This window comes from Musa acuminata, chromosome BXJ3-2, assembly GCF_036884655.1.
Source record: "Musa acuminata AAA Group cultivar baxijiao chromosome BXJ3-2, Cavendish_Baxijiao_AAA, whole genome shotgun sequence".
NCBI lineage: Eukaryota > Viridiplantae > Streptophyta > Magnoliopsida > Zingiberales > Musaceae > Musa > Musa acuminata.
The window spans coordinates 20,340,160-20,412,248 of record NC_088350.1 but is presented as its reverse complement, the minus strand read 5'-3'; the positions used below and the strand labels follow the sequence as shown (position 1 = coordinate 20,412,248).

At 34.9% G+C, this 72,089-nt stretch overlaps 4 protein-coding genes and 1 pseudogene across 11 annotated transcripts; 2 read left to right on the top strand and 3 right to left on the bottom strand.

The window, feature by feature from the left end:
- Window positions 1-5,966: 5,966 nt before the first annotated feature.
- Window positions 5,967-10,522, top strand: LOC135631885 (2-alkenal reductase (NADP(+)-dependent)-like). Its single transcript, XM_065139951.1, has 5 exons — window positions 5,967-6,362; window positions 8,502-8,679; window positions 8,906-9,072; window positions 9,147-9,229; window positions 9,956-10,522. The coding sequence occupies exons 1-5, from the start codon at window positions 6,126-6,128 to the stop codon at window positions 10,332-10,334; spliced, it is 1,044 nt and encodes a 347-aa protein (XP_064996023.1). The 5' UTR covers window positions 5,967-6,125; the 3' UTR covers window positions 10,335-10,522.
- Window positions 10,523-34,586: 24,064 nt separating this feature from the next.
- Window positions 34,587-43,234, top strand: LOC135582789 (integrin-linked protein kinase 1-like). Of its 2 annotated transcripts, XM_065137838.1 has the most exons (12): window positions 34,587-35,259; window positions 35,450-35,524; window positions 35,610-35,714; window positions 36,289-36,374; window positions 36,666-36,786; window positions 36,992-37,071; window positions 38,055-38,117; window positions 38,234-38,355; window positions 40,396-40,481; window positions 41,175-41,299; window positions 42,001-42,135; window positions 42,970-43,234. In XM_065137838.1, exons 1-12 carry the CDS (start codon window positions 34,831-34,833, stop codon window positions 42,974-42,976), a joined length of 1,434 nt encoding a protein of 477 aa, XP_064993910.1. In that variant the 5' UTR covers window positions 34,587-34,830; the 3' UTR covers window positions 42,977-43,234. The 2 variants fall into 2 exon arrangements, with proteins under 2 accessions (XP_064993910.1, XP_064993909.1); XM_065137837.1 differs by lacking the exon at window positions 42,970-43,234 and having other exon boundaries at window positions 42,001-42,574.
- Window positions 43,235-44,622: 1,388 nt separating this feature from the next.
- Window positions 44,623-62,428, bottom strand: LOC135630703 (beta-glucosidase 4-like). Its single transcript, XM_065137839.1, has 13 exons — window positions 62,269-62,428; window positions 59,361-59,427; window positions 59,224-59,282; window positions 58,304-58,379; window positions 55,295-55,369; window positions 55,139-55,226; window positions 51,998-52,223; window positions 51,663-51,778; window positions 47,061-47,272; window positions 46,671-46,705; window positions 46,406-46,508; window positions 45,666-45,774; window positions 44,623-45,045 (listed from the first exon to the last, which is right to left on the bottom strand). Exons 1-13 carry the CDS (start codon window positions 62,377-62,379, stop codon window positions 44,841-44,843), a joined length of 1,482 nt encoding a protein of 493 aa, XP_064993911.1. The 5' UTR covers window positions 62,380-62,428; the 3' UTR covers window positions 44,623-44,840.
- Window positions 62,429-64,226: 1,798 nt separating this feature from the next.
- On the bottom strand, window positions 64,227-69,008 carry LOC135631814 (protein FAR1-RELATED SEQUENCE 6-like). 6 transcript variants are annotated; one of them, XM_065139770.1, is made up of 9 exons: window positions 68,789-69,008; window positions 67,955-68,110; window positions 65,686-67,836; window positions 65,501-65,611; window positions 65,271-65,375; window positions 64,997-65,096; window positions 64,849-64,916; window positions 64,689-64,765; window positions 64,227-64,597 (listed from the first exon to the last, which is right to left on the bottom strand). In XM_065139770.1, coding segments are annotated over exons 2-7 (2,589 nt in total). In that variant the 5' UTR covers window positions 68,075-68,110; window positions 68,789-69,008; the 3' UTR covers window positions 64,227-64,597; window positions 64,689-64,765; window positions 64,849-64,914. The 6 variants fall into 6 exon arrangements, with proteins under 6 accessions (XP_064995842.1, XP_064995843.1, XP_064995839.1 ...); XM_065139771.1 differs by having other exon boundaries at window positions 64,689-64,731; XM_065139767.1 differs by having other exon boundaries at window positions 65,028-65,096.
- An 822-nt stretch (window positions 69,009-69,830) lies between these two features.
- LOC103972857 (ribosomal protein L7 pseudogene) lies at window positions 69,831-71,825 on the bottom strand (annotated as a pseudogene). The gene is given in 4 exon segments (NR_166110.1): window positions 69,831-70,240; window positions 71,312-71,414; window positions 71,488-71,625; window positions 71,728-71,825. The product of NR_166110.1 is annotated as a ribosomal protein L7 pseudogene (transcript).
- Between the last annotated feature and the right edge of the window lie 264 nt (window positions 71,826-72,089).

Below are 72,089 nucleotides of genomic sequence, written 5' to 3'. Positions count from 1 at the left end.
TCCATGTAATATATTTGGAGGAAAAATTCATAATGGAAAGGGTTTTCAAATAGGTTCCCAAGAAAGCATATCAAAAGTCTTTTCTAAATCAATTTTAATTAAAAAAATAAATTTTTACGCTTAGAAGTATATATTCTGAGGGTAATTAGTATAGTATCTATCATACATACTATGCTCAGAAATAAAAGCAGGTTGTTTCTATTAATAAGAATGTCGAGAAAAGGCTTTAAGCGATTTGCAAGTACTTTAACCAAGATTCTATAATTAACATTAGATGAGGCTATTAGTCAAAAAATGATTTATTTGAGTATGATTTTTATTTTTAGGAATAGAAGTTAAATGAGTTAAGAGGGACATGGTCATAAAAGGATTGAAAAACCTTAAGTAAATAAGGGGAGAGAATGATTGTTATTAAGTAAATCTTTGTAAAAAGGATGGAATTAGAATGATTGTTATTGTCCAGTTTAGATTCAAAATCTATAGTTTTGTTTTGAATATTTTCTAACTTGGTTTTTATAATTCCAAGATTGTTTCTATTCCCTTGAGAGAAAACTCAGATATGACATTTAAGTTGGAGTTCGAGAGGAGAATGATTTGAGCAGACTCTCTGAGAGATTGATAAATAGAGAAATCACTATAAGAGTTGATCTATAAATTATTGCCAAAGATCATATCAAATCTAACAAAAATTCTAGCAGTACCAGCTCTATTATTATTATACCATGTATAATTGGAAACCAAAAAAACTTTTAAGTAAGATTATAGCTTTTCATAAAATCTATAAAAGCACACATTGAAGCATTACTATAAAAATGTTTACCACCCAATTTATCAATAGAATTAAGAATGCAATTAAATTTTTTTCATAATACACCAAGATATATCAGAGAAGTTTAAAGCAGTTAATTGATCCCAAAGCTTACTGTGATCGAAATCAAAGAACTATAATATTTGAACAAGTGGTATTGGGTGGGATTAGATTGAAATTTATACTTAAAAAATTACATGATATTATAGGAGAATTTTTAATATTGTGATGATTGGAGATAAACATATCTTAAGATTGTTATGAAGCTAACAACCTTGAGACAAAGGCTTCAGTCTGATCATATATATTGTGGTCCAAGTTAGGGCCATTATGAAAGCAAGCAAAATATCCCCTGAAACAATTGTTCTTGAAGCATCAACTACACCACCTCCCTGATTTCAAAGAAGGTCTTCTCTTGGACCACTTGAGCTTGTTTTGTAGAATTCTGAATCAATGCTCAGGGTGCTGATGCTCAAACTTAATATACTTCTCACTGAATCCTTCATTCTGAAACTTGATCAGTAAACCTTTTTTGTGTGGCCAATGACAAGGTAGAAATTCATCATCTGTCTATTTGGTAGATGACTTGAAGACAATGTTGTATGTTGACAAGCAGACAGCAAGATTATCAATTTGTTGTTTGAACAAATTACTGCAATATGCCAAAACAAAGAAGAAAGAAACATTATATGCATAGTCTATTATTTCCTGTCAGATACTACTAAGATGCTTTAGTTTCAAACATGCCATACAAGAACTGCAATAATAATCCTTCTTCCTCTTGCATAGTCTATTAAATACCTCTATTTTCATTCTTCTTGCATGATCACTAAATGCTACTATATTATTAGAGGGATGAACCCTTGAGAAACATATTAAGCTTCAGTGATTTGCTGCAGCAGTAGTTTCATCTCAGGTTTGTGAGGATTAGTTTTAACAGCAAATCGTCACTCGACACATAGCACCTAATCAAATAATTGGTGACCAAACCGGGTTTGAAACGAGTCACCTAATTTGATCACGAGTGCCCAACCAGCATGACAATGATGTGGCACCACTTAGGCAATCTCATTCATTATGATGGTGATGTGGCATCACTTAAGAATACATAGTCAATAGGATATTCAAAAGAAAATATTTTTCATTAATACCAGTTTTATTTTTCTGCCCCTTTCGACTTTATTAAGTCTACACTCAAGGAGATGAATATGATCGATCACTTCAAATATTCTCGAGATATATTTGATTTCCAAATGTAATAACATTCGAAAATTAGGCATGATCAAGGTCAATGTAATCATTAATATAGAGCTTACTACTATTTCTAAGGTGAAAATTGGTTCAAGAAAAATTCAACCTCAATCCCAAGCTGAAATTGAAGAACTCTTGAAGTTTCTCAGCAACAACACATATTCTACATGAATGGACATGAAAATGAGATGGTCCACCAGAGAAATGTTCCAAAGCAACCTGCAATCTTTCAACATCTCGCCTTCTTTCTTCAGTCAAGGAGCTGAAGCAACAAATAAGACTCGTCGCAATCTGTAAACAACCAAATGGGAAGAAAGGTATGTCCTACCAACAAGACCCTTTCAATGTCACAATGTGATCAAACCACAAGAAATTTCTCAACCATCCATGTCAACAATTGCATCAACCTCATATTATATATATATATATATATATATATATATATATATATATATATATATATATATATATATATATATATATTAAGACTTAGAAGCTCAAAAAGTTTATGGATTATATGATGCATACTATTTTTTATGCCAAGAGGGAAACAATGCACAAAGCAAAAGCATACAGATAGATGTGTTGGGAAAAAAAGGTACTAAATGAGATAAAATATTAGAGATAGGTAAGAGATTAATAAAGGATTAAAAAACAAGTTATAAATACTGGAATGATGCACAAAATGAACCATTGAAATATTGACTATGATTTTTCCATACCTGATAATAAAAATAAATGGCATAGTTACAATGCCAGGTGAATAAAACTAAGTTGACAAGTTTGACAAGGTGTTGTTGACTAATTAGAATAGAAAGTAAGGTTGACTGAAATGAATGAATAACTTAACAAGAAAACAACCTTCATATATAATAATGAGGTAATAATTAGCATTTTGCAGATTAGCACAAATAATTTTTTGGTGCATTTTAAATTTATATTTAAGAAAAATACAGGGACAAGGAATATCTCACTAGAATTTACCTTTTCTATTACAATTAATGATAGAGATATTGAAGTTCATTCTAACTACAAATGTATTCATTTCAAGCTTGATCATTTAGTATTCTGATATGGTTTAAGTAGGCTTGATGGATGTAAATATCAAAAGAATTAAATTCTTATCATGTATATTGCATTAATTAATATCTTAAAGTTGAGTAAATTGAATTGTTGGATTATTAGTGGGTTCTTTTTTTTGCTGTATCTTTTTGAAAAGTTGTAATCAAAAGATCAAACCTTATGCTTCGATGACATTTCAAGCAGTGGCGTATAATGACCGTCTACCCAGAAGTCCATCCCTCGCATGCATAATGACTCAGCCTTGTCGAGAGAGAGAGAGAGAGAGAGAGAGAGAGATGAGCGAAAAGAAAGAGAAAAAGGAGGCTTTTGTTTTTCATTATCAAAAGCAGAATTCAAGCAACGCATCAGACATTCTATAGAGAAAAATAGTCTAATTTATACAAATCATAATATAGATTTGATGTGTGAAATTAAACTCAGGTATATAATGTAAATTAATTACCAAAAAACTATTTATATAAATAATAATTGAAATCATGAAGGATTCGGAACCACCCAATTCATACCTTTCTATATGAAGCGAGGAAGAGCGAGAGGTGTGATTCGGGTACGAGAGTCGGTCCCGTTGGGGGAGAATTCAATACTTTCGCCTACCCGCCCCCGGATACCCTACCATCAGTTGCTGTCACCACAACGATGAAGGGTCCCACGTGGGTCCCGCCGAGGAAGGGAAAATTCGGATTGGGTACTGGCAATGCAGAGAGAGTGCATGTGCCGAGAGTCAATATTGTCGGGAGAGAAAATACTTTTGCCTACCGCCCCATCCTTCCCCGCTCCTCTACCATCAGTTGCTGTCACGAGAGTCAATATTGGCGAGAGAGAATTCAATACTTCGGCTTACCCGCCCCCACCTACTGCTTCTTCCGCTCCTCCACCATCAGATGCCGTCACGACAGTGCCGATGGGTCCGACGTGGGCTCCGCTGGTCAAGCAAGGAAGGGCAGTGTGGTCGGCGAGCATCGCAACCCTGTCGCCGGCTTTTGACTTGCCGTGCTGTGCCGTCGCAGTGGTTGAACCGCACGCTTCCACGAAAGCACAAGAGGATGTCGGCACGTGGGGAGATCACACGTAGGTTTGGTGGCGCTAAGAGTATTACAACCGTGTGATGTGATATAGCTGCTTATATACAGTGATAACCTCAGGCCAAAAACAATATGGAGTTCGATGGCAAGTGCTAACTACTAAACATGACATATTGACTATGTTTTGATGTAGATGGATAGCACTAATTAAATCATTATATTTGCTTTAAGGACGACTTGGGGATACACGTAGAGCCCGCCCACTGTGGTAAAAAGAAACGATTCATCCAACCAAGATTGACCGGCATCGGAGTGTAACATATAATAAATAGCTTACTGAAATTATATTAATGCTGGTGGTTATACACATTCAAGACAAGTGTATTATAATTAGACATCAACACTTGGTTTTTGTGTTTTGTGATCAGAACAAACCCATCATTAGACCACTAATTCGGTAAAATCTCAATGTAATAGAGTGACACATCACATAGCTTTAATCAGTGAGTATGTTTATCTTCCATGTTCCTTCCTAAACTCTCTTGGCCTATGTGGCTTTCGCACACATGAATCATGTGACACAACAATGATGACAACGTGACCTCATTTATGGACCCATTTGTCACGGGGTAAGGAAGCTTCCTCCAAAAGTTTTCTCATCCTTTGTAACACTCTCCCACACCTAATCATGATACCATATAAGGCTTCCAAATTTGGTGTAGGAAAGAAATTAATGACGTCATTATTATTGTCAAAAACATGTTGATACCAAATGTCCATTAAACTATAAAACACATACAAACAAATACAATTAAATTAATTTTTTTTTTATCATGTGACAACATTAACACAAAGGCTATTTTTATATATTTATATATATATATATATATATATATTAAATATCCTCTCACACATATTTCAAGAAATCTCTCAATTTTGTGCATGTTCTCCCCAGGAAATTATTGAGGTAAGAAAAAAAAAACCTATTAATTTGTCATGAAAAAATATAGTAAATATGAATTTTTTTATCGACCAAACAACCTTGTCACAACATAATTACATGACATTTATAATATTAAATATGAAAATTTCCTGATAATTAGGAATTATGTAATAATAAATATCATTAGATTCCAACTTTATAATAAATTATTAAGATTTTTATCTACTAATTTTTTAATCAATTTTATTTAAAAGAATAGACAAAAAGAACACACAGCCATCTTTACCCCTAATTGGTAGGCGAAATATGTGTCAATCCAAAACATCATTATCCTTCACAACATAATTACATGACAGTTATAATATTAAGTTATTTATCATCATTAATTTTACTTAAAGCTTTAATTGGACAGCTGAAACACGGCATACCCATCTTTACACCTAGTTGGTATGTCGGTGGGTAAGGAACAACCGTGCAGTAAAATTGCTCTTAATTAATAGTATTAAAAGCAAACATAATTATCGTTTGCACCATAATTATATTTTTAATATTAAATTAATTATCATCATTAATTTTATCAAATGCTTAAGCTGATAGGTGAAACAGGACCCACCCATCTTTACCCCTCCCCTCTGTAATTGGTGGGTAGGTGGTAGGTTTGTGAGTAACAAGAAGTAAGCCTCCACCACCACTGTCCTCCAGCGGTACGATCCAACGTGCAAGCCTTCACATCTCTGACGCCTGTCCTCCATTTCGATAGCCAAAGTCAACAGAGCAGCATCACAGCCAGTTTGTGCTCCAAATCCCATCTTACCAACTCTCCTCCACTGGCTCCGAATCTGCCACGCTTTTCCTGTTTTCCTGCACGGTAGTTGGTCATCGACGCAGCAGCCATGGGTAGGTGGCAACAACCCTCCCTCCCTCTCCTCCTCCTCTTAAAGGCCATACAACCGGCTTTCTCCTCATCTCTCATCTCTCATCTCTCATCATCACTCAACACTGCTTCTGAGGTGTGGCCATGGCGGGTGTGGAGGAGATGGTGAGGAACAAGCAGGTGGTGCTGAAGCACTTCGTGGTGGGAGAACCCAAGGAGACGGACATGGAGTTCAGAGTGGGGAAGGCCAGCTTGAGGATTCCCGAGGGTGTGGAGGGGGCTATCCTGGTGAAGAACCTTTACCTCTCCTGCGATCCCTACATGAGGGGAAGGATGAGGGAGTACTACGAGTCTTATATCCCTCCCTTCCAGCCCGGCTCGGTATCATCTCTTCTGCTTGCTTGTTTCCTTTCGCATGGAACTCAAAGATTCAATTTTGATGCATGGTAGTGTAGTTCTGTGTGAATTCTTGGTCTTCTTTTTTGTTCTTAGATGAGGGCTGAAACTTGCTATTTTGGGGGAAAATATTAGAACAAAGCTTGAAATAGAGAAGATCTAAGACATAAAAGAAGAATTTTGTTGCTCTAGTAGCAAGGAAAACATAAGCGCAGGGGTGGGGATAGGTCTAATTGATTCACACTTTGATATCTTGTAGTTGAATCTTCTACTCCCTTTCCGTTTCTTCCAACTGTTCGATCAAATTCCAAAGACAGAGAAGTTGCTCTGCTGCAAATTATGGAAAACATTTCTACATGGCTTACCCAAGTTTGACCTATTTGTGCTATATCACTCTGCACCCACAATTCATACACAGAACTCTGTTAGTTTTGGTGAAAACAATTCTGGATTTTCTTTGTGTTAATTGGCTTTAGGTGATGGGCATGAAAATTTTTCATAACGCGGTCCTTTGCTGTCTTGGTTGGGGAAAATAGAGAGTAAACACAACAAGAAAGAGAGACAAGACTAGTTAAGACTGAATCATGGCTAGAAAACTTGGTGAAGTAGATCATGCTTCAGCACTTCAGCTAAATCCTGAAAAAGAATATAAAGGTGAATTTGTCTTGGACCTTGCTCGAAATCCCACTTGATTACATCAACCCACTATAATCAAGTCCAGGGACCAATCAATTGATTTAGTATGAATATAGAGGGACACTCTTCTCGGGAAAACACAGCATATATGATAATTGAAGTTCCACGAGTGCAGGTGCCAAGCAAGAACCTCTGCTTTAGAATGACCAGAAAGAAACTACCACCTTTGTTCTTAGTTAAACAATATTATACATCAATTTTTGGAAGCATGATTATTTGTATATAAGTTAGTGATGATATGAGATGATGCTTGGACTATATGTTACTAATAAATAATAAATTTCAAAACACATGGTATCTGATGCATGGAGTATATCATCTGATGTTGCATCACATCCACCCAAATCTTGATCCGTCACGTTCCTAAGGATTTTTTTTTTCCTTTCGACTTGACATTTCGTTCTCTAGGATGTTTGTATCTCACTAAACACTTTATTTAACAGAGAGCTTGAATTTTTGTCTTCCACTCTTTGTTTGAGATCAACAATGGACCCATGCTAAATAAACCTACTAGTGCAATCTTCCTTGTCTTGTTGCCTTTGCAATCACCTTGCTTTGTGAGGTGGTTGAGATACAAAGGAACAAAAACAATAATTTTTGGACAAAGGATGTGACCTGTGGAGCCCCCCCATGTGAGCGTGACACAAGATAAAGAACAGCTAAAGTGTTCCAAATTTGAGCGGAAGGTATATAATATCCTTAATGCATAAGATACTTTTCTCACTTAAGAAGACATCTTAATCATATAATTTGTTTAGTTTTCTTTCTACTTTTTGACAATGTCTTAAAGCGACCCACTCAAAAACCCTATTTGTTAGATCACTGTATGCAAAACAGTGGCACTTACAAACATCTAGTGGGACTTTGTTTAGGTGGAGATTAGCCTCTGGGGTTGAACATAAGGAATCATCATAGCAATCTTTTTTCAGAATGGCCCATTTTTCAATTACAAAATTACCCTTAATTATGAGGATGATTATCATTTAAAAAAGTTGAAGTCTCTATGGTAAAAGAAAAAAAAAGCGATCTTTGGTAAAGAAGTAAAACTTGTGGATTTTCCTTCAATTCCTTTCTTTTATGTTTAAAAAGGGAAAGCATGAAGAGTCAATACATATAACTCAAAATCTAAACCCAGGAGTCATGAAGAATCTAGAACTCAGCAAAATATATGTGCATCAGATCATGCTTCAGAAGCCTCTTAAGACATGTAAATAATTTTTGAACTCTACTGGTGGAATCAATTCCCTTAGGACATGGGGTAGCATGGTTTGAATCAGATAGTTGTGGTCTTAGGACCAGTCATTCAAGAATATTCTCAAACTATATCACAATGATATCGTATACTATTTTAGCTTATAGCTGAGACTTGAATGATTATATACCACTTTTAAGCTCCTAATCATTTACTTGGTTGTTATTTTCATGCAGGTAATAGAGGGATTTGGGGTAGCTAAAGTTGTTGATTCCACAAACCCAAAGTTTAGCGTCGGTGACTATATTGTGGGACTAACTGGCTGGGAAGAGTACAGTGTTATCGTCAGAACTGAGCAGCTGAGGAAAATAGAAACTCTTGATGTCCCTCTTTCCTATCATGTGGGACTTCTTGGTATGTAATTTCTCTTTAAGTAATCTTGGTCTGACTGTATACCTTTTCCTTTTCTTCTTCTTTTTCATTTGGCTTCTTCTTTTTCATTTGGTCTCTATTCAATATTTGGAATTTATATTGTAAAAATGGTAGAATGTTGCTCTTTTGGCTGCTAAACTGTCATTCCATGTTTGTATCCAATGAATGCAGATATAATTTGCTTGATATGTTTCATTTGTTGGAACAGGTATGCCTGGTTTCACAGCTTATGTTGGCTTCTACGAGATCTGTGCTCCAAAGAAAGGTGATTATTTCTTTGTATCTGCTGCATCTGGAGCAGTCGGCCAACTTGTAGGTCAACTTGCCAAGCTACATGGATGTTATGTTGTTGGGAGTGCTGGATCGGCAAAAAAGGTCGGGTCTGTTCTTGAGTTCATGTTATATGTTGCTGTTACTTTATCTGAGTTACTAATTGAACGTCATATCAGGTTGATCTTCTGAAGAACAAGCTAGGGTTTGATGAAGCATTCAATTATAAAGAGGAACCTGACTTGACTGATGCCTTGAAAAGGTCAGTATATGACTCAACATGGCATGAAAATCAGAGAGTAACAATCTCATACCACATAGATTCTTACACCAATTTAAGTGAATATTATGACCTACAAATCAATGACATTCTATCCTGATTTTTTTCAAAGATCATTTAAATATTCTGATTCTATGTTCTGCTCAAGTACCTAAGATTCTTTCATGTATAAATAAATGTTCAGATTTGTCCATCTCTTCTTCAGTTCTTTCTCGAATTATTCCATACTTCAAATCCTTCAAAGTCACACCCTCACTCAGAGGATTCTTTAAAGCAGCCTTCATCTTCATGACAATTCAGCTCAGTATGTTTTCTTTCGACCATGTGTCTACTTTGATGTAAGTTAAACTACTAGTAAAGGCCTAGGCAAGGAGTGCAAACTGTATGTCATTACCTTCCTTTTTTGTGCATTAATTGCAATTTTGTTCATCAAACACAATATAATTATGCTTCTTTTTTTCATATTCCTTTCAAGTAGATGAGCCTGTAAGTCACTTTACTGTATCACGATAAGCCCACATCTATTTTGCTCATAAAAAATATTTAACAATGTTTGGAATATTTGCATATGTACTTATGATCAAATCATCTATTAGTATATATCTCCCAAGTAATTATTGTGCCTCATAAGCTACAAGAAGTTAGATACACATTGCAATTTCTCTTATGTGCTTTTTTTTTCTTGTTCTTGTATCATTTCAACATCAGGTACTTCCCCAAGGGCATTGATATCTACTTTGACAACGTCGGCGGTGCCATGCTTGATGCAGCACTTGCGAATATGAGAGTACATGGTCGAGTTGCCATTTGCGGAATGGTCTCTCAGCATTCCATTTCTGACCCCAAGGGGATCTCAAACCTGTACACTCTCGTGATGAAGCGCGTAAGGATGCAGGGTTTCATCCAGAGCGACTACCTGCACCTGCATCCTGAATTCTTGAAAACCATTGTGAGTTTCTACAAGCAAGGGAAGATTGTTTACATAGAGGACATGAACGAAGGACTCGAGAATGGCCCTGCTGCATTTGTTGGATTGTTCAGTGGCAAAAATGTGGGCAAGCAGATCGTACGTGTTGCACAGGAGTAACTCATACTCGTCATTTACATCTCATCATTTTTTTTGTTGTGTTCTACTATGTGTGAGGCTGTTATGATCGAGACACTTCTCTTACAGAATGTTGTGTCCAAATTCCTCAGTAGAATGTAATTTTTGACTAAATGCTGAAAGATGTTTTCGGAGATGCATAAATTGAAGTTATGGAACTGAAGGAACAATCTGTAAGGATATAAGTATTAATATAGTAACTACAAAATCTTTTTTATTAAAAGCTTTAGCATTGTATGCAGATGATGATCGTGCATCATCCTATAAAGGATTCATGGAGAAGAGTATTTGTTTCTTCTATTGTCAGATGTATCATGCTCAACTAAATAAAAGTTATGGGATGCATTATGCTAAAATAAAATATTATTCATTAGAGATTGTCAACATTCTTCCTTGTCGCATTCCCTTTATGTAGATTAAGGTTTTTACATGATTCTAACTGGATTATTGCACACACCCACAGATCACTGTTTGCCAATTAGATATGCAACAAAATAGTCACAAGAAGCAAGAGTTCCAATCTTGGTACACATGATATATTCTTCAACATTTACAAATGTTTTTGGGTCTTTCAAAAAATAAAAAAAGAAATATTTAGGGTCCCAAGAGTGATGTTGGTGACTGAGCTTGATAAATACCTCCTTGAGGGATCTAATTCTTCAACAAAACATTCTCTTAGAGAAAAAGAAAGAAAAAATAAAACATTCTATGAGCAAAAGCCACTATAGAAGAAGAGAGATGCTTACATTACTTTTTCTCTCTTTCTCTCTCTCCTTTTTTTTTAATGTCAAGAACATAAAGAAAGAGAAGAAGAGATGGTTCATTGTCATTTTCCTTGTTGATTTTTAACTTGATCAGGCACATCATTTAAAAATAAAGGTCTGTTTATGTGTATCATTTTAAAGTTTCAGAAATAATTTGTCTTTTCAGATTTTAATGTGGATCCCTCAAAGATTAACAGCCTTCATGTACTCCTCCCATAACCATCGCTAATTAGGATCAATATTAACTCATTAAGTTATATATTGTTATGGCAAAAATGACATAGTTAGCGTGTCAACTCCCTTTTTGACACCGTGGCTCTATCTGGTCGACATGACAAAACCTTTTAACCGTCTCATCAGCTTCCTATAGAAGACACAGTATCTCCACATAATTACCAACAAACTGCACGTGGCTGTCACAGCGGAACCGCTGCACTCGTCACCACCATAGCTTCATAGAGACACCCTATAAGATAGTTGGCCATAGCTTCGTAGAGAATCCCTTTGAGTAAAGATAGTTGGCCGCTCGATGAATGTAGGGGAGTTATGCAATCTCGAATTATGTGAGTTAACAATAATTATGACCAAATCCCACGTCCCCGCATCGCCATTAAACAGACGAAGCGATTTTGAACCTCCTGTAAAAGGGACAGGACCTCTTAGGGATAAAACAATCAATCATTGAGAAATTATAGATCTTTTCTTATATCTTCTTTATCCATAATCCAAGTTCTATGAAGGATAGGAAGAGAGGAGAAGGTGAGTTTAGTTCTTCTTGTATATCGATATTGTTATAACTTTCGGATCCGATAACGATGCGCTTATAGATCAGATAAAGACTTTATGAGTAGCATCAAAAAGCTAAGTATCATATATTTAATTTATTATTATTTAATTTTAATTTTTGATATTAAAGATTTTCACAAAACAATAGTATATCATAGTTTTTATGCTCACAATTAGCATTAGAGACATTATAAAATCAAATACTTTAGATGATAAAGTATTTCAAATATATTTTAAATTTAGATCTATTTATTAACACCCTCGCTTATGAAAAAGTGTTATTTAGTCTTGATTTACGATGCTTAAATGATCTATTTGTGTTGGCGATCTATTTATCTATTTAGTCCGTCTTACCACATGCTTGCAGATGATGCGAGGTTCTTCATGTTTGATCTATGGACCACAATCTATAGCTTGCTTTTAGGTATCAATTTAACTTTACGTCCCTCATGAATAGTTCTATCTATCTTGACTATTGGCATTGGATTATTTATGGTTCCTTTATGAACACAAACTAATTTGTATGTGCTATATTTTTTAAATAAATATTTATAAGTAAAATATTCACATATACTATAAAAATTATATTTATTTTCATGAAAAATATGTAATGTGGGTCCTTTAACAAATAAAATCAATTTTTGTTGAGTATTACTACTCACAAAATTGATTCCTAGTTTTCTATGTACATGACCTTTTTTAATGTTTAAAGATTTATTTCTAATTTTAAAATTTTCTAAAATTTATTGTAATACTACATTTACCTTCTTAAGTGAATCTAACGCTTTATACTTACTACAAGGAGTTAACAAGCATTTATCATATTTATTTTTAAAATTTTTAAATTTATTAGAAAGAGAAGTATAATCGTTTTTAATAATTTATATTTTTTACTAACTAATTTATATTTATCAAACAAATCATGAAAAGCATTAAGTAATTCATCATAAGACAGATGAGTTTCGGTTAAGTCACATACTTCATCATTGAGAGCCATCAGTGTGTAATTCGCCATCTCACCTTCATTGGTTTGTTCCTTATTTTCGGATGAGCTCGATTCGTCTCAAGTCGCCTTGAGTACTTTCTTCTTTTTCTTCTTCTTCTTCTTCTTCTTCTTCTTCTTCAGTTGAGGACATTCACTTTTGAAGTGTCTCGACTTCTTGCATTCATAGTAAACAATTGTGTCTATTTTAAGTTTATTTTTATTTTTAGTGTCTTATTTTGTTTTGTTCATTTTTTAAAATTTTTTAAATTTTCTTGTAAGAAGTGTCAAGTCATCATCATCACTTGAGTTTTCTTCTTAATAGTTTCTTTTGGTTCTAAGTGTCATATCCTTTCTGTTCTTTAGAAGATTGTTTTTATATTCATCATGTGTCATACATATTATTTCATAGGTCATTAAACACCCGATAAGTTTTTCAAGTGAAAAATTGTTTAAGTTCTTTACTTCTTATATTGCCATTAATTTTGGATCCCAACTTTTTGAAAAAGATCTTAGTATTTTATTTACAAATTCAAAGTTAAAAAAACTTTTACTATGTGCTTTTAAACCATTAATGACATCTGTAAAATGGATGTATATGACTCCAATGGTCTCGCTTGATTTCATTCGAAACAATTCATAACTATACACCAAAAGATTAATTTTTGACTCTTTAACTCTACTTGTGCCTTCATTTGTGACTTAAGTATATACCAAATATCACGTGTAGTTTCACATATAGAAATTCGATTAAATTTATTTCTATCTAGAGCACAAAACAAAGTGTTCATCGCTTCAACATTTAAAGAGAAAGTCTTCTTCTCCAAATCATTCCATTCGTTCATTAGTTTAAAAGACATTTGAAAATAACTTTCAATGATATTCTATAAATCGAAATCCATAAAAATTAAAAAAATTCTCATGCGAGTTTTTCAATACGTGTAGTCCGTCCTATTGAATATAGGAGGACGAGTGATAGAGTGACCCTCTACTAACAAAAGTCATCTCTATTGGGTGTTAAACCAAATGGGGAGAAACGTGACTATGATACAAACTGTTAGGATTATGAATAACATTAAAAGGGGGGGGGTGAATTAGTGTTATTAGAAACTTTTGACGATTTTAAAAAATTACATTCGATAAAAATCGATATCTAAAATAAGCTTGACTTAGAGTAAATGTAAAATGGAGTGAGAAACAAAATTAGTAAGCAATAAAGGTAAACAATAAAGGAAAAGAGTACACTAGATATATAGTGGTTCGGTTGTCATGACCTACGCCACTCTTGATTCCTCTTCTAATGAGGCTACCGGCAATCACTAATGGTCTTCTTTTAATAGGCGAAGACCAATTGCCCTCTTACAATTCTATCTTCTTTTTACAAGTTTAGGAGGCAACATTTACAAGTCTCACACCTCTCTTAGAATAATCACAAATCTTAAGGAAGAGGAGGAGGACACTTAGCACTTTTTCAAGACTTTTACAACTCAGAATCTTAAGACTTTTGTTTACTTTTCATGCTTTGTCAAACAGGAATGTGTGGGATATTTATAGGTTCTAATTGACTTAAAAAATGGAGCCAAAAAGTATTTCATCCCGGGTTTCCAGAATATTGGTAGTACCACTGCTTGCTCCTCCAACAACTAGCGGTACTACCACCAATCTGAGCGATACGATCGCTTGATAGAGCCTTGGAGATTGGGCTCTAGCGATACCCTCGCCCGACAACATTAATTATTGGTGGTATTATTGAATCTCATATTTTGATGATGAAACCAATTGATAAAGTTATGATCTAATCTGCATTTTAAGTAATATAGGACTAACTTCAAAAGGCAAATCAATTAAAGCAAGAGAAATCCGATGTTGGGTCGGAGTTGAACATGTTAGGAGATTGGACGTCAAGCTGAAGGATCGGTCGACATGCTGGCAGAAGGCTTCATGCCATGAGTTCAGACATTGGACCGAATGATCAAACATTGTGCTAAGTAGATCGGAAGTTACAAGTGTCAACATGCCGATTGGGCAATACGCCGAAGGAGAGGACGAAGTGTCGAAGGATCGGACGAAGCACTGAAAGAACCAATGGCATGCTAGATAATAGATGATTCATGCTTTGTAATAATTTGTCTAGATCGAGTTAGTTTAGGTCGTAATTGAGTTAGTTTCGGGTGTAACCATTCCAACTCAATTAGCGACCAACTAAGCCCAAAGTGGGGCTGTTTTAGGCCAAGAGAAAGGCCCATTCAATGGCCCAAATATTGGGTCAAGAGGTGGCACCGTCAACCCAAGCGGTGGCACCGCTAGAGGCTTAGTCTCCAAGACACAGTCTCTGAGATAGTGTCAGACGGTGGTACAATCGGACTAGGCAATGGTATCGCCCAATGTCAGGTGGTGATACTATTAGTCTAGGCGGTGGTACCGCCCAATGTCAGTGTTGTAAGCGATAATATAGCCCAACACAGGCGATGGTACTACTAGGACCCGGGAAACCCGGGATGAAACCTTTTTTTGCTCCAATTTTAAAGTCATTTGGGGTCTATAAATACCTAACTATTCCTGCATGGAAGAGCATGAATTTGAGTAAAAGAGGAGGAAAGAATACTTAAGTAAAAATTATAATCTCTCTAGATTAGTAAGTCACTTCCTCCTATAATTAGAAGGTTTCTATGGGAGGAGTGAGGTCTAAAAGAGAGGTGTAAAGGTTCTCTCATGAGTCTGTGAAAAGAAAAAAAAGAGTGTAAAAGGGTAGTTGATCTTCGCCATTAAAGGAAGATTGGTAGTGGAAGCCAATGGCCTCAAGTGAAGAGGAATTGGGAGTGGATATAGGTCACGATTACCGAACCACTATAAAACCCAACTTGCATTTACTTTAAACTCTTTACTTTCATTGCAAACTACTTTACTTACTTATTCACTACGCTTACGAATGCTTTCAAGTTAAACTCTTTTTAGATATTAGTTTTAATCATACGAAGATTTTTAAATCGATGTAAGTTTTACTATATCACTAATTTACCCCCCCTTTCTCTCTCTCTCTCTCTCTCTCTCTCTTAGTATCGACTCCGACTCGATCCTAACAGTTGGTATCAGAGTCACGATTTTTTCTCTCTATTTGGTTTAACACCTAAGAAAGATGACTTTTTTCGGCTTTCAAGAGGGTTACTCTATCATTCGTCCTCCTATGTTCAATGGGACGAACTATACATATTGAAAAACTCGAATGATAGTTTTTTTTCTTTCTTTAGATTTTAATTTATGAAATATTATTGAAAATAATTTTCAAAAGTCTTATAATCCAATGAACGAATGAAATAATTTGGAGAAGAAAACTTTTTCTTTGAATGCTAAAGCGATTAATGCTTTTTTTGTGCCTTAGACAAAAACGAATTTAATCTAGTTTCTATTTGTGAAACTACGCATGACATTTGACACACTCTTGAAATCACACACGAAGGCACTAGTAGAGTTATAGATTCAAAAATTAATCTTTTGATGCAGGATTTTGAATTGTTTTGAAAGAAGCCAAGAGAAACTATCATTGACATTTACACCCGTTTTACGGATGTCATTAATAGTTTAAAAGCTCTTGGCAAATATTTTTTGAAGCTTAAACTTGTTAATAAAGTTTTATGATCTCTTTCTAAAAATTAGGATTCAAAAGTAACTGTAATATAAGAGGCAAAAGACTTAAATAAGTTTATATTTGAAGAACTTATCGGGTCTTTAATGACTTACGAAATGACTTATGTGGCACATGACGAACTTGAGAACAACCTTCCAAAGAACATGAAGGATTTTGCATTTTAAACAATATAATACTACTTGAGTGATAATTCAAGTGATGATAATAATGACTTTGAACTTCTCACTATAAAATTTAAAAAGTTCATGAAACAACAATTAAAGAATAAAAATAAACTTAAAAAGGACAAAACAACTTGTTATGAATGCAATCAGCTGGGGCACTTTAAAAGTAAATGTCCACAACTAAAGAAGAAGGGGCTCACACAAAAGAAGAAGAAAATACTCAAGGTAATAGTGGAGGATGAAACGAGTGCATCTGAAGACAAGGTTGCGAACCATACTTTGGTGGCTTTCGACAACGAGGTAAGTGACTCAACCAAAACTCCTTTACCTTATTTTGAAATTACTTGATTCATTTCATGAGTTATTTTTAAATTAATTTTTTTTAATTATATATAAATTATTAAAAAATTGATCATGAAAATTACATGTCTTATGATAAGGGAACAAAATGTTAGATTTAAATCTAATGCTTGTATACCTAATAAGATTAATTCTATATATATTTTAAGAAGTAATAATATGTATCTTGATGATTTTCATATTACTTTTTGATTATAAATGATGATGCATGGCCAAAGACTAGAGCATGAAATCAATCACAAAATTTGAAACTAAAAGAACTAGCTATTTTTAATCTTATATGAATATATTTATGTTGCTTTCATTGAATTATTCGAAAAGTGATTTTGATAATGATTTTGAATTTCTTTTCATATGATTCATTTTAATAATGAGATAATACATCTAAACGAATTATGATTATTCTTTTTATTACAACTTAAAAGTTTTCTATGAATCAAGATTTTTTCCTTTCACTAAGGAAGAGATTTATCTAAACAAATCTTGATTTTTTCACTTGATGAATTGAGATTTATTATGAATCAAGATTTTTCATAAATTATCCTCCTATGATTCTTCGTCTTGGTATTCACTAAAAAAAAAGGGGATGTATTCAAATTAACCATGATATATCACTAGACTTCATGATGTTTATAATTTAAATTTTATTATGTATAATTTTTTTATATTTATGATTTGTATATCTCATGATATGATTGAATCATTATTGTAAAAGAAGAAGGAAATTGTTAGCTTGCACGTTGCAAAAGAAAACAAAAAAGTTCTAGCTTGAATGATAAACTTAAATCTCCCAAATGCATAAATTCTTCTTTTATATTTTTTGATCATTATTTTGATTACTCAATTTTTTATGACTTAAATTTTTTTTTTCTTTTTGAATTTCTATCATTCTTTCTATTTACAAAAGAAGAGATTTGTCAAAAATGACATATGGTCTTCTGGTATTCATGAATTGATCTTTCATTTTTCGGTGATTGAAATATTGATGCAAATTTATCTTTATTTTTTACCTTTGTAATGATGTGAAAATTTATGTAAAGGGAAAAGAATTACAATATTGTATTCTTCCGTCTTTTTTTTTTTGACAATGACAAAGGGGGAGAAAGAATTGCTAGCTCAAGATGCAAAATTTGAAAACTTTCACATTGCAAAAGGAAGAAAAACTTGCTAGCTTGCTCATCTCAAAAGATGTAAAAATTTTGCCAATTTTCATATGTGAACAACTTGATAACTTGGATGTTCTAAAACTTGCTATTTACTATCTTGCATTATTTTTCAAAAAAATTCTAGCTTGAACATCACAAAGAAAAGAAAACACTGTTAGGAACGAGTTGGCACTAAGGGGTAGTGGATATAAGTGTCGGTTTAAAAAACTTCAGATGATAAAAATCGATTTCGACGAAAACCGTTTCAGAGAGATGTTAACTTGAAAGTGTTTTCGTAAGATAGTGAAAGCGGTAGGCAAGTTAAGTAGTTTGTAGTAAAGATAAATTGCTCAAATATAAATGTAAACCGTTTTATAGTAGTTCGGTCGTTTTGACCTACATCCACTCTACCGATTCCTCTTCCGTCGAGGCCACCAACATCCACTAATGATCTTCTTTCAATGGACGAAGATCAACTATTCTCTTCTCCTTTTTACTAGTTTAGGAGACAACCTTTACACCCCCTTCACTCATCTCTAAAACTATACTAACACTTAGAGCTTTTAGAGGAGTTCTCACAAGATTACAATAGAGTTTTTCTACTTTTTTTTTACTCAATTCTTGTGTATGTTAACCAGGGATGAGAGGGGTATTTATAGACCTTAAGTGGATTCAAACTTAGAGCCAAAAAATATCTCATCCTGAGTTTTCCGGGTCCTGGTGGTACCGCCTAATAGCCTCGGAGACTTGAGTCTGGGTGGTACCACCGCCTGACATATTCTCGGAGACTGTGCCACGACGGTGCCACCTATTGGGTCACTGTTTGAGCCTTTCACTTGGCCCAACACAGTTCACACATGAGCCCAACTAGCCTCTAATTAGGTTGGCCTAATTCCAATCTCAATTATGTGATAACTATAAAATTTAAGGTATACACTAAGCAAATCCGGTCTGGTTAGTCTAGATTTCTTTCGGCGAGCTTCTAGTGAGCTTCCGGTGAACTTCTAATGATCTCTCGACAATATTTCAACGAACTCCCAGCAAACTCCTGGACTTCACGATGATCTTCTTGGCGAGTTCTGACGAGCTTCTTCGGTAAGCTCCTGGACTTCTCGGTCAATTCTGGTAGAACTTCTGATAAACGTCCGGACTTCCGACGAACTCTCGAACTCCCAACGAAGTCTCGTTCTCGACTCTAGGACTTTATTTTACTTTATGCCTTGATCACTATCGTAGTTAATCCTGCACAAATAAAACTTACTTCGATATAGATAATTATTATAAAGCTTAAATCATGTTGTCTGGCATGTCATTGGTTCATCGACACTTCGTCCAATTCTTCGGTGCATCGTCCTCTCTTGCGACATATTGCTCAATCGGCTAGTTGACCTCCGCAACTCTGATTTCCTTGCCCCAATTTTCGTTCTTCTTGGCCCGATGCCCGAACTCATGGCCCAAAGTCTTATACCGATACGTCGATCGATCCTCGGGCTTGACGTCCAATCTTTTGACATGTTCCACTCTGGCCCAACATGATTCTTCTTGCTTTTAATTATCTCTCCCTAATCAAAGCTTCCTGCATCACTCAAAATGCAGATAAGATAAATTCTATCAATTGGTTTCATTATCAAAATTCAAGATTCAACAAATACGCTATCTTGCACATCTCAAAAGATGCAAAAATTTTGCTAACTTTCATATCTAAAAAACTTGCTAGCTTACATGATGATATATACAATGATGTTTCAAAAACATGATATTATGCGATGATATATAATGTTTCAAAACTTGAAATTATGCAATGATATATGTAATGATTTGAAATATACGTCAAAAATATGTTAGTTGTACTTTTCTTCTTTTTGTTAATGACAAAGAGTGAGTTAAAGATATTATTAGGTGTTAAAGACATTTCCTAAGCTATTACAAAGTCTGTAAGTCAAGACTTCTTCCGGCGAACTTCCGATTAACACCTAATCCTAACCCTAATTAACGTACTAACTACGAATTTAAAGACATTTCCTAAGCTATTACAAAGCCGTGCATCATTTTTAAAAGCAACTTTCATCACAGTAAAAATTGATAATCTATAAATCGCAAAAGATCATCATGAAAATCATCAAAATCAATAAATTAAAAATTATCCAAAACTCATCATCATCATGCATAGTTTCAAAAAATAAATTTATTAGGCATGATATCATATAAGGTATTTTTAATCAAAATTATTTTGTTTATCATAAACATACAATTTTCATGATTATTTTCAAAATTACTAGAATGATAAGCATGATTCCTAATTTTTTTCATTTTCATTACATTAAGCAATTAAATTTTTTTTTCTAAACTAATAAAAAGAAAATACATCATGGAAAGCATCAAGTAATTTCAAAATAAATTGGCGGGATTTTGATTACCTCATCGTTGAAAGTGGTTAAGGCGTAGTTTGCCACCTCGCCTTTCTTAATTTTCTCCTTATCTTCAGAGGAGCTCGATTCATCCTAATTCTTGTTCTTTTTCTTACATTCAAATTTCGTTCTTAAATTTTTGTTTCATTAACTTTTTAAATTTCTTAGTGAGTTCGAGTTCACCATCACTTGAGCTTATGCTCAAGTGGTCTTCAAATGTTCTATGTCCCAAATCCTTCCTGTCCTTTAGAAGGTTGTTCTCGAGTTCCCTTTTTGTCACATTGTTCATTTCGTAGGTCATTAGAGACCTAATAAGTTCTTCAAGAGGGAATGTTTTAAGGTCCTTGGCCCCTTGAATGGCCATAACTTTTGGATCCCAACTTTTTGGAAGGGATCTTAAGATTTTACTGACTAGTTCAAAATTAGAAAAACTTTTACCAAGAGCTTTGAGTCCATTGATGACATCCGTGAAACGGGTGTACATGTCTCCAATGGACTCACTTAGTTTCATCCGGAAAAGTTTATAAGAATGCACAAGAATATTGATTTTGGACTCTTTCACTCGGCTAGTGCCTTCATAAGTGACCTCTAGAGTTCTCCAAATATCAAAAGCCGAGTCACACATCGAAATGCGATTAAATTCATTTTTGTCAAGTGCACAATATAAGACATTTATAGCCTTTGCATTTAGAGAAAACATCTTCTTCTCTAAATCATTCCAATAGTTCATTGGAAGAGAAGACATTTTAAATCAATTTTCAACTATGTGCCATAAATTCAAATCCAAAGAAAGTAAGAAAACTCTCATTCGAGTTTTCTAATAAGTGTAGTCTGTCCCATTGAAAAAGGGAGGATGAATGAGAGAGTGACCCTCTTGAAAGTCATAAAGAGCCATTTCTATTTGGGTGTTAAACCAAAGTAGAAAACCATGGCTCTGATACCAATTGTTAGGATCGGAGCGGCACTAAGAGGGGGGGGTGAATTAGTGCAACGGATTAAAACTTGTAAGTTCGAAAATGATTCCGTAAAATGCAAGTAGATTTCGCCTTGATTGTAACTTGAGTAAAGTAAAAACCGGAAACATGCTGCTGTGTAGATAATGATTGTAGAAAAGTAAGTACTTATACATTCAATGAACACGCCAATTTAAAGTGGTTCGGTCTAATGACCTACATCCACTTGCGAAGCCTTCTTCAATGAGGCTCCCAACTTCCACTGGCAAATCTCTTTGAAGGGGAAGGACAAATACCCCTCTTACATCCTTTTACATGTGGTTCACACTCTTACAATTTTTGAAGAGAAAGACGGAGGTGAACACTCAAGCTATTGAAAACAAGACTTTTGCTAAAGCTTTTCTCAATTTCTAACTTCCCAAAGGTTGTACTCTCAGTTGAGAATTGAGGGGTATTTATAGGCCCCAAGAGGATTCAAATTTGGGCTCCAAATTTTGAATTCTCTTGGGTTTTCGAGGCTGGCGGTGCCATCGCCTGTCGGTGTCTGACACTGATAGTGTACTGGCAGTGCCACCGCCCAGTCCGACGGTGCCACCGTCGGACCTCTTGGGTGCTGGGCGGTGCCATCGCTCAGTCTAGCGGTGCCACCGCTCGGTTCTCGGGTTCTGGGCAGTGCCACCACCTAATCTGGCGGTGCCATCGCCTATACTATTTCAGCTCACTGATTGGGCTCCAAACTTGGCCCAAACCAGTCCGAACTCGGGTCCAATTGGCCCCTACTTGGGTTATAAGATTAACACCTAATCCTAACCCTAATTAAACATGCTAACTACGAATTTAAAGACATTTTCTAAGCTATTACAAAATCCGTAAGTCAAGACTTCTTCCGACGAACTTCCGGCGGTCTTCCGATAAATTCTTGGAAACCATTCTGCGGACTCCCGGCAAGCTCCTAGACTTCACGATTTGATCTTGGCGAGTTCCGATGAGCTTCTTTGGCAAGCTACAATCTTTCTCACTGAGCTCCGTGACTTCCGACGTACCTTCCAGCGAGCTTCCGAAAACCCTTCGGCAAGCTCCCTACTCATTCTCGGCTAGTTCCGGCAGCATTCCCGACAAATCTTTGGACTTCCGTCGGACTCTCGAACTCCCAACGAATCCTTCGCGCTTGACTCCGACACTTTATTTCGCTTTATGTCTTCGTCGTTATCGTAGTTAATCCTGCATACATAAGCCAAAACTCTACTCCGATCTAGACAATTATTACAACGCGAATTGACATTCTGTTGCCCAGCACATCATTGGTTGGCGCTTCGTCTGATTCTTCAGCGCATCGTCCTCTCTTGCAGCTTGTTGCCCAATCGGCGGTTGACCTCCGCAACCCCGATATCCTTGGCGCTATTCTGCTCTTCTTGGCCCGATGCCCAATGTCCGAAGCCTTTTGCCGTCCAATATCCTGACGTGATCTCCTCCGGCGCAACGTCAATTCCTCCTACGTCAACTGTCTAATCCTGATCGAGTAGACCTGCATCACTCAAAATGCAATTAAACATCTAAACACAATCAATTAGTTTCATCATTAAAATCTGAGATTCAACAATCTCCCCCTTTTTTATGATGACAACTAATTGATGACTAACGGAGTTAACCTTAACTCGCCAGAGTTTAACTAAACTCCCTCTATCAATATGCCATTGATAGAACACTTGGATTATCCCAAATCTAAGTAACATTCATCACATGTTATGAAAAATATTTAAACCATCATGCAAATATATATAAAATATTCAATTCAATGCATGAAGTCATCAATATACTTCTCCCCCTATGTCATCAACAAAAAGGAGAAGTAGCTCTAGCTATTTTAAAAGATATGCAAGTTTTTACAATATGAAGCTAGATTTTCATCACAACATGTAAGCACAAAAGCATAACAAGATTCTTAAGTTCAATCATGGCAATTCAACACTTGAATTTTTATGCAAGATTGCACTTTGCTTTTCTTTGCAAGTAACAATATTTATGATGTTTGATATAGCAAATTTCTTCATTACAATGATCGAGCTAGCAAATTCTTCATTCAAGTGTGCAAGCTAGCAATAACTTTCTCCCCCTTTGTAAATGTCAAAAAGGAGAGAAACAAATGATTTAGACATTTACATCAACTTTGCATCAATTAATATTTCAATCATCACATGATGCATACAAGACAATAATGCAAAGAAATCATTTCATGAAGGATATCAATGTGAAAATTCAACAAGGATCACATGATACAATCGCAAATCATGATATCATTATGCGATACATCATGAGATGAAAATTTATCATATCAATGAAAGATATCAATTGTTAAACATGATATGATAATAGTCTAAAAAATTTTAATTTGCGATACATGTGATACATTGCGATACACTAAAAAATTTAATGCAATGCTTTTAAGGATATCAACCTATTTTTTATACAAAGCATGGCAAGAGCAATTTTGTTACAAGTTTTCTAAGTTTTGCACTTTTTGCTTCTTTCGATAGGCAAGATCTTTCTTCTCTTTTTGAGAAGTGCAAGCTTACAAGTTTTACTTAGCATGCTAGGAAGTTTACTTTCATTTTTAACGCACAAGCTAGCAAAACTTTCTCCCCCTTTATCAAAGTCAAAAAGAAAGGGAGGACTCAATGGCTAAAAATTTCAACCATTCAACAAGCTAAATATGCAAAGAATTCATGAAATATATCAATAAGGATCAATTCATGAATACCAAAGATATGATTCATAGTTCATTAAAATTCTTCTTTCATGATCAAGATTCATATAATTCATAATAAAGCAAATTGATGTACAATCATCATATAAGGCATATAAGGCAAAGAAATCTCGTTATTTCTATATTATGAAATATATGATACCAAGGCTCATGATTCATTTGAAAAGATATAGCACAAAGAGCAACTTGAAACATTCTTATCAAGATCACATTTTAAAATATTCCAAGTATCAAGTGTTTAGAGATAAAAATTCAATACATTATATGAAAAAAAATATAATATCAAGTTTTATCATCATGCAATGTAGCAATTAAAGATGTGCAAGTTTAGCATTTTTGCTTTTCTTGAGATAGCAACTGTTTGTTTCTCTACAAGCTAGCAATTTTTACGATATGCAAGTTTTACTACATACTATAATATCCCATTAGTCCCACATCGGAAGTGGGTAATGTGCATGATTAGCTTATAAGGGCCTGATGAGTGTACTACGTTAACTCCCGCTTAAGCATTTTGGTCCATGGTTGAAGGACCAAAATGGAGTTATTGGCTAGTTAACTTATCAGACTTTATAAGCTGATTAGCTTATAAAGGCTTGATGAGTGTACTACGTCAACTCCCGCTTAAGCATTTTGGTCCGTGGTTGAAGGACCAAAATGGAGTTAGACCTAACATTTGGGTAGGGTGAGAGGGCTCGAGTAGGAAAGGGCTACCTGTGGATGGAGTCAGAGAACTCATTACGGCGTGGAGCCACCATTGAGTTAAGCATTTTGGTCCGTGGTTGAAGGACCAAAATGGAGTTATTAGCTAAGTTGACTCGGTCATGACATTTGGTATTAGAGCTGACCTAGCATTTGGGCAGGGTGAGAGGGCTCGAGTAGGAAAGGGTTACCTGTGGATGGAGTCAGATAACTCATCATGGCATGGAGCCACCACTGAGTTAATCCTCACATGCTAGGGTTTGATCTGGGATATATTGGGCCTTGACGAGGACGTTAAGCTAATCGAGTTGGGGATAATGTAATATCCCATTAGTCCAACATCGGAAGTGGGCAATGTGTATGATTAGCTTATAAGGGCTGATTAGCTTATAAAGGCTTGATGAGTGTACTACGTCAACTCCCGCTTAAGCATTTTGGTCCATGGTTGAAGGACCAAAATGGAGTTATTGGCTAGTTAACTTATTAGACTCGGGTCGTGACACATACAAGCTAGCAAATTTAAAGATTTATAAGTTTTTATATTTTCTTGACTTGTGCAAGCTAGCTAATTTCTTTTTGAGATGACCCTTTACATCAATTCAAGATAGCACATTAGCAACTCTTTCTCCCCCTTTGTCATTGGCAAAAGGAAAGAAAGATTCAAGTCATGAATATCAAAAGAATAATTTTATCATGAATATTTCATTATTGCATGCATCATTATCATACATTAAAGTATTGCATACATAATACTAAATCATCATATATATTTTTAAAACATATAAACTCATCATTATATGCATGATTCCAAATCATCATTCATATTATTTCAATCATTGTTTCAATCATCACTATAACTCAGCACAAAATGTAAAATCATCTAACATGATACAAACATTTATTTTTAAAATATTTATCACTATTTTCATGTATGATAATAAAGTATTCATGATACACATTATATGCATATATCATCACAATAAAAAGCAAATGCATGCATAATTTCAAATCATAAATATTTCAAATCATGATGGTATTAACTTGTCAAATTTCATCCTACCATTTATGATCATAACTTTTCATTTGTATGCTTCAAAATAATATCAAGAGTATTTCATGCATAATTTTATATCATCACATAAGGAATATCAAGAAGAAAGTAATTGGGTGATGCAATAAACATTTCATGAATACAAGGAATTGCATAAAAATCATATAATGAAATATTAGAACATGTGAATACCAAACGGCATGATTTCTTTTTGAAAAACCTACTCATAAATAATCTTAAGAGATCAATTAATGAAAAAATCTTGATTCATAATAAATCTTAATTTGTAAATATCACGGAATTAAGATCATGATTTTGGATAAAACTCATTCAAATTTAAATCGTCCAAATCATCAAAATCTCAACATTTCTTTCGAGAGATTCAAAATGACATAAATAATTTTATTGGTCTCTTAGGTAGAAATCAATAAGATAGAAAAAAAGAAAATTTTAATAAAAAATTCTTTCCTCCTTTTGTTTCAACTTATTGATTGATTCCATACATGCATGTCCCCCCCCTTTTTTTTTTCAAATCCATGCGTCATCGTTTAAAATGGAAAGATAAAAAATCATCAAGATAAAAAAAGCGCAACACATATTTCAAAAAAAATTATTTCAACTCATTACTTCAAGTCAAACATGATTTCATTTAATCAAAATTGAATAACTTCAAGACCAATAAATCATCATGTATAACAATCATCAAGTATGATACAAACTTTTCAAAACGTTTATCATGATAAGGCATATAAGCCAAAGAAATCATTAAATATAAAGCATATTCATCAATGATAGTTTCATTGGGTATAAGGCATTTTCAAACAAAATCATTTTGTTATTTGTTGTAGTCATGCATTTTTCTTTTTAAGTGAATCTATCTTTTCATGCTTAGTTTGCATACAAAAGCCATGCATCATTTTTAAAAGCAACTTTCATCATGGTAAAAATTGATAATCTATAAATCGCAAAAGATCATCATGAAAATCATCAAAATCAATAAATTATAAATTACCCAAAACTCATCATCATCATGTATAGTTTCAAAAAATAAATTTATTAGGCACGATATCATATACGACATTTTTAATCAAAATCATTTTGTTTATCATAAACATATAATTTTCATGATTATTTTCAAAATTACTAGAATGATAAGCATGATTCCTAATTTTTTCATTTTCATTACATTAAGCAATTAAAAATAATTTTTCTAAACTAATAAAAAGAAAATACATCATGGAAAGCATCAAGTAATTTTAAAATAAATTGGGGGGATTTCGATTACCTCATCGTTGAAAGTGGTTAAGGCGTAGTTTGCCACCTCATCTTTCTTGATTTTTTCCTTATCTTCGGAGGAGCTCGATTCATCCCAATTCTTATTCTTTTTCTTGCATTCAAAGCAAGCAGTTCTGTTCTTTTCGTTCTTAAATTTTTGTTTCATTAACTTTTTAAATTTCTTAGTGAGTTCGAGTTCACCATCACTTGAGCTTATGCTCGAGTGGTCTTCAAATGTTCTATGTCTCAAATCCTTCCTGTCCTTTGAAAGGTTGTTCTTGAGTTTCCTTTTTGTCACATTGTTCATTTCGTAGGTTATTAGAGACCTAATAAGTTCTTCGAGAGGGAATATTTTAAGGTCCTTGGCATCTTGAATGGTCGTAACTTTTGGATCCCAACTTTTTAGAAGGGATCTTAAGATTTTATTGACTAGTTCAAAATTAGAAAAACTTTTACCAAGAGCTTTGAGTCTATTGATGACATCCGTGAAATAGGTATACATGTCTCCAATGGACTCACTTGGTTTCATCCGGAAAAGTTCGTAAGAATGCACAAGAATATTGATTTTGGACTCTTTCACTCGGTTAGTGCCTTCATAAGTGACCTATAGAGTTCTCCAAATATCAAAAGCCGAGTCACACATCGAAACGCGATTAAATTCATTTTTGTCAAGTGCACAATATAAGGCATTCATAGCCTTTGCATTTAGAGAAAACATCTTCTTCTCCAAATCATTCCAATAGTTCATTAGAAGAGAAGACATTTCAAATCTATTTTCGATTATGTGCCATAAATTCAAATCTAAAGAAAGTAAGAAAACTCTCATTCGAGTTTTCCAATAAGTATAGTCCGTCCCACTGAAAAAGGGAGGATGAATGAGAGAGTGACCCTCTTGAAAGTCGTAAAGAGCCATTTCTATTTGGGTGTTAAACCAAAGTAGAAAACCTTGGCTCTGATACCAATTGTTAGGATCGAATCGGCACTAAGAGGGGGGGTGAATTAATGCAGCGGATTAAAACTTGTAAGTTCAAAAATGATTCCGTAAAATGCAAGGAGATTTCGCTTTGATTGTAACTTGAGTAAAGTAAAAACCGAAAACTTGCTGTTGTATAGATAACGATTGCAGAAAAGCAAGTACTCATACATTCAATGAACACGCCAATTTAAAGTGGTTCAGTCAAATGACCTACATCCACTTGCGAAGCCTTCTTCAATGAGGCTCCCAACTTCCACTAGCAAATCTCTTTGAAGGGGAAGGACAAATACCCCTCTTACAACCTTTTACATGTGGTTCACACTCTTACAATTTTTGAAGAGAAAGACGGAGGTGAACACTCAAACTATTGAAAACAAGACTTTTGCTAAAGCTTTTCTCAATTTCTAACTTCCCAAAGGTTGTATTCTCAATTGAGAATTGAGGGGCATTTATAGGCCCTAAGAGGATTCAAATTTGGGTTCCAAATTTTGAATTCTCTTGGGTTTCCGAGGCTGGCAGTGCCACCGCCAGTCAGTGTCTGACATTGACATTGTACTGGCGGTGCCACCGCCCAGTCCGACGGTGCCACCGTCGGACCTCTTGGGTGCTGGGCGGTGCCACCGCTCAGTCCAGCGGTGCCACCACTTAGTCCAGCGGTGCCACCGCCTACACTATTTCAGCTCACTGGTTGGGCTCCAAACTTGGCCCAAACCAGTCCGAACTCGGGCCCAATTGGCCCCTACTTGGGTTATAAGAGTAACACCTAATCCTAACCCTAATTAACGTGCTAACTATGAATTTAAAGATATTTCCTAAGCTATTATAAAGTCCGTAAGTCAAGACTTCTTCCGGCGAACTTCCGGCGAACTTCCAGCGGTCTTCCGATAAACTCTCAGAAACCATTCTGCGGACTCCCGGCAAGCTCCTAGACTTCATGATTTGATCTTGGCGAGTTCCGATGAGCTTCTTTGGCAAGCTACAATATTTCTCAGTGAGCTCCGCAAACTTCCGACGTACCTTCCGGCGAACTTCCGAAAACCCTTAGGCAAGCTCCCTACTCATTCTCGGCTAGTTCTAGCAGCATTCCTGACAAACCTTCGGACTTTCGTCGGACTCTCGAACTCCCAACGAATCCTTCGCGCTTTACTCCAACACTTTGTTTCGCTTTATATCTTCGTCGTTATCGTAGTTAATCCTGCACACACAAGCCAAAACTCTACTCCGATCTAGACAATTATTACAACACGAATTGACATTCTGTTGCCCAGCACGTCATTGGTTGGCGCTTCGTCCGATTCTTCAGCGCATCGTCCTCTCTTGCGGCTTGTTACCCAATCAGCGGTTGACCTCTGCAACCCCGATATCCTTGGCGCAATTTTGCTCTCCTTGGCCCAATGCCCGACGTCCGAAGCCTTTTGCCGTCCAATATTCTAACGTGATCTCCTCCGGCGCAATGTCAATTCCTCCTATGTCAACTATCTAATCCTGATCGAGTAGACCTGCATCACTTATCTAATCCTCCTATGTTATCAAAATCCGAGATTCAACAGTGAGAAGTTATGATGATATGAAATGATACATGAAATACTAATGGTATTATAATGATGCATACAATTAGAAGTTATGATGATTATACATGGTATGATGTAATATACTTTGATATTTTGATACCATGATGATTTAAAATATTTATGATGATGCATGCAATACTTATGATAATAATGAATGCAATGCAAGGATATGCATATAATGTGTTACATATGATTATGATTATAATTGCTTCGACACTTTGAATTCAAGGTTCTATCAATATGACATATTGATAGGGAGAGTTTTGTTTAAATTTCATCATCAATTGGTTGTCATCATCAAAAAGGGAAAGATTATTGAATCTCGAATTTTGATGATGAAATCAATTGATAAAATTATGATCTAATTTGCATTTTGAGTGACACATGACTAACTTCGATCAGAAAAGACAAGTCAATTAAAGCAGGAGGAATCGAATGTTAGACCAGAGTTAAACATGTCAGAAGATTAGACGTCGGGCCGAAGGATCGATCGACGTGCCGATAGAAGGCTTTGTGCCATGAGTTTGGGTATCGGGTCGAAGGATCAGACATTGCGCTAAGGAGATCGGAAGTTGCAAGTGTCAACATGTCAATTGGGTAATACGCCGAAGGAGAGAACGATGCGTCGAAGGATCGGACGAAGCACCGGAAGAACCAGTGACATGTCGGACAATAGATGATTCATGCTTTGTAATAATTTATCTAGATCGAGTTAGTTTAGGTCATAATTGAGTTGGTTTAGGGTGTAACCATTCCAACTCAATTATGGGCCAATTAAGCCCAAAGTGGGACTATTTTGGGCCAAGAGAAAGGCCCATTCAGTAACCCAAATGTTGGGTCAAGTAGTGGCACCGTCGATCCAAGCGTTTGCACCGCTAGAGACTCAATCTCTAAGACACAATCTCTGAGACTATATTAGGCGATAGCACCATCAGATTGGGTGATGGTACAACCCAGTGTCAATCGATGGTACCACCAGTCTAGGTGGTAGTACCGCCCAAACATAATCTCCCAAACAATGTTAGGTAGTGGTAACACTAGTCTAGGTGATGGTATCGCCCAGTGTCAGTATTGTAGGCGGTAGTATCGCCCAAGATAGGTGGTGGTACCGTTAGGACCTAGAAAACGTAGGATGAAACCTTTTTTGGCTCTAATTTTGAAGTCATTTGAGGTTTATAAATATCCCAGATATTCCTGGAAGAGCACGAATTTGAGCAAAAGAGGAGGAAAGAATACTTGAGTAAAAGTTATAATCGCTCTAGATTAGTGAGTCACTTCCTCCTAGAGTTGTAATCTCTTTTAGAGTTGTAATCTCACACCTCTCCTGAGCATGTGAAAAGGAAAAAAAAAGTGTAATAGGATAGTTAATCTTTGCTTATTGAAGGAAGATTAGTAGTAGAATCAAGAGTGGATGTAGGTCACGATGATGAACTACTATAAAACTCGGTTTGCATTTACTTTAAGCTCTTTACTTTCATTGCAAATTATTTTACTTATTCACTACGCTTACGAATGCTTTCAAGTTAAACTCTTTTCGAATATTGGTTTTAATCATACGAAGATTTCTAAATCGATGTAAGTTTTACGATAGCACTAATTTACCCCCCTCCCTCTTAGTGCCGACTCGATCCTTATAGGTACCACTGCCCAAACAAGTTCTAGGAGGCCAAGCCTCAAGCGATTCTACCGCTAGCCCTAGCGGTGCCACCACCTGACATGGCTCCAGGTCACTGAATGGGCTAAATAGCAGGCCAAATTCAGCCCTGATTAAGGTCCAATTGGCCCCTATTTGAGTTAGTAGGATTATTGTCACATCCCATATTTATGAAAAGAATAATATATCAGTATTTTACTATCCTTAATTTATATAGTAAACTTTCACTTTTATTTTTTGAATTCAAATCATTATCTTTACAATAGTAAATATTCTATTAAAAAAATGATCACATCTTCTTGGTAGGGTCACAAGTCTCTTCCACCCGAGCTTCAAATCTATTACAAAGTAGTAGATAACTCTGAAAATAAATATAAAATAAAAACATATCAGCAACCATACATATTGGTAGGAATCTCAGAAAAATCATAAAAATAATATTTAATATTCATAAAATATAAACAAATATCAATAATTTAATAAGAAATGATAATATATCGATTCATCATAAAACTTATGCACCGAAAAAACGATGATAATTTCTTACATAATAAACATAATTATGCATCAACCACATACAACACATATATAATAACTAGATAACAAAGGTGTACATCACACCCGATGATGCACTCTCCCAATAGTGGATGGATAAACATATTCCACGAGATGAATTCCTCCCAACAACGGATGGAGATAATCCATATCACACTCAACAGCGAATGGAGTGATATCCCTCACCCGTCCAAGTGGAGACGCATTCCTCCCAACAACGAATGGAGGAACCATTTAACCATCACGTTTGATGGCTCACTAATCCTCGAAAGGAACCGCCATACTTACCCTTGATAGGGATACATAAATATTTATGATCATTCATTTACACTCATTCATTCACTAACGCATGCATCAAGAAATTAATATGATTAAATATTATGAGAGACCATACTTGATGTAAATATGCTAGACTGTGTTCATTGGTGGCTCCGCACTATGATGGGCTCGTAGCTCATTTCACAGGTCACACTTCCAATGTGAACTACTAGCATAGTCATATCTACTACATGATAATAATCATATCAATATCATAAACTTAAGAAAGTAGAAAACCAATAATCATTTTCAAATGATAACTTTAAATAAAACTTTTAAATTAATCAAATCATAAAGACATGAAACATCAATACCTTAATAGTCCTTAATCAATCAAAACCCTAATTGGAATAGCTTAATTGACTTAAACCAAACTCAATTCAATTATGATCTAATGGAACCAACCTTAAATCCTTATAGAATCGATCTAAAATCACTCTAGATTGGTCTAATCTAGATTTGATTGATCTCGATTAGATTAAGTAGGTTTAAACTAGTCAAGTTAGTCTGGAACCACCATAAACTGACTTTAATTAATTAAACATGTCTGATTTAATCAATTAACGAGATTAAACCAATAAAGGGAGAGGAAATTGGACAATGTCGTATAGTGTTAGCCTAAATCAAACCAACCCACCTAAGTCTTAGACGGGTCACATACGCTGCATATGTCTATTCCAAGTAATAGGTTGAGTTAAGGTACAACGGGCTAGATAGAGGAGCAACGATGTATATGATGCCAATCACATAATTGGGCAGGCTTAACTTCATAGACTAAGCTAAGCCTTATTTATAAGTTGAGCTGAACCTTACAACTGAACTAGGCCATGCTTGGCTCGCGAGTTGGTCGTACCTAGACACATGAGTCGGGGTCGTATCGGACCACATGGACTGGATCGTACCTAGCCGCATAAGTTGGGATATATATAGTTACATGGACTGGATCATACATGGCTACATGAGTCGGGTCATGCCTGACCATATGGATTGGGTCGTACCTTGTCACATGGGCTGACTCTTACCTATGCCTAGACACATGCGCTAAGCTGTACTTGGTCACATGGGCTAGATCATACAAAACCACATAGGCTGAGTCAATCTGGACTAATAGATCAACTTGACTCAAATCCCAATTAAAATCATCTTAAAACAATTAAAGAATGACTCAAATCCATTAATTAAAACTTTAAATTTATGATCTTAAATTTAAAACTAATTATATTATAGAAATTCATACATACTTCTTAAAAACATAGATATATCTAATTAAATAAATTAAAACTATTATGCTAATCCAAAAATAATAATTTTAATAATTAAATCAATATTAAAATTTACTTAAGCTTCAGAGATCAATATAAATCAAATAATCATTCTAACATCACAAAATAATTATCATTATTTATTAATAATAAAAATTTGAAATTAAAATACCATATCATAAAATTATAACAATCTCAACATCAAGATTTCAAAATATGAATCAAAGCTACTTAAAAAAAAATAATCTTACCTCTCCTCGACTATTCTTTCATCGATATCATCTCTTTGGAAAATCCTCTCCTTAATCCTTCCATTATTAGGCTCGGTGAGGAATGAGAGAAGAGTATTCCCCTTTATATAAGAGAAGATGATATCTCCCCAAAGGATAAGTAATAATTTAATTCTTATTTTTAATTTATTTTTTTCATTCATAAATAAAAGAGAGAAATATAATATTTATTTCTTATAGTTCACACAACAAAATGGAATGTAAACTATTTACTTCCTAAAAATCAAATCACACATTCGGAAATAAATTAATTAATAATTTAATTGATTAGTAAAATTCTTAACTTATCCATATGATTAAAGAAATCAAATTTAATCATTTCTTTAACTATAGTATACATACAAGTTAATAATAAAGTAATACATCATTTATATAAAATAATTTATGTTAAGGAAGAAATTATCAGTGATTACAATTATTCCCAAAACTAATGGCGCGCTGTGGCTTCAATATATATATATATATATATATATATATATATATATTTCTGGATTTAAAAATGGCGCGCTGTGGCTTCAATCTTACCGTTATTTGGCGGTGCTTTCTCCCAACTATAAAAGCTGTAACATTTCCCTCCCCTTCCCTCCGGAAAACTAGGGTTTCCAATCTCCTCCCCACCTCAACTCCTCCTCCATTCCCTCCCCTCCGCTAATTCATACCCACTTCCACCCCGATTCCTTCTCCTCGACCTCCCGCCTTCCTCCAAGTCTCCTCCCCGCCCTGGTTCTCGATCGAACCTGGGGTCTGCATCCCGATCTCCTTCGAAACTCTCTTCCAAAGATGTGATTTTTCCATTCGTTTTTTGGTCTGTCTTCTTGATTAGTGGGGTTGGGCCTTTTCCTTTGATCGAGGGAGATGGAGCAGGCGTCCCCCCAGCTCAACCGCGTCGTCTCGCGGCAGCTCTCCGGGGGCTCCGGGAGGAGAAGCGGTCGGTTCACCTTCCAGCGGAACCGCTCCTTCGATCATCGGCTGAGCAACGTGATCCGGTTCAGCTTCGGGCGGCAGTCCTCGCTCGACCCGAACCGCAGGAGCAGCAGCCCCGCCAGGGAGGAGCTCACGGTGCCAGAGAACCTGGATTCCACCATGCAGCTCCTTTTCTTGGCCAGCCGAGGGGACTTCAAGGGGATGGAAGAGCTCCTCAGGTGCGGCGTCGATGTGAATAGCATCGATCTGGACGGCAGGACGGCGTTGCATATAGCGGCGTGTGAGGGGCATGTCAACGTCGTGAAGCTGCTGCTGAGCTGGAGAGTCAACGTAGATGCCAGGGATCGATGGGGCAGCACGGTAAAAATCCCACCTTTCTGCTTATGATTTCTCATTTGCTTCCATGTGTTCATTAGTATTAGGTCAGAAAAACAACGAGCCTTCGCTAAACCTATTGCAAGCGACCCAAATTGAAGTAGTTCATGCTCTTCGGTGATATCTGATTTAATTTGGGGATTTTACACTATATAACAATTTTGCTGCATAGTAGGCTGCTGCAGATGCCAAGTGCTATGGCAATGTTGAAGTCTACAACATCTTAAGAGCTCGAGGAGCCAAAGCTCCGGTATTCTTTCTGGTCCCTCTAAGACATTTTTTTCTTTTAATTAGGAGAAAGAACCTCCTAATTTTCTTTCTTGTTAATTCTGCAGAAAACCTGGAGGACTCCCATGGCTGTGTCAGATTCCCAAGAAGTTCCAGAGTATGAGCTAAATCCAGGGGAGATACAGATTAGACGAGGTGAAGAGGCCCTAAAGGCATGTTTTCGTCACTTTTTTCCCTGCGTAACCACCTTGCTTTGAACAGCATATTCAGCATAAATTCTACTTATTTTGGGGAACAAAAATTAGTAGTTATGATCTCCTACTTCGCATCAAGATTTCATCTAGTTTCTGTACTTTGGATGGAACAACAGAGTGTTTGGTGAGAAACAGAGTTTGACTCTATTGCGACTTGTAGTCTGGCCAAAAAAGGTGCCCGATTATACATGTGAGTGCTATGTGGCTGTTCTTCTATGCTAGTGAAACTTGATATATGTTGATCCATAACAGGTCAATATGGTATGCAAATAATGAATTTAGTGTGTTGAATAAGGTACTGTTGTTGCAGCAAAAATCATTTCTAGTGTTTGAGCTTTGATTTCTTGATTTAGTGCATTCCAACTCTTATATATTTTCATTGTACAAGCTGAATTTATCTTGCAATAGAACCACACTGTTATCCGTATGGATTCCTCGCATATTGGTTTGTTGATGCTTCTTTAAGTCATATGATGGTTTATCTGATTAGCAGTTGAAACTTTACTTATTTCTTTGCTCAACATTTTGTCAGGGTACTTATCAAGTTGCTAAGTGGAATGGTACTAAGGTTTCTGTGAAAATCCTTGACAAGGAAAGCCATTCAGATCCAGACAGTGTGTAAATTCTTAACCTACTTTTCTATTCTTTAAGATAGCTGTTATTATTTGTGCAATAAGAATAGGTGGCCAACCATTTTTATATTTCAGAAGTTCTCTGGATCAAATTATGACTTGCTTCTGTCATTTACATGTGGCAAATTCAATGTTGTATTTATTCCACTAATGACCACCTGATATTTCAGCATCACTTCTGTTCTTGTATATTAGACTTCACAAAGTGTTACATTTAGTTTCTTGCATCCTCTCGATTCTTTGTTCTTACACTTTTTAAGATGTTTCTCATCTACAGAAATTCTTTCAAGCATGAGTTGAATCTGTTACAAAAGGTCCGGCATCCTAATGTGGTTCAGTTTGTAGGAGCTGTAACCCAAAATGTACCTATGATGATTGTTTCGGAGTATCAGTCAAATGTAAGTTATTTATGAGTCCAGTGTGTTCGAATATTTCTGTACCATCATGTTTCTTTGCCTCATGGTTTATATCCTTTTTGCCTTTCTATATGAGCCTCTTAGTTCTAATTGTTGTCTCACCACAAGGTTATCATAATATTTTATCCACGAGGATTCTTCATTTTTTCTTGATCATAATGTCTGGAGTATTTTCGTTGAAATTCAGGGTGACTTAGGGAGCTATCTTCAAAAGAAAGGACGTCTACAGCCCCATAAAGTTCTTAGATTTGCTCTTGAAATTGCCAGGTAAGTCATAACCTACTTTAAAGACTGTACAAAGCTAATAGTAAGTTCCTACAATTGTTTGCTATAAGTTTTGGAATTAATAATTCATCATATGTTTTATTCAGAAAATTGGATTTAAGACTTTGTGGAAGCTAGTGATGTCACCGACTCTGTGGATCTTTTCTCTAACATAGTTGCACCCCCACCAATCATTCAAGTTTTAGTTGATGTTTAAGAGATAATGTGTAGTTTTCCTTCAGGGCAGTGAAGTGCTACACTAACAAGTGTCCTTTTTCTTGTCATGACAAGACTAAGTACATCTCCCTTTGTTTTTGTTAACATTTTACCTTCATTTGATTTATAATTCCAGTCTTCGAATGAAAAAGGATCATGGTTAGACACTAGCTGCAAATATGATACTCCAAATTTAAAAGTTTATCAAACTTCAAATTCCATTGGCCACAAGGTGCTTGTCATGATGATGAAGGAGCTCGTAGTGCACGTCACTTCAGCCAATGTGAGTCTCGGGAGGATCACTATATATAGCCTTACCTTTGCAAGCAAAAAGATGTCATGTACAACTACAATATTTAGTTAGAAAGAAGTAAAGGTCACATATTGTACACCTTGCAAGAGATGTGATGACAACAATTTATGGTGTCAAATGAGCTGAGAAGCAAAGGTCACATGTGGTACCCCTTGCAAGAGATGTAATGACTTACAATTTATGGTGTCAAATGAGCTGATAATTAGCACTGTGATTAACAATAAACAATAAATAATAATTGTAATTAACTGTGCTTTAAAAGCCAACAATGTAGTTAAGTATCTAGTAAAATATCCCTAAAATAAGGTGGATTCTTACAAGTTGATATCATCAAAGTCAGTGTGAAATATACTAACTGCTCTTGTTTGATTGCATGTCTCTAAATTTGTATTGAAGACCTCTACTTTTAATAACATGGAGGGCTTTATTGATGCTGTGGTTGTTGTTTCATATTCAGGGGTATGAATTATCTTCATCAATGTAAGCCAGAACCAATCATTCATTGCGATTTAAAACCAAAGTAAGATGAACCAATGAAGATGTGAGCTCATTTTCATGCGTATATTATTCTGCATCAATGTTTACTTATTTGTTTTTGTATTGTACTTTAATATTTGAAATTTGGTAAGGTGCCAGAAATATCTTGCTCGATTGTGGGGGGCAATTGAAGGTGGCCGGTTTTGGATTAATGAAGTTATCAAAAATTTCATCTGATAAATCAAAATTGGCAGATTCCAAAACTAAAATTAACAGCTTGAGTAAGTATTGCTTTCAGCCAAAATTGCACAGTTTGACAGGAAACTTTCACTTTTGAAGTTTAAAAATTTATTTGTACACTGTCATAGACTATGAAGTGATTCTTTGCCATTACTTAGACATCCATGAGGTAATTACAGTCGGTACATGTTTGAATGCTATATGTGTTTCTTGTCCTAAAGACTGTTCTTTAAGCTCCATATGATAGATATTATAGCAGGTATTGTTTAAGAATGCTATATGTTCTTGTTTGTGAAAAATGCTTGTGTGAGTATTTTCTGTATTACAACGGGATACAATAATTTAATTCCACAGATTATCAGTGATTGGCTTGATTGACATCAACAATGATGACTTTTGTTTCTTGAAATGCTAAAGTTGTTTACATGTTTGGTGGGTAATTGTTCCTTTAGATGATAGATAAAAAGCATATAGGTTGAAGAAATTGATCAAACTACTCCTTCACATTGACATTTATGAGAATGGCATTCTTAAAAATTAGTTCCAATCTTCAATATTCTTAGTTTCACTTTAGAGAAAATAGTCTTTTTAGAATAGTGCCTCGAGTCCTTGGCTATGTTAGTAACTTTGAATCTATTTGTGAAAAGAACTTCATAGAATTGGAAAGGATTGACATGCTTAATCCTTGAGAGACTAGTATTAAGAATGACTAGTATACCGCAAATGATGTTACAATTCTTATGACAAGAAAATTGATTGAGGCAACATTAGAATTAATTAAGTGTGACAATCAGATTCTTATATTGGATTAGACATTTTTTTTACTGTTAGATTGCGTTAAGCTGAAATCTTTTGCATCATGTATTTATCAGTATCATCTCTCATTATCTTCATTAGAATACACAATAAGCTCAATTCATATTGGTATCTTCTAAGAGTTATCCAGATTCAGCCAATTGCTTGGCCTTATATTCATATATTAGTTGGAAAAGACTAGAATCGATAAACCCAATCAGAGTTAAAAAGGAGACAATTTGACAACCTTGACAGAAAAATAGGAGACAAAACAAAGTTTAAAAAGAGACACATGACTATGACCCCGATATAGAGGAGATGGTAATACTGTTGTGTTTGTTATTCACTGAAACCATTGTATACATAGTTCACATTGTTGTTAATTTTATTGTTAGCTGTTGGTCAAACAGAGAGGAAGTATTATCAGGAGAGAAAATGAGAGGATGAAGTGAAATCCTTAAGAAGGCTATCTGTTCAAATTAAAATTTGAATTGAAAATCCTAAAGAAGGACACTCTATTTAAATAAGTTTTTTTACTGTAATAGTCTTTGCATTACAATCAACACTGAGATACAATGGGTTGCATCATTTATCTTGAACATCACAAGAGGATATATTTTGAATCTTTTGTTTTTATTGGACATATGTGTTTTTTTAAGAAAGTCAAATATTTCATGAAGTTTTTTAATGTATAATTAATGTTGTTCCTATAATCTTTTTATCATTGTATTCTTTATTTTAGATTTTTTTTGGCTGCTTTTGATATCATTGTTTCTATCTGATCGATCTTACTGATCCCAGTCATGTAATCCCCTTTCAATCCCAATTACTGATGCTGGTACCAATCCCTATTCTGGCCTCTCAAAACAAAAAGATAGCTCTTTTCTTTTATAACTTGGGAAATTATCACATAGAGCAGAACAAATAAAGTTTCATGTTAGCTACTGGAGCTTTCAGGAGCCACACTTCAACACTTGTTTTAGCCTAATTTATGGGAGTGCTGTCTTTAAACACTCCAATGGATGATCATACAGGAAAAGCCACTAGGTTGAATGGTATCTGTGCCTGCAAGGTCATGGTGTTCAAGATTGAAACCCTTCCAAAGTTGAAAATGGTTTTCTGCATAAGTTTATGCATTTTACTAGTGAAAACAATGAGTGAAACTTATTTCATATCGTCAGTGAATAATTGCAGACCTTATTTGACAGGAGCATAGAGCATAGGAGAGATATTGCTTGTTACAAATCAGTAATCTTACAGTTCAAAGATTACACTTATTTTGGCAGGCTTGTACGTGGCACCTGAAATTTACAAGGACGAAATCTTTGATATGAGCGTTGATGCATTCTCTTTTGGTCTCATTCTGTATGAGGTTTGTTGAAGTCTTTAGAAGTATTTTATCTGCACAGTTTGGAATTTAGTTTTCTGCAACAGTCTTTCTTAAAATTTCTTAAAATGTTAGTGATACGAGGAGAGATAGAGGGAGAACTAGAAAATTTTTATTAGAAACTATAAATAAAGATTTAGATATTCTCAATTTAACTAAAAATATAATTTTTTATATAGGTCAATGATGACAAGAGATTCATAGTAGCAGTCTTCTTATCATCCAAAAAATGACTTGCAGTAAACAAGAAATATAGCATGCAACTCATTGCCAGTTTATTAGTAATGATGAAAGCTTGTTTCAATCTCTAGGGAAATGCATAGGTATTATATGTGAACCATGATCCAAAGTATCTTCTTGATCATGTTGGTTAACTGGTACTTACTATCAGGTAGGTGGCTTGTTCATTCTGTTTTCATCTATTTGAAATATTTGTGTCAATTTCCTTGCCATGGGATAATATTTTGGATCATTTCCTGCTTTTTTTTAACAAATTGTATGTCTTCATTTTACCTCTCGATTTTGGAACCTCATGTAGTAGTATTCAATATAAATTATATTAGTTGATTAACATAGTTAAGATAATTCTGTGGTAATTTTCATCAATTTTATGGGTTGGTTCTCATTTATTGATCTAGAGATCCAAACACGGTTAATTTCCTCACTTGATGGTTTCAGATGATCGAAGGAGCACCAGCTTTCCACCCAAAGAGTCCAGAAGAAGCTTCAAGATTGATTTGCTTGAAAGGCATGAGACCTCCATTGAAGAACAAATCTAAAAGTTATCCTCCAGAGGTTAAGGAGTAAGTTTGACTTATTAAAGTTCTTCTAAACCAATGTGATTTCTTCCATAATATGCATATATAATTTCTGAGAAATATGCTTCAAATAAATTCAAATTATTTAGTAGATATTATCTTCTACAAACAAATAAAAAACCTGAAACCTTAGCATTTGTCGTGTATTACATGCTAGAATTCACGAATCAAACTACTAAATAGCTTATCAGGTTAAGTATTCTTTAGGTTTTTCTGCATACATGTATCCCTCCCTTAGACTTGTGGCATATGCATTAATGCCCAACAAATTCCATGGCATTAAAGTTGGTATTTGTGTCCATGCCTTACAAAACATAAGATATTTTTATGTGCCCCCCTTTCTATCACTTCTTAAAACATCTTTTTTCCATGTAATACATTTAAATTCTTGGTGTGTTTTTCAGAAACTGAGAATTTTAGAACCTGATGTGTATGAATATTTGCCATATTAATTAAATGTGGAACCAAAAATTATGTGATCTTTTGCTTCAAAGTATTTCTCTAGCTTAGGAAATGTTAGTATTATATATCGCTTCTTTTCTTGATCTTAAATAATTGATGTCTTAGCTTCACTATAATCATATCATCCTATTATTTGTTTCAATAATTTAAGATCGACTACATAAAAAAAAAAACAATATATTGGTAGGAGATCTGTTTATCAAATCGTCTGTTTATCATGGCAGGTTGATCGAAGAGTGTTGGGATCCCGAGCCTATTGCGAGACCGACCTTTTCGGAGATAATTGTTCGACTTGATAGAATCTATGCTGCCTGTTCTAAGCAGCAGGGAAGTTGGAAAGAGACCTTTAAACTCCCCTGGTATGCACTCATTCATGTACTTCAAGAAGATGAGGATTCATGTGGGAAAATATATGAGCATTCTTGAATATTTCTTATGTTATTAATGAGAAAGTGATCATGTAGTTTCTCTATTGATAGACAGGTGAAGACACCATGCATTGACCCCCTCCACACTCCTTAGCTTTGTCCACTAGATTCATTTTTCTTAAAAAAAGAATTATGATTCATTCCTTTGGACACTTTACAAAAGAAAGTTAAGCCTTTTATGGGGATCTTTTTTGAAACAAAATAGTGCATTCGGTTGATCTAGATCAATAGCACAATTCTCTCTCATCTAGTTTTATAACTATTTGTCCTACCTTTACTATTATATTGGGTATTGATAGGCATGTATTTTGCATAATTGAATATATAATGCAAGACATATTCTTGAATAAAATGCTTAGCAAGTATATGTTGTTTTTCCAACTACAAACTTAATTACAAGGCAAAAAAGTTCTTGTTATTATTTAAAAAAGAATATAGCATAGAATTGGTCTTGGATAACACTTGGATGAAAAAAAAAAAAAAAATGCTTTTTATCTTGTGATCTATGTTTTCCCTGTGTTGCACCTAATATATTATCAGGTTTAGTCATCAACTACATATTTTTCCTAAACTTTGCTAGTTGGGTACCTCTTCATCTCATGTATGAATCCAAGAGCTCCAGGTAGCTGTTTGAGGCTTTCTTAAGCACTCATTATGGTTGTATCCACAGTCCAAACATAATTCATCTGCCTTTTTCCAGTCATGCTGTTGTAGTTGGTTACTGTCTTTTGTTTCATTTGACAAGATGTCATCATTGATTTGCAGGAAATAATGAGAAAAGGTGGAAGGCCTCATCATGTTTTCCTGCAGATGTACATGATAAACACAACCATCTGCTACAGTGTACATTTTCTTGTTCACAGTTGAAATACACAATTGAAGCATCATCCTGTGTACTTTTTATATTCTGATTCATATTTATTGTTGAAAAAAAAAAATGACATTTGAGATCTCTACACAAATTTTTGATCTGTGAGGAATGATAGCACCAACTCATCCTTTTATTTAAAAAAAAGCTTATGAATCCTCACATGTTGCTTAGCCATTTACCAAGTTATTATTTCTCTATACTCACATTAGTATTTATAATTTTCAAGGTTCTGATATCATACGGTGTGTCGATATTTATCAATTAGTGCTGGTGCACACCAAATTAAAAAAATAAAAAAAAAATTAAAAAGAACTACTAGCACATGTCTTATGCAAAGTTGTCTATACGGTAAATATTATCCAATATTATATTGTAATAAGTCGTATTATAAATTTTGGTATAAGTTAATAACCTTATAAAAGAATATTTTATTATATCTAATCTGTTGATTAAATCATATACTATGCAAAATTAGCCAAAAATCATACAAAACAAGATTATTGGACAAATTATTGCAAATAATCTTACTAAAATTCTTATTCCAAGTCTATAATGAAAGCAATCTTAAATGCCACAATTAAAACAATCATCATACAAGTCAATGTGATGGATGTTTTTGTCAATAGTGTTTGTAGTTTCTTCTTGGCAACTTTAAGAAATTTATTTTGCTCTTTGTATATTTAGATTCACCTCAACAGAAATACATACACCATCAACTCAAGAAGCCAAATGTTTAGAGCTCCTATACAAGATAAATCCTTAAAGATTTAGCTAAAAAATACAAGAAGTCAAATTAGGATTATTTGGATTTATGTGGATTGCAAAAAAGAACAAAATATTGGCACAGCAAACATTTCAAGGAAAAAGACACTTGCATCCAAAAGAGATAGGCATGTCAAAGGCTAAAACCATATAATTGAATTAATTGTCCGAATTGAGATATCATAAAGTAGGCAACATACTAACAGTACAGCTTTTTAGGGGAAAAAAGGGGTACTTGTATCTGAAAACAAAAATGTAACGAACAAAGAGAAGATATGCTTCCAACCCATGAATCAGTAGCACGAATTGGTATCTTAATAATGATCAGCTACAAAAGACAAATTTGTTCTACTGGTCACATTTTATCAGCCACAATTGCTGATACTTAATGTTGAATTTGATGCAATCGATTTTCTTGATGATCTACATGTCATGTTATTGTATCAAAATGAATACAGTCTCAATGCACATTATCCATCTGACATTACTTATGCTATCTAAGTTCCATCACAACTTTGCTTGTTAACCCTTATGTTCAGTATCAAACTCTTTATCCATGCTTGTCGAGTAAGAAGACGAAATCCACATGGAAAATTCAACATGCAGTTGATATGTACAGAAATACCAGATGAAATTGCATGGCCACAGCCAATGCTTTCTTTCCCATTTTGTCAACAATTATTTGAGATGAAAACATCCTAATGTATAATTGCCCCAAATAGTTGAGACATTTCAGCTTCTTGTTGTTGGATAATCGGAGATACATTAGCCCCAGAAAACTGAAGTTTCACATCTAAGCCAATATGTTTATCTAATATAGGCTAATGTATCTCAGGAATTTTACTGCCCAAATCAACAACCATAACAAGCAGATAAAGTCCCAACAAACTTAATCATGTCAGTCAAGTAGCATGATCAATTGAGCAGAGACTATATAAGACATTGTCTGCATAGTACATGAAGAGATGAGATTCCAAGTGTGTTCACATCTTAGCATTAGGTCTTAGGCTTGGTTGATCTCCTTCACAACATCTTGCTCATTAGCCTTCAAGAAGCTTGAAAACCAAAGTGCTGATGATTTTGGGTACCTTGTAAGACCATTCTTATAATCAACGTAGACCAGTCCAAACCTTTTAGTATATCCTTCAGCCCACTCAAAATTGTCCAAGAATGACCATGCAAAATATCCACGAACATCAACACCATCCCTGCACCAAACACGCTAGATAAGATGATTATATCTGCTCAATCAGTCAAATGTTAGTTTTATATACCTTATGACTGTACTGTCTAGGAATGTTATTGACGAAATTAATGGATGTGCATGGCTATGACAAAATTCTCACAGCATAATAATCACAGACATGTATAATTCTTTAATAACTCCATCTAGATTGAACTCTTAAATTGTCATGGAATACATGTTCACTAAAGACAACACGAACACATCTAATACAAACAGCATATGTTTATCTAAAATGTATTTTATCAATCACATAAAGAATGATGCATGTATATTCAAGGATTAAACTTTTGTAAGATTAACCAAAACTGTAATAAAATGTAATTAATCATAATTGTATGCATGTGACAATTTTGAAGCCCCATAAAAGTCTATAAAAGAAGTTAATGGTTTTGTGTGTCTTTTCCTTTCCTTTCCCCTTCCCCTTTCCTGTTAGGATTATTGCAACACTGGTTTGAATGTTCCAGATCACAAACAATTTATGATCTCAATCGTGAATGCAATCTAGATCACAGACCACTACCTTTGATAAAAAAATTGTTTAAACAAAATGGTCTAGAAGGAGATGCATCTATTATAATGTACCTGATTGCTTGTGCAACTGCTGCAAGGTATGTCTGATAGTATCCGACTCTCATTTTGTCATCTAGGACCTCTTCAAGACTTGCTGTTTCGGTTTCTTCTTGATCCATGCCTGTCAATAAAGGAGATTGATTAATTATAACATGGTAACTTAAAGAAAAGCATGAACAGATTTGGAGTTTTCTTTCAAGATGCAGTAGCATGACTGATTATATAAAATTTACCTGATTTTTAAGAGGAAACAACGTAACCAAAAAAGTAATAGTTTCCTGTTAAGATTCAATTAACTATAACTTCATCACTGAATGTTATTGACATGTGTAAATTGATTGAAATGCAACTGTAGTCATTTCAATGAAACTAAATAAGTAGAACACTGTTTCATGTTATCTTTGTCTATAGCTGCCAAGTTAAACAACTTTGTGTACATTCAGAATTTTTTACCAGTCTTGTTAAACAAGATTAAAGAAAGAATACATATTTGATGCTGTGGATGTCTATTCTTAAAGCAAAAGGTGTCATTTGATTATTTTGAGGCCATTCATTTTGGGTCATTGACTACAATGTATGCAGCAATCTGCATAAAATCTTTATTACCATGCAAGAGACCAAGTAGTATGAGCTTTATGGGTGAGGCAACTATTTATAGAACCTTTGGAAATAACAGTACCAATTCCTTACATCCACACATTTAAATTTCAAAATTCACAAGGAATCAATGGCTAAAAGAGTCAGGAGATAACCATTCTCGGTGACATATAATGGAGGATTGTGGTAACGCTTTGCTATATAGTTAAGAACCTTCTGGAAGCCCCAAGGAACTACGTAGAGCCATTCTGATGCAGCCTGAAACATACAGTTTATTTAAACAAAGTTGCTCATATTTCTAGTACAATGGTTATCACATGAAAAAGAGTATTTTTTAATAACTCATTGCTGTACAAAACCAACGAATATAAAAGTGTCCTGAATTTGTATGATAGAGAACGATGGAAGGATATTTCTTACCCTTTGACCAATTGGTTCACCACTTTGCCATTTAGCTGTTTCATAGCAATAAAAAAAAGGCATTAAAATCGACAAAGTTGACATGTAGCTGAATTATTTTTGTTCACTGTACCATTTAGCTGTTTCACCAAAACAGACTTAACTGGTTCACACTCAAAAGTCAAAACAATAGCCTAGTCTTTAAATATTCATGTAAGAAAATGGAAACAAAGGATACTACAAAAGATTTATTATAAGCAATGCCCTCTTGTTATATTTTAAATGCTGTATTTAAAGAACATTTCGGATTGAACTGGCAAAGAATCAGAGAACGTTCTGGAACTAAATTTCTTCCAATGTACATAAGAAAACCATAATAAGAAAAATTATTGGAGATCTTGATGTAAATACCTATCCTCTCTGATTCTTGTACTTGATAGAAATGAATATCTCTTTGGTTTTCTGCATGAGCAACAAATCTGGTTGTATAGTGGTTCAGACCAACAAAGTCAGTTGCATTCTGCAGTAACTCCTTATCTGCCTCTGATAATTTTGGAAGCAGATCTCCTACACGCTCACGCATGGCCAAGGGGTAGTCCCCATAGTAAATTGGATCCAAATACCTTCAAAATGAATCAGGTAGGACCATAAGAATAAATAATTTGTATTAAAAACCAACATTGCATAAAATTTGTATTTCTGAAACTCACGTATCAAGAAAATCACTAATTAAATCTATTTGGGGAATGAGAAGTAAGAGTATTCCCCTTTTCTTTTTGGCAAAAGAGAACTTCTATGATACAAGAAGTTTTATGTGTAAAATGAAACGGGATCTTCGGAGTTTCAAATGCCAAAGGTTCTTTATTAGCAAAATAAACTCCAAAGGTGCAAGTCAATTTCTAGATGGCTATAAGCTTTTACTGAGATATATATATATATATATATATATATATATATATATATATATATATATATATATATATATATATATATATATATATATATATATATATATGACAATAAGTCCATACATATAACATACACCGATATGGAATAATAGATTAATAACGCAAAGTTAAATGAAAATTTACTAAAAAATTCCTGTAACTTCCATTTAGATAAATATTGGTTATTATATATCAAAATTTCCATAATTCTTTACTGTAGTGGGTTCAATTGAGAACATGAAAACTGTAGTGAATACAACAATGCTTAAGAACTAATTAAGTAATTAGGAAATCATAGCTTTTAACATGGATAACATGGAAGGCCTATATAGGTATGAGTTATAACATTGTTATTGTTAATGTAAGTTAGAATGAAGCAACAAAGCTAGCACAATAAATCATTAACAACAAAGCTTTATATGACTAGAGGCATTAACAATAAACACAATAACAAAACTATAAGTTCCAATTATTTGGGGTTGGCTACATGGATCTTTTGTTACTATTGAGGTCTGTAAAAAGCTATATGTTTAGTTAAGTTCAGAGTACTTAAATCTTTATTTGTAGTTTCTATTAAGGTCTTTCTCTATCTCTTCTTATACTACTAATATTAATTATTGTACCTCTTCTAACTATCACATCAAAAGATCTCCTTAGCACATGCTCATATCATCTTAAATGATTTTTTCTCATCTTATCCTTTATCGAAACGATACTAGTTATTCACAAATCAAAATATTTCTTTTCCTATCTTTCCTAGTAACTTCACATATCCATTTCAACATTCTTATCTCAGTAACACAAATTTTTTGTATATGTTTTTTTTTAGCTGTCCAACACTCAGAGACATAAAGTATTGTTAGTCTCACAACTGTCTTATAAAATTTTTCTTTTGATCTCAAAGGTATCCAATGATGACACAAGAATCCTGACACTCCTCGTCATTTTAACTATCTTGTTTTTACTCTATGAATAATATCTTCATCGAGCTCTCCATCTTGTTGAATAATTGATTCAAGATACCTAGAGCTTTTACTTAAAGAGACTTCTTGTCCATCCAATTTAATAATATTCTCTTATCTATTTTTAGGATCACTAACATTGCATTTTATATATTTAATTTTAGTCCTACTTAATCTAAAACTTTTAGATTCTAAAGCTTGTCTCCATAGCTCAAGTTTATAACTAATTTCACTTAGGCATTTAACAACTAATATAATATCATTAGCAAATAGTATATACCGGGGAGTAAAATCATGTAAATGACTAATATGTTTATCCATTATCAATAAGAAAAGGCAAGGATTTAAAGTGGATCCTTAGTGTAATCTTATGCTAATAGGAAACTTACTAGATACACTCTCTATAATTCTAACACTAGTAGCTATATTATCAAATATATCTTTAATAATATCAATATAATTAGTGGATACACCTTTCTTTTCTAAAACTTTTTTTTGTTTAATTTTTTTTCTAAAACTTACCATAGTAAGTCTCTAGAAACTCTATCATAAGCTTTCTCTAAGTCAATAAAAAGTAAAAACTATATGCAAATCTTTCTTTTTCTCCCTATATTTTTTATTAATTATGGTTGATCTTCCAAGCATAAAACCAAATTGATTTTCAGAGATATTTATTTTAAGCCTTATTCTACTTACGATAATTCTTTCCTAAAATTTCATAGTATGACTCATGATTTTAATTCTTCTATAATTTAAACAATTCTATATGTCATCTTTAGTTTTGTAAATTGGCACTAGAAAACTTTTTTTTTATTCATCAAGCATTCTTCTGAGTCTTATAATTTTGTTAAATAACCTAATTAACCAAGCTACTCCTTTGTACCCTAAACTTTTTCAAACCTCAATACGGACACCATCAGGCCCCACATTCTTAGCTATTTTTTATCTTCTTTAATGTGTCTTTTACTTCATTAGTTCTAATTTTACGAATAAATCTATGATTATTAAATCTACCACTATTATTTATCGCTAAATCTAAGTCCTATGTAGAATATTCATTAAATAATTTATAAACATAATTTTTCATCTTTCCTTAAATCTCATTATCATTAATAGGTATTCTTTGATTTTCATCTTTAATGCATCTATATTACCTATATCCTCATACCTTTTTTCCCTAGCTTTATAAATTTGATATATATCTTTTTTACCATCTTTAGTACCTAATTTGTTATAAAAATTATCATAAATTTTATATTTTATCATATTAATCGCTTTTTTAGCCTCTTTTTTAGATTCTTTATATCTTTTAAATTTTTTCTCATTTTTATAATTTTTATAATTTTTCAATCTTTAAAACATGATCGTTTAGTAAAAATTATTTTTTGAATTTATTCGCACCACCACCAACTCTCTTTTAAAGTTACACCTCTATGTTTAGTTTCACCAAGAATCTTCTTTGTTAAGCTCCTAATCTTATTAGTCATCGTTGTTCAAATAATATTAATATCATTCTCATCTAAGTTCCAAGTCGCTTCCATTTCCATCTTATTCTTACAGGTATTTACATTATCATCTTTAAAATTCTACCATCTAGTCTTAATAATTCTTTGACTATCTTTGGCTTATTCAATTTCCTATAGTAGATATCTAATACAATCAACTATGTTGATTCATCAAACTTTTGTCAAGTATAATTTTATAATTCTTAAAATTAACTTTATCTACCTTTCTAGTGAGAAAAAAGTCTATTTGACTACAATTTTGGCCACTTTTATAAGTAATTAAATATTCATCTCTCTTCTTAAAGTGAACATTTATAATTATAAAATTATATGAAGTTATAAAATCTAAAATCATACCACCAACGTTTCTCTCAATAACCGAAGCCCTCATGCACCCCTTTATTTTCATCATATGTTTTTCCTACATGATCATTCAAATCTCATCCAATTATAAGTTTTTTGGTTGAATGATATCACCTAAGTTTTCTTAAAATTCTTTTTTAGTTTGATTATCCAGTCTGACTTGAGGAGCCTAAGCATTAATGAAATTCAAAATATCTTGTCCTTTCATAAATATTAGAACTATAATTCTATCTTCAAATCTTTTTACATTTAGAACATTATTCTTAAGATCCTTATTAATAACAATTCCTATACCATTTATATGCTTAACTTTTTAATATATCAAATTTTAAATTCAGTACTATCAATCTCTCTAAATTTTTCTCCTATCCACTTAGTCTCTTGTAAGCAAATAATATTTATTTTTCTTTTGGTCATAGTGTCCACCAATTCGAATTCCTTCCCTGTAAGTGTTTCTATATTCCAAGTTGCTAGCCTAATCCTCAGTTCTTAGACCAACTTTTTTACTCTCATTAGCCCAAAACAATATGAGAACTCTTGCCTACTTGGCACCACATCCGGGCACCAATGTGATGGGTCATTTCCAGGCGACCTCCTAGCCCACCCTTTTTAATTCAGGATATCTAGGGTTTGAAAGAGTCTTGCATCATTCCCGGGGTGATGACCTAGCTCTATACTGAAATCGATTAAAATATATGTTCATGAGATCTGACATTGTTTTATGTTGGTTGTTAGTGACCTAATGCAACCCTCCACCTTTTTCATCCAGGCATGGGACCAACATTGGTGATGTTACTAGAGACATTCAAGATGCCTAATTTTGGGATCATAAGGTCCAAACACGAAAGTGTTGTCTCTAGATGCAAACATAATAGAGCATAACAACAAGCAATCATAAGAGGATAAATATTTGGGGTTGGTGATACACATCTTTTCCTGCAAGTGATCTCAACTTAGGGCAAGATATCAATCACACTATAACCCAGCAAATATCATTTTATTGCTTGTAATAATTTTTTCCTATGACATCTTTATTAGAAACAATAGAGATTTAATGAATCTTAGAATAAGTATCAACAGCAAATTTCAGCAACAAACTTCAGCATTTCACAATAAGGAAGCTCCAGCACAGGATAACAGAGGTGATTCCTATTTGGGTTTTATAACAAAAACAATCCAAAGAGGCAAGTCTATCTGAAAATATTTAATACCCAAAAGGAACTGAAGAAAACTTACCATCCAAGTTGAAAGTCCAGCCACGTATCAGCAGCAATTTTATCTTCCAACTTGTCAGAAAATGGCTCTGCCCATTCACAATCAATTGTCAGGCCAATTACACCACCTTGAGCATCCTGGAACAAGTAAAGGCTATTAAACTCATATTGTAAGATTATGCAACAGAATCACTAATACCAAGAAAGAATTCATGTCACTATTTTCTACCACTGAAGAATGGTATTAAATCCTGTTAAGTGCTTCAATTTTACACATGTAGTCAAAACATGTTAAATGCTTATCCAAGAAACAAATATTTCTCCAAGAAATGCAGGTATACTGATCAGAGATCACACCTTAAATTTCTTCCTGTATACAGCAACAGCAGCTGCATGAGCCAAAAGTTGGTGATGAGCAGCCAAATAAGGTTCCGCAGATGAATTTTCACATCTTCCAGGAGCAAAGAAACCATAACCATATCCATTCACAGCTGTTTGACGTGGTTCATTGATTGTAATCCAGTGCTTCACTCTGTCTCCAAACTTCTCAAAACATGCTTCAGCATATAGTGCAAAATATTGCCTGTCAATTATGATAAATTATCAAATTACCGAGGTCTTGATGTTTTGTAATTCCACAGTGAAATTCAATCCATATTAACTGATTAAATTTGTAAATACTAGAAATCATAAAAAGAACACTATTTGATTTAACAGTTAATTTCAAAATTCCAATACTGTGGCAGCAAATATTTATCAGAATTTTCATGTAGACATAATGTCATTTACTATATTTTCTCCACAATAATTATATTAGGTGTTTATACATAAAATGGCATTAAGTAGATATTAGAAGATTATTTGTCAGCAAGTTTTTGCATATGTTAACTCGTCTTCAGTTTTCTGACAGAAATTTAGGCAGAAAAAGAGAAAAGAATATTGATAAGCATTAATGTAGGGAATGAAAAACAAGAGATACATTTAGCTTTAGCTTCTCTGTAAAAATATTAAAGCAGAAAAGAGAATGCAGAGAAGCAAAACATAGGATATCGAGATTATATCTATCAGTCAAATGCAATAAACTTATTCACATAGCCATTCCTTTGAACATAAATAAGCCAACTAAGGTTTGTCACGTCGTGGTATACCACCTAGTATGGGTGGTATATATCGATCTGATAGGGACCGACACATGGACCAACCTATATCAGGTGATATATGCTAAATGACCCCATATCACCCAATACAGGGTCTATCCCGATTAGAACAATCAAAATCCGATCGTTACCGACCTGTATCGGTCGGTACCGATTGGATTTTGACCAGTACCGATGGACGGCTCATATATGATTAGTTCCAATAGTCAGATCCATTTGAAAGGATTTTTAAACCTTTTCCTCCTCTTTTACCTCCTTTCACTCTCTTAAACTCCCCTACTCTCTTAATCTCTTTCTCACTCACTTCTTTCTCTCATTCTCACATTTACACTCTTTTAGAGCTTCACAAAACTGTTAATTTATTACTTAGATCAAGCTTAGAAAGCTAATTAGGGAGGATTAACACCTAAGTTAGAGAAAAAACTTTCTAATCAAAGGTATGTATTTTTTCTCGATTTTTGATAATTTATGAGATGAATAATCTAGTATGTTCTTTGAGGTTTTTATGATGATAGAATCAAGGTTTGAAATATTGTATCGTACCGACATTTCAACATTCGCTCGGTACGGTACGTTACAATATACTGAACGGTATACCACTCGGTATATATATATATATATATCGTCCGGTAACGAGCGGTCCGTGTACCGGTCAGCTAATGGACCGGTACGTACCGCCCGGTACGAGCGGTATTATTCGAAACTACATACCTTGGATAGAAGAATGATAATAAAGGAGTAATTAAGGCATTTAATGTTGTGATTAGTATGTTTAATGCTGATTTTTTTTTAAATTATACACTTAATGGGTCAAATCTTTGTATTTCACGCATATTAATGTGATTTACATGTTTGTTATAGTATAATAGGTTTAATTAGGTTTTAATTAAGTTTTTAATGTTATGATTAGTGGTTTTAATAATGATTTAATCCAAATTTGATCCATATTGTGCCAATTCAATGTCTTTAATACCTATTAGGGGATTTGACATGTTTAGAAAGAAGACTAATTAAGAATTAATTAACTATGTTAATGCTGTGATTCGTGTATTTAATGTTGATTTAATCAAATTTGACCCATATTGGATCAATTAAATGTCTTTAATGTCTATTAGAGTGTTTGAGATGTTTATAATAGTGAAAGAAGAATAATTAGGGAGTCATTAACTATGTTAATACTGTGATTAGTGTATTTAATGATGTTTCATCATAATTTGATATATATTGGATCTAATTTATGTATTTAATGTCTCTTAGGATGTTTGACATATTTATAGTAGTAAAATAGGGCTAATTAGGGTTTAATTAAGTTTTTTAATACTGTAATCAGTGTATTTAATGATAAATTCATCATTATTTTATGTATTATTGGGTCAATTTTATGTATTTAATAATTATTATTATTTGACATGTCTACTGTGGTTAAAAAGGCTAATTAATGAGTAATTAGTATTTCTAATGCTGTGATTAGTGTATTTAATTATGAATTCATCGTAATTTAACCTATATTTAGCTAGCTGGTACACCGGTTTGGACCGATAGGGTAAACCTTGAAGCCAACAAAAATAGCCCTTTTGTGAGCTAAAAAAATGAGCCACTTTTACTTTCTTCAACAAGAGTAAATAGATCAAATATTTTCTAGATAGCAATACGTTACAAGTAGTAAATGGAAAGTGCACACAACAAGAAAAGCAAGCAAATAATAATAGCTCGCCTCACCTTCCACTTGAATGCCATTTAAGGCATATGCTTTTCAATTTATAATGTAACAACTGTATTTAGACAGCACAAAGGGATCAATACATGCTCATTGAGTTTCACTTGACATGCAGAACTCTCATACTAGCTCAGCCTACCTCCAAAGCAACCTCATGTTAAATTGAAGTATTCCAGGCCAAGTCCAACTTAACAAATGCCCTTAGTACCATTAATTAGCTGGTAGAGCAGGTTAGACAATGATCCTAGGACATGAAGGTTACTTTTTCTGATAACTTTTCTGTTTCAAGGCTCTACGTACTAGAAATTCTGAAAGATTAAATATAATAAACTATGCAAATCAACATGAACTAGTTATCTGGAATACAGATAGAGAGCTCAAACATGATAATTTACACTTCAGAAGGTACATAAAAGATAAAACATCTGTTACATTAGTACTTTTCTTTCCATTTCATAGAATAAGCTTGCTAGAAGCTCGAGAAATTTGGATATATTTCTATGCCTATGATCAATTACTTTTTTGACAGTTCTATGGAATAACTTGTTTAGTAGAAAAAGGAACTTGATGCTGAGAAACATCTGTCACATAATCTCTTAGAAATTCTAAACATAGACAACTTACACAATCTTCTCCGACAGCCATCCCCCCATTGATTCATGAAGAAAATATGGAAGATCCCAATGATATAGTGTAACATAAGGCTGTATACCTGCATTTGAGAACATATAAATGTGGCTCTTGATGATTATTTGAAGGCACAAATGGATTATCAACAACCTTTTTCAAGTAGGTAATTGATCAGATTGTTATAATAAGCAATCCCATCTTCATTGATCTTAGTTCCTAATCCATCTGCCAACATGAAAAAATCAAGTCAAATCACTCATCCATGAATGAGCATCATTTGATGAAACCTATTGAAAAGCAAAGAGTCGCCATGAAAAAATGTGCCGAAAGAGATAACATATAGCTCGACTTGAATGTTATATAAGTTCCTTTACTTTTGTAATCTTGTACTGAAGCAAAGGGTTAAAAGCGAAGGAACAAAATTTGCCATTATTTCATTTGAAGTCTTTGTAATGCATTATCATTTTAATATATTTCTAATTTAAATTTCATTGTGTTAGTTTAGAGCCTACTATACTAATGTTATAAGTCGTCACATGGCAACATCTCCAACAAATTTGATTTTTCATTGAAAATTAAAAGATCTTGATTGAAGATTTTATCTATATAAGAAATTTTCATTATTTGAGAAAACAAATTATCATAAAAAAAGAAAGATTATTTTACACATTATATCTGGAAGATAAATCAATAAATGAAAAACGAGTTCTTTTTCAAATCATATGTGAATCTATGTGGTCATATTTTGTTTTATCATTGGATTTTATTGCCCACATGTGAGATGTATGGAGGTATAAAGCCTTCAATAATACATTATATTTTTTTATTATTATCTTTCCCTTCGTCCGTCTTTCCTCCTTCTATTTTCAAATAAAAAAGAATACAATTTCTCTACTTGTCACAAACTTGTGCTACATCACTTGCCTTCTACTTTTCTAAGTCATTGGAAAAATGTCCTACCAAGTTCTACCTATGTTGCCATTATGAAATTATTTAGACATTTTGTCTCACGAAGGACTATTGCTAAATTGATAGTACAACAATCATACCCATCAATTATACTAAGCAAGGTTCGTAATTTCATATCATACCAACGTTTCAAGCTTTGCTCGGCACAGTACGATACGAGTGTACCGAGCGTATGCTAGGGTATATCGCTCGGTACGTGTGTGTGTGTGTGTGTATATATATATATATATATATATATATATATATATATATATATATATATATATATATATATATATATATATATATATATATATATAAAAGTAGAAAAATAATATTTTTAAAAAAAAGAGACATACGTTGCCTCGGCAACATCACCACCTTTTCTTCTCCTTGTCGCGTTAGAAGTAGAGAAGAACATGGTCTTCTCCTCATCTGCGGCATTCAGCGAAGACATCGAAGGCCGCAGACATCTCCGGCTTTCGATGAAGAATGCGGCAAAGGCCGCAAGCGTCTACGGTCGTCAGCGAAGAACGCGACGAAGGCTGTAGGCGTCTCCGGCCTTTGGCGAAGAACGCGACAAAGAAGAAGCTAAGCCACTGCCTCTCCATTACCTCTTGGATCGAGATCGTCGGGGAGGGTGGTGCCGGATCAGAAAGCATCGAGGTTCTCCCGATTCTCCCTCTTCTCCCTCAACGCTTCTTCTTCCTTTGTCGCAGGTAGGCTACAGCCAGGCTGATACCGCCTGATAGCAGGCGATCCACGTACCAGTCTGTTGGCAAACCGGTATGCACCGCCCGTATCATTCAAAATTAAAATCCTTGGTCCTAAGCACTAATTCCAACGAAATGGACATCTAAGCTTACCTTCTAAAAGTTAATGTATCTGATTATATATTGAATATATATCTTTTCTCCAATTTTCTAATTATCTTAAATTTTTTTATTTTGTGATTCTTATCATACCCTTTTAAACTCATTTTCTGATTTTTTTTTCTCACCTTGTAAATATTGCCAACCTATTGGCTCCAAAAATCTTTCCAATAATTAATACTCTACTAAGGTAATAAAAGAAGAGGCAACTCTGACACATTGACATGATCATTTTAATCAAAAGGATTCAATAGGTTTACAATAATAGACTTGAATTAAAAAAATATAATATAATTTTAGTGATGCAATAGATATTCTTGTTAAAATTTACTTATGGTGTTACTCTCTCTCTCTCTCTCTCTCTCTCTCTCTCTCTCTTCCTTTGTGATGGCACACATTGTTATCCAACACAATGGCACACTTCAAGCCAGTTGTCAGCCAATAGGTGCATAAGTCTGCACCACAAAATCCTTATCCTTGGTTAAATCAGCATCCTGTAATTTTTGTATTGCATTGCACCATTTGGGTTGCTCATGAAACATTATTATTTATTATTCACAAAGTGGTAGAACATTTCTTGAGAGGCTTGTCTGCACTAGTGGACTTATAATTTTTAAATACAGACCCCAAGGGGTATCGCTCAGGGTGGAGGGAAGCGGATTGTATGCTTGATACATCACCACATATCTAAATTTGTAAAGAGCAATTCAATGCACATCTGGATTATATATATATATATATATATATATATATAAAATATAAAGGTGGTGTATCACCTTCTAAGGACAGCCAATATGTTTGAATGGGAAAACAGTCTATACATTGCCATAGACCATTAAGATAACACAGGGCAAAAAAGGACCTAGATTAATAGTCATTATTGCACCAAAGTACAAGGAAAATGAAAGGAAAAAGCCACCAAAAGTGGCTTCAAAAAAGGTTCAATAAGGTTAAGATAGTGTTATCCCTCAAGTTAAAATAAACCATCAATACTTGAGCTTTCTAAGATTTCTCATCTCTTCTTCCAAATATAAACTGGTTATCCCTAGCAAGAACTTGCATCCTACTATAACTAGACGTCATATACAACCACAAATTGATTTCATTTATTGTATTCATGTCTATATTTGTATGGTGTAGAGAAAAGAAAACCTTCCATCAGCTTCTACGATCTAATGAATAAGGTCTTCCACGTCCAGCAACCCAAGTATTCGTGTCTAGCCCCCTTATAGAATGTGACTTTTGTAATTGACAGTTCTACTGATAAAGTACCAGAACAAACAAGTATGAAAACTAAATTTTCAAGCTTAAATTAATGAAAATGGGTAACAAAGCATACCGGGAAATATACGAGTCCAAGATATAGAAAATCGGTAAGCACCAAAACCTAGTTTGGCCATAAGCTCCACATCTTCCTGGGCAACAGAAAAATGCTGATAGTTACAATGTAATTATGCATAGTGAATCTCGAATTATAAAACAGAATGTCTATAAATGATTCTTGTTCCCAAGGTTTTTCTTGTCTGTGTAGTTATTCATGGTGGTATCTAATGTTCCATTTATGCAACTGTGAAATTTGTAAAAATCTGGAACTTTTCATGAGGGCTTTGTGAATATACACATATTACTGAATTACATAAAAACTTTTCTTCCCTTTTATATTTATATTCTTGCTGTATGTCATTTGTCATACGAGCTATACCATCCCATGAAAAACAGTGTTAATCCTGCTAAGAAAAGGATGATTTCAAATTTACAGATGCTTTAAATGAGAAGATTAATAGAGGTAATTAACAGGTACATTATGCATTAAACTAAAGGAAAACAAGATTTACATGATAGAATAGCAGTAGGAAAAAAATCATATTAAGGGCTGAAATTTAATTAGAAAGAAAATACTACAAACGAATAAGTGTGCAAGACAGAAGGATTCATTAGACAGAGTAGCCAAGACACAGGATTCATTGCACTGTGTGGTTAAGACACAAAAGTAGTCATTGGACTGAGTGGCCAAGACATAGAAGGACTCATCCTCACAAGCTCGAAGAAAACAAAAAACCTCCCGCATATTTGAATTCAGATATTGAAGTACGATAACCATCCAATACAAGGTTCAACATGAAAATTACATCAAGAATAAGTGATATGTGAATCAATCCTAGACAAGTTGGTTCAACATAACAGTTATGCAATCCTAAAGCATCACAGGAAATCAAATAATAAGCTTCCATAAGTAGTCAAGATGAGAAAACATTTAACCTTGTAGCGATGATATTGATCCACTGCAATATCTCCATTACTTCTGTCCTTTATATTATCTGATGATATAAACATTAAATGCATATAAACAAAAAAAGGTGAAAGAAGTGATGATGATATGCATGAAAAGCCCAAACCTTTTTGCTCTGAGAAAACATCCCAAATGCTATCACCTTTTCCACCCTCTCTTCTTGCGCCTTCAACCTATAGAAATGAAAGTTTTTTCTCCATCAGGATTTTATAAAATTTACCAATTCATTATTGAGAAAAATGACTGCTGATAAAATTAAAATAGTACATACAACAAATTAAAATGGGAATCTAACTCGACTAAAAGATTAACAGTATAATCTCCGGATGCAAAAATCACAAATTAATTTATGGAAAAAGACAAAAAGGGACTTTTTTTTGTAACTGATAAGATGTAAAAGACATGAACATTTTTATAGATGAAATGCAAATGCTGGGTACTAGAATATCACTGGGAATTTCACACTAAAGACATGTTATAATCGTTGATTATTTCTAACTGACAGAATGTAGATCCCTAAACATATTTGTAATATAAAAGTATTTAAAAACCTGATACCATAAATAACAAGTGGTTATGAAAATGATTTGCAACCTTCAAGGAAGATGTTACAAGTGAAATTTATGGTACACAATTTTTAATTCTGGGCAGTTGGTCCACATACATTAGTAGCTTAGGGCATTAGACCCTACGTGATGGGAGTCGAAGCTCACCAGAACCTAATTGCAGCCTAGGTGGTTCGCAGTGGCTTACAGGACATTATTAATACCAAAAGATATCAATCAGACAACAAGACATCAAAATTTCCTGGAGAGAACCACTTCAATTTATCAGTGTGCTATACAAGAAGAGGTTTCTCATAGACTCTGCACCTATATTTCCAACCTGATCTGCCAAACTGCTTATTTGCAACAATCAGATATTGCATCCTCTCTACCCTGTCCTCAGTGGTTCCTCCTCTTAAGTCCTTCATCTCAACTTAAAGTCATGGTGGATCAAAAGTTACCTTTGAGACTTACTTTCATTATATCAAACTAAGGACATGGGGATGTTGGTAGCAGAAAATGATAATCTGATAGGAATATTCATGGTCTTTGTTAGTAAAGCATATAGGAGAAGTCATGAGATGTTAGAAAAGGCATATTCTAACATTGAAGCCATTTTTTTAAGTTTCATTGTCGGGAACCATTTCAACTTGAAAACCTTAAGTCAATCGGACAAAAAGTGTATCACAAAAGTATGCTCTACAGAAAAAGAAACCTTCAAACTATCAGGTATATGATGACATTAAAATCTGTTCTTGTGAGAATATCATTTTTCGTCCAATGTTGTCCCAGTCAATGCTCAGAGCTTTTAGCTTTAAATATTATTCATTCAGCATGGATATATACATACATGTGCACATACACGTTTATATTTATGCATGTATTTATTATTTATACATATATACATAAATAGAAAAAGAGAGAGATGATCCAGGATGTGCTCAAAATTATCAAGCCTTTCATGACTCATGTTCAAAATCAAATGATAGAATGCAATAGAATGTAAGGTTTACAGCATTTGGATCGAGTACAACCCTACAATTTAAGAAAAAGACAGGTAGGACTATCTCCATTAAAACAGTGAATTAAGATCAGTCAGAAAAATAACATAAAAATAAAAACTTAGAAATTCAAATAAATCTAAAACTCTAAAACATAAGAAGTATTATAACCACACAGGATATTTCACAAATATATCCTACAAGTTTTCTCATCCCAATCAAAATGATCCTCCTCTTTTCTTTGTCGTAGATCCTAACTCACATATATCATCCCAAAACCTCCTTCCATATATTATATGGTAACTATGTCCTGTTTCTTGATCTTGCCTCATTCTTATTCCTTCAGGGTCCATTTGGTTGCAAGAAAAAAAAAAAATGATGGAGAAGGACGTCCTGTGAAAAAAATTAATTTCATGGGAACAAAATACAATTTGTTTGTATTATAGAATAAAGTTCCTTCTCGTTTTCAGAATGCTGGAAAGCTAGATTTAATCTTTTTTTCTGGAAAGTTAGCAAATAATGAGGACTCATTTGGGGAAGTTTTCTTTTCTCATGCCTTCTTTTCTTTTCCAAAACAAATCCAGAGAACAACAGCTAATTTTTCCACATAAATCTGTAAAATAATTTCCATTTTTTTTGTTTCCCAGCAATTAAAACCAAAGAAAATAAGTTCTCTAAGAGAGAACCATTTTTTGTGAATCTTTGCTACAACCAAAAACAAACGCTGAACAAATGAAAGACTGGTAAAAACACTCTCAGACAGCTATCAACCACCTAATATAACGTCTTCCTCAACATTTCCGGGCACTAAGATGTCGTTTTGCTTTCATTCCTCACATCGTGACAGATGAAACAGGTTTCGTCCAGGCCAACTAACAATCTAATGGCAGATGGGCTTCTAAAGGGATAAACAAATGAGCATGAAAACATTTACACACATTACCTAAGTATTTCACGCAATAATGAAATCAAAATGTTCAAGAATACACGTCATAAAATACACTGAAACATATCACGTGAGAGAACATAAATGCAATGCATGTAGGGCTTGGCCGTGACAGTAAGTGCGCTTTTACTTTCGGAAATAGACTACATTATGCTAGTTTATAACTTCAAAAACCAATCTTTAACTAACTTTCCATCAAATGCTCATCCGAAAGAAAGCTTCATCAAGAAAAATACCGTCGAAAATTAGAATGCGAGATGCCACGAGAACAAACAAAACCAAACGGAGGAAAACAGAAACTTGAGCGGCACGCCAAAAGCAAAAAGAATAACCAATCATCGACCCATTCCGATCAATCAGAAAAGAAATGAAGAATCAAAAACCTTTTCGGTTGGATGTGAACCCGCGATAGGTACGAACCAAAAGGAGCTAAGAAAAACAGGGATAACGTGGAGAATAATTAGGCGAGAATGCCCGTTCTACCCCTGGATCCTGGATTTTCCTTTGATCAATGTAATTTACCTGGTAAGCGGAGGTCGCGGCTCCGAAAACGAAATCTTTAGGGAAATCCCTCCGAGTGACCTCTTCGGTAACCCCATCACAGCCATTCACCTCGCTCCTCCTACAGGCCATTGAGAGAGAGAGAGAGAGGAGGGGTTGCGGTGATGGTTGTAGTCGCCAGCACGGGCGCCAGATGCTGGGGCGTTAAATAGGGAGGAAGAAGACAAAAGGAGGGTCGGTGAGTGAGAGAGAGGGCAATTTGGTCATTTGAGGATTAAAATCTTCCGAGCGACAAAGGGAATATGACGTACCGCCAGCGTCCGTTACGCGGCGGAGTCGGGGTTGCGGCCATTCACCGGCACGTAGGACATCGCGGAAGGCGAAAGCGTGGCGTCTCGTTCCGCATAAGATTTCTGGTGCGTACTGAAGTGACATGTGTGCATGCCACGCCAAGATGACGTTAGGCTTCGTCGCCACCTGGTCAGGGATCACCTGTCGATTGCCAGTCAGCTGTTGTAGTTATCAGCAACGTGGTGGTCAATTATAGCTTTAGAGAAACGAGCCCACATTTTTTTCAGCAATGACCTTTACTCCACGGCCACCAAAGAGCCATGAGGTTGCCCGATTGCAGACAGGCGATCCCGACCCCCGGGTGGGGGCCGACCGGGAACACTGGTTCAGGAACCCAGTGAGCCTTCGTACCGACCGGGAACCACTACTGACCCCAAGGTTCTGCCACTTGTATCTTACCGCGCGTTTAAACAGATAGATAGGTGTCTGAGGGGTGACAGGCGATCCCGACTCAGCAAAAGGTCTTGATAGAGGTAAAATGACTCATTCGCCCTCGTTTCAGATAAAGCCAATAAATATGAAGAGTCAGACTCCCACAATAAATAAGAGGCGGAAGCAATTATTTATGGAGCATGTGGCGCTTGCAGCTTCTTTTCTTATGCCCTGTGATTGCTGTGACGAATAATAATGTGTCACATGCTGATAGGAAGCAGCTGCAGCAGCCTCTGATCATGGGAGACAGATCGGTGCAGAAACATGGAGCGTCACTGCGTGCTGTCATCAGACTTGCAGAGCTCAGAAAGAAACAGAGGAGGTGGCCAGCATGGTTGATGGGTGACAGTAAAGCTTTCTTACACCAGAAGACCATTGCTGTAAAGCTTCTGTGAAAAGTTTGAAGCATTCGACAAGGAGAAGGCAGTGCTAGTCACCGAGATGGGAGCATGAGGATACACAAGAGGAATCTGATTTCTTGGGGAGACCGCCATGTGGGATAGTGTACAGTTCTCAAGGATGTTGCAAAATTGCCCACCAGATGTTTGTGAGGTTTTACTGCTGCGGTGCCAAGCGCAAGGGACAAGGTCTGTGGGGAGGTGCGGTGCATGAGGGCTGCGTTGCAATGCATGTGTGCCAGTGGTCATCAGATGTATCCGCAGCGAAGAACATGGGCTTGGAGTCAAATGGGTGAGGGAGTCGTCGGTTTTACTTTTGAGAAATCATGCTGGTGATTGCCTCCTCTCTGTGTGCAGGTTTCTGTCAGGGATCCTTTGTCGGAGGCATTACGTCGAACACTCAAAGTGTGATTATAATTACTGACGAAGCAGCTTCATTTGTGATACTTTGGTGATGCGCAACGGAGTAGCTTTCTTCTCTACTACAATATAATGTAGCGGGTTATTTTTGCACTCGTTTCAGCAAATAATTAAATTTTCCTGTTAACCAAAAATAAGATAAAATGCAGGGGTTTCATAGTCGAGAGAGAGAGAGAGAGAGTACATATGTTGATCCAAATCAAATCACTCAAATAGCAAGTACAAACAAATTTTAGTTGAACCCATTCAATGTGAGAACAGTGAATGGACCATCACAAAACATTTGGATTACCTCCTGCCTGATGTAGGTATATAGGCATCATTCAGCAGTATCATAGGATGCATATGGAAGACATAAAGAAGAATGAAAGATGTGTATGAGTACTGTACATGCAAATCAATCAATAAGAAATCCATTAAGAGTACAAAATCTTATCTGATTGAATTGTATGATACCAACAATTAGGGCAAAAGCTCCAAACAGCATGCTTCCAGGAATTCCAACAACCCACTTCTCATTTTTCATTACAATTGGATATAAAAAATCCACAGTTAGGTCATAGACAATCTGATTTTTGAACCACAACCCCGTCATCTTCTATAGCATAGGGAGCTTGGCTGGCACAAAATCTAGTCGAAACCAATGTCAAAATCCTGACCATTCCCAGTTACTCATAGGCTTCATTGCCATGTATGACCACCTACATGCCCCATTGGCACTTGAATTCTCCCAGTGCAAGAAACCAAACCTAGAATGACATGCAAATATTACTCCATTAAGGTAATCAACCCAATGAATTTTGACCAAACAAAAAAAAAATACTATAATATTTTGCTTACCATACCAATATAGATAACCTGACACAAGCTCCTAGCATATATACTGCCACAAGATCAAGGAAAGTTGCTTGAACACACTAAATAAAAAGGAACAAGTAAATGCGCTACTTCGTGTGCTGGCCAAATTGAATAGGAATGACAGTGTGGACCATCAACATACCTGAGGTTAAATCGAGATAAGTGGTAGTGTTCCTACCCTGTCCTCCGGCCAAATGGTGTCTGATCTTCCTGTGTTAATTTATAAATAAAGCATCATCCGTGTTGTGATCAATGATATCAGAAATCAAGACGACACTCAGCACACATACATAATAATAAAATTTTCATTTTAGAAAAAACCTGTAGCATTTGTTGACAAATCCATTGCATTCTTGATTGACTTCCAAGAGCTTGTTGTCCAAAATGGCTCTGTATACATGAACATTGTTGTTTAAAGGTCATCGGAATGCAAATCACCTTGTGAGCACAACAATTAACACAGGTAATAATGCTAAATGTCAAAAGAGAAAAAATTAACAAATTTTCATATGGCGAACCAAAGTAAGTAATGCATGTACAAATTCAAACAGCCACATTATGGACCTGCAATGTAGTGCCAGACTGCATCGGGTTGCCAAGATGATGCTGGTGGTTACTTTGTAGTCCATAATGGCTGCTAAACGCTAAGTCATTTTGGTTAACTTCTTCCTGAATAAAAATTACCATGATAAAATGAGAATGGACATCCGATAAACAGCAAATTAACAGAAAGGAAAACTAAAACAAAATCTTAAAGGTAATCTTATGCATAATTTGTCAAAACCATTAACCACCATTATATCAATCACTCCATGCGTCCTATCATGAGTGCCAAAATGTGAAGCAGTCGATGAAGATTGAAACATATTGCTCTGATTTCCATCAGCTGATGCCCTTAAGGAGTCCTATTACGAGTAAAAATTGGATTAAAAAATAGACAATAAACAAAATACAAGAAAACACTACAGTAGTTGAGTACCGTTTTGCCATTTGACCCGTTTAGTGGTTCTATTTCAGGCTCTTTTCTTTTTTTGGGAGGGCGCCCCCTTCGCTTAGCTGGAACAGAACTGGGGGTCTTATCACCATCTACAATACCCACCTGCGATGCTGCATGATTCTCATCACTTCCAGTCAACCTAGTTACAGATGACACAAGCCTACTATGCAAATCTTGAAATATGTTCTCATCTAGCAGAGATCTTTCTACTTCTCTAACTAACTTCAACGTAAGCTGGTACTTCTCATCAGACACCATGCCAACTTCAACAAGTCGAAGGCAATGCTTGGAGAGAGAATCATATTGCTCAATATGTTTATTGCCATAAATATCTTTCGAGGAACATTCCAAAGCATACAACAGTTTGAAATCCTTTCTCCAACGATTGAGGATGTACTGCGATGGAACTTCATAGACTTGTTGCAAACTGAAAACTGATAATGCATGTCTGCATAATATTCCTGTAAATTGGAAGAAACCACAAATACATTGAACCTCAAATTCACCGACATGATACAATACCTCATAATACTTGTCATGGTTTCTTTCATCACCTCCTGTATAAGTGCACTCCCTCACCTCAAATGTAGAGATTGATCCATCTACCTTTAGTAGTGAAACCTGACAATAGATAGTTGCCTTTAGCTCATGCTGAAACTTTTCAAACATGCTAAGCGTATAAATCTTGGAAAGCTGCTGCTCCATATGAGATTCGGATACGGTAAGCCGGCTATTGTGGAATGAGTCAAAATCTGCTTTCGCCTCTAACTCATACTTAGTTCGTAAAACCATTTCGTAATTTTCTAAAAAGTTCTGTAAAGAAGTTTCTGGATATATGAGCTCTTCAAAAAAGGGTCTTACACTGTCTTCCTGTAGTGCAGTGGACAACCCTGCCCAAAACATGTCCTTCAGATAAACAGGGGCCCAAATTTTCCGATTTTCATATAACAAATTTAGCCATTCGTTACCTTCAAGCCCATATGTTTTAGTCAGATTCCTCCAGCCTTCTTCAAATTCATCAACTTTTAAAGAACCATATATTACTTCATTCATGGCTTTATGAATTGTCTTCCACTCTGTATGATCCCTCAATTTCTCTGGAATACTTCCAGTTATATCTGACAAGCACATCCGATGACGCGCTTCTGGTAAAACTTTAGCAACAACATCTTGAATTTCCTTGGACTGATCAGTGATTATTACATTTGGAGCGCGCTCTAACATACATGTCAACCATGCCTTAAATAACCACAAGTAGTTTCCAGGAGTTTCATCTGCAAGCAAACCACAACCTAACAACACCAACTGACCGTGACTGTTTGATCCAACAAATAAGACAAGGGGAATGTTGTACTTATTTCTTAAATAAGTTGAATCAAAGTAAACAACATCACCATAATACTGATATGCTGATCTCGACCTAGAATCAGCCCAGAACACATTCCTTAGATGGCCTTCCATATCTAAATCCAGCAAGTAAAAGAAGCTTGGGTTCTTGGTCTGCATCTGTGAAAAAAATTCATGTAGAGCTTCCTTGTCACCTTCAGAGAGCTTCAACTGTCCCTCTTCAATAGAGTTTAAGAATTCCATACCAACATATGGTAAGTGCTCACGTCCAGCAGCTCGCACAGCAAGATCTTTGGTAGCACCACTGGACATATTCTTATAGCATCTGTAGAGGTGGGCTTCTGATGGATTAAGTTCATGATTGTGTTCAAGTTTAGCTTCCACTACATGCAACAACCCGTCACCCCATAACTTAGCGATAAATGCAGCTTCACAGTTTGTCTTCATTGATGGCCTCGATTGATGGTAGCATGCTTTTGTCTGTGCCTTTCCCTCCTTACTGCACACAAGTACAAGCCTTCGACAAAGTCCATATGTTGTAAATGATGACTTTTTTATAGTAACACCAAATCCAACACGCATTGCATATCGTTTATAGAATGTAACAGCTTCTCCATAAGAGTTGAACACCATCCCCACCCGAGGGATTCCATCATCTCCTCCGATCACTCCCTGAACATCAAGTTCAGCCTTGTCCATTTTTCCCACACTATCATCTTCATCATGAATAACCAGTTCTTTAGTCTGATCGATTTTCCCTTCATCGACAGTGTCAGCTGTGATACTCTGAGAAGTTCAAAAAGGTTCAATCTAAGTTGAATGAAACATAAGGAACTTATTTAGTAAATTGTAGATCAATTGGCATCCAAGAGAGATAAACTCATGCATACCAATTTTTACCTACCTGAGATTCTTCATTTTCTCCCATAGCTCTATCATTAGCTCCATCCTCATCATGTCTTTCATCTATAAAATTAGCACCATCTTTTAAAATTATTTCACCTCCCTTACCCCCCATTTCCATGACTGAACAATCAAAAACACAGGAATCCCCTCAAACCTGAAAAATAACCTAAAGTAAGCATCTAAAACATCAAATAAATTAACCATGAAGCAGCATGAAGAAAGGGGAAAGGACGGATAAGTTTTACATCAAACTCAATATTTGCAAGATAGGTTTGAGTAATACCATCATCATCATCATTGCCATCATTTGAAAAAAAAAATTTAAAACTTCTTAGCAATCAAAAAAAGGAAGAACCACCTCACAATTATATGAACATTTTATAACTGAATAACCTGAAGATTTAGTTTGGAGCTGTATCTATATCTTTAGTTATATTTATGTTGAATATGAAGAAGGCAATGAACTACAACTTTTCATGAAAGTAGCCTCCTCTCAATCATAATGACCATGCTGTTGGCATCTACCACTAACGCAGCAAAAAGACCCAAACCCAATATATTGGTTACAATCTTTGCTTAAACAAGGAAATCGCTTACGACTATATAATTAACACAAATACCAAAGCCGTGGCATTTGGTCTCAAGCTAACCCTAGATCATCTCTGCTTACAGAAAATAACACAAGAAATTATTTTTATCACCTAAAATTCAAGGAACAGGTGAGAGATCGAGACTAAATACTGGAGAATTGCGCCAGCTAACAAGATCATGCGTCAAAATCGAATTCCGAAGCCTAAAAGCCGTGGTAAAAGGGGGAGCGAAGAAACAGAACCTCGGATCGGAGCAAAAGAGCGTGAAGGGGCAAGCGTTCCTGGTCTTCTGCGATAGACTCTTCCTCGATCGAGGAGCAGAGTTGGAAGAGGGAAGGGATTTAGGGTTCGTCGCAGCGAGAACGAGAGACGAGAGGAGGGGGAAGGGGGAAGGTGATGGGAGGGCTGTTATCGCACCCAGTCTCGAGCACCCGTATTTCTCACCCAGTTGGGTCGGGACTTGGGAGATCATGGGTGTGGCTGTGGGGTGCCATTAGTACTTCCGGATTTAGATGACGAACCCGCCTACCCATACGAAAGACGGGGCCCACCTAACTGGAGTTGGGCCCCCACTGACATCTGCGTGGGTCCCTCTTCTCTCGTCTTTTCTTTTTTTCGAACACCAGCTGGCAAATTTGCACATATATAAATATAATATTAGTCCAAAATAAGTTATTGTTTTTTATTTATTTTCTTCAAATTTAATTTAACAAATTATCAAAAGCTTGTGTATATCAACAAATAGTGGTAAATCTACTTTCAATGATATTAATATCCTTTCAAAACCACTAATAATTATAAGAATATTATATATACGTTAGATGTATAAAAATCTTTTAACTCAAACTAATTAATACAAACTAAAACTAATCACAATTAGCTTACATTTTCTGGATGAATATGTGAACATTAGTATTTGAAGGAAAATAATACTACGCTATATCTAAACTGATGTAAAGATCATAATGTGATGTGCTATCAAAATTTATAAGAAATACTAATCACCCGGCGACTGCGGCGCCCACCACACGCACCCGCTTATGGATTTGGCAGCCATTCGGGCCACGGTGGGACAAGCAGACGGACGACAAGCGATATGACATTTGCCCCACTTAAAACCATGACCTGAAGGTTAACCACGTCAGAACAGATGATCATTAAAGCCGGACGACAAGCATCTAACATCGGAACAGATGAATCAGCCAAATAACCATGCCAAAAATGAAAAAAGATGATCATTAAAACAAAATTATGAACATGACGAGTGGAAGAATCTATTGAGGATGTTAAAAGAGTCAAAAAGACAAGACGATTATGATTTTGATGTTAAAAGAAGAAAACAAAAAGATGCCAGGGAATACAACATTACTGATTTCCACTAAATACTTTTCCAAGCCATAAAAAGCTAAAAAGTCTGGCAAAACTAGTTTAATTGATGTCATCCATGCTTGACATGGACCACCACAAGCTCATCCCTCTTAGTTCAGCTTATCAATGAGCTCATTGATGTGATCTTCACGGTTGCCTGCATCGCCACCCTCCTTGTAGAGCTTTTTCTTCATCTGTAATCTGCGTTCTGGGCATTTAAGCTTGAATGGCCACAGGAAGCTGGTAACCTCCTTGAAATGTGATCCCACTGTGGCGATCTCATGCACGACATCTTCAAGACAGATGATACCATACTTCCCAAGTGCCTATTTCACACACAACAAATATTAACAAGTGTATAAACTTCTGGTTCGGTAACAAATACCAAGAAGACGAGAAGAAAGTGACAAAACAAAGAAGCAGATAATGAAAGCAGAAGAGCTGTCTTGCATTCAAGTCTCACAATGAGAATGTCGGCTCGGTGACCTGGTGCAGGCTTCTGCTAGATTTCCCATAATTTATTGACAATTGATATGCTGGTAAGTTAAGATGGAAGGCCTTAGCCTATCATACTGGAGATAAAAAATCATGGACTGGAGACCCTACAAGTCAATTAATGCTGCTGCATGGTCAGATATTTTGACTACACAACAAAATTGGCTGCTGAGCTGTGGCTGGCTGGAAATTTGCTGTAGTGTAGTCGAGGTCACCACCAGAAGTTTATCTCCAGAAATTAATCAAGGTCCTAAAAGTTGTATCATTTATATGCCTGGAATGAAGCAGTAATCAAGTGTCGATATGCACAAAAGCCCAGGCATTAAGACAAAAGACAGAAAAAAAAAAAAAGTGGCACTAAGCCATGACCACCATGCTATGTCCATCTTAGAAGAAAGAACTCCCTAAGATAACAGAATAACTGAAGATCAAGAGTCTTTATACACAAAAGGATCAGTAGGGTATAGAAGTGCAAAAAGATATCTCCCATTCACTAAAGAGTCATGTGCAGCTTTCTGAATGTTAATAACCAGATCAAGCTTAGGTTTCCACTGGAATATCTATCCTAAGTATTTCCAAGAGCTTCATTTTATTGCATAACTTTCTTTACTTCAAGGATATGCAGAGAAGTTACTATGACAGGTACACCTCCAGAAAGAAAACACTGCAAACTACCATGTAGCAACACATTTTATCATGTCTGAAACAAACCAAAGAAAATGAAGTAAAAAACTGTCCATGTGCAATGCTAAAGACATGAACATTCTCAATGTGAACTAAGAAATAAATTTGCACATGAAACTACTAAGTATCTCATACAATGACAGAAATTTGCACTTTAGTTGCTCAAATATGACAGAAAATCTAAAGTAGTATTAGCAATATCTTGACCACCATCATACCTGCTCAATGACGTTGTTGTCAGTAAGAGGAGTCCTCTCCTTTTCTATATTTCCACAGCCCTTCTTGTAAACAAGCTCCCTCACACTTTTCAAAGTAGGATAACTATAAAGTTGAAACCAAACAAATTAGAAGAAAAAAGAACAGTTTAGGTTAGAATTAAGTTTTGCATAATTACCCATAAGTAATGAACGGTTCTACGGTCAGAAGCATTCTCAAATTTGCTTCATTGGCTTTCAGAAATACACCACTTAAGATATGTCTCAACCGCAACTTATTTAAGATTTGTCTTGTCCGGGGATGCATATCCTTTGATCTGAATTCAAGGTAACATTTGAGCAGATAAAAAAACATCCAAGAAGGTTAAACATGAAGTTCAAGAACAGAAAAAAGCAGGATCACATGATATCTAACTCACCCATGTATGCGAATAACGAAAAGTAACTTAGACTTTATGGCATCATTGGAAGATTTCCGTAGCTTTAGCCTCTGCTTCATGCGAACAAAGTCCAGCTCCTACGTATTTATGGTCTCATTAGGTCCAAAATTGAGAACTGACCCTTCTTATATATAAGCCAGTTAGATTAACTACAGAACTTATCTACAAACAGATATTAATTGAACTGCATGAAAATCCAGAGTGCTGGAAGGCACATATCTAACTGACTTCACTACATCACAAAGTATAAGCCACAGCAACCAAGGTCAAGAGATACCCATGAGAACATGGTAGATATCTGCCACCAAGGAATAACACAGCAAGTCACACCCCTTTCATCA

What these genes read in the sequence shown, in the direction of transcription:
- LOC135582789 (XM_065137837.1), top strand. Translation starts at nt 34,831, where the DNA reads ATGGAGCAGGCGTCCCCCCAGCTCAACCGCGTCGTCTCGCGGCAGCTC. An exon ending in GAGGTGAAGAGGCCCTAAAG is followed by an intron (nt 35,715 to 36,288) that starts GCATGTTTTCGT and finishes ACATTTTGTCAG; the next exon opens with GGTACTTATCAAGTTGCTAA. An exon ending in CATTGCGATTTAAAACCAAA is followed by an intron (nt 38,118 to 38,233) that starts GTAAGATGAACC and finishes GTAAGGTGCCAG; the next exon opens with AAATATCTTGCTCGATTGTG.
- LOC135631885 (XM_065139951.1), top strand. Translation starts at nt 6,126, where the DNA reads ATGGCGGGTGTGGAGGAGATGGTGAGGAACAAGCAGGTGGTGCTGAAG. An exon ending in CTCCCTTCCAGCCCGGCTCG is followed by an intron (nt 6,363 to 8,501) that starts GTATCATCTCTT and finishes ATTTTCATGCAG; the next exon opens with GTAATAGAGGGATTTGGGGT. An exon ending in CTATCATGTGGGACTTCTTG is followed by an intron (nt 8,680 to 8,905) that starts GTATGTAATTTC and finishes TTGTTGGAACAG; the next exon opens with GTATGCCTGGTTTCACAGCT.
- LOC135631814 (XM_065139767.1), bottom strand. Translation starts at nt 68,074, where the DNA reads ATGGAAATGGGGGGTAAGGGAGGTGAAATAATTTTAAAAGATGGTGCT. An exon ending in GAGAAAATGAAGAATCTCAG is followed by an intron (nt 67,837 to 67,954) that starts GTAGGTAAAAAT and finishes TGAACTTCTCAG; the next exon opens with AGTATCACAGCTGACACTGT. An exon ending in TTTGTCAACAAATGCTACAG is followed by an intron (nt 64,917 to 65,027) that starts GTTTTTTCTAAA and finishes AAATTAACACAG; the next exon opens with GAAGATCAGACACCATTTGG.
- LOC135630703 (XM_065137839.1), bottom strand. Translation starts at nt 62,379, where the DNA reads ATGGCCTGTAGGAGGAGCGAGGTGAATGGCTGTGATGGGGTTACCGAA. An exon ending in CAATTACCTACTTGAAAAAG is followed by an intron (nt 55,227 to 55,294) that starts GTTGTTGATAAT and finishes TCTCAAATGCAG; the next exon opens with GTATACAGCCTTATGTTACA. An exon ending in CTGGACTTTCAACTTGGATG is followed by an intron (nt 47,273 to 51,662) that starts GTAAGTTTTCTT and finishes TTCATTTTGAAG; the next exon opens with GTATTTGGATCCAATTTACT.